At 39.9% G+C, this 60,948-nt stretch overlaps 1 protein-coding gene across 1 annotated transcript; it reads right to left on the bottom strand.

Moving 5' to 3' along the window:
- Positions 1-533: 533 nt before the first annotated feature.
- Positions 534-36,112, bottom strand: LOC139738050 (dexamethasone-induced Ras-related protein 1-like). Its single transcript, XM_071648712.1, has 3 exons — positions 35,581-36,112; positions 32,621-32,950; positions 534-3,762 (listed from the first exon to the last, which is right to left on the bottom strand). The coding sequence occupies exons 2-3, from the start codon at positions 32,889-32,891 to the stop codon at positions 3,191-3,193; spliced, it is 843 nt and encodes a 280-aa protein (XP_071504813.1). The 5' UTR covers positions 32,892-32,950; positions 35,581-36,112; the 3' UTR covers positions 534-3,190.
- Between the last annotated feature and the right edge of the window lie 24,836 nt (positions 36,113-60,948).

Genomic DNA, 60,948 nt, shown 5'->3' with positions numbered 1-60,948 from the left:
TTACGAAAAAGACAGCAGTTGTTTCATCCTGTGTATCGTTGATGTCCTTCAAATTCTCATTAATTATATCGTGATACCCACAATATTGAGATCAGCGTGCAAGTTACGCCTTTATTGCAGGATATCGAAGTTCTATTTGAAAATTACGGTGGGTTCAAAAAGTTTAGTACAGTGTATACAATTCGTGTATCGTATTGATGTCAAAATCTGCGAAATGCATTTCATAGGTTTTCCGGTTTCTTTGTTTGTTTATTTCAACCAAATCTTTGCCGGGCTCTAACATTTATTATTAGATTAGCGCTGATGACGTTTCCAATATATTATTTCGGAAAAAGATAGAACAGTTGTGTGTTTCGGAGAGATTTAAAATGATTAACCCTATTTCAAAAACATTCAGATTTAGGACAATTATGAATAATGTTTTATTCTTTGTTTTCGCAAGAAATATAAACTGTGTACAATCATGGATAGATCGAATTTTATAAAACGATGTGTGGAAGACTTCTTATCACTAGCCAAAAGAAGAAATTTACGTTTGAATTTAACAGAGGGTTTACGGAGCAAAAAGCAATCATTTCAAAGCAAATGGCATTTTTTCTGTGTTCCTAAAGCTCCAATATCAGCTGTCTCGATCCTTGTTCATTTTTGTGTTTGTTTGTTATTGTTTGTTTTGTTTGTTTTGTTTGTTTTTGTTTGTTTTTTGCTTTTTTTGTTGTTGCTGTAAGTGTTGTTGCGATATACAACGAAAAATCCTAAAGGGGACGCCGTACACAATGATCAGCAATTTAAGCAACAACTTGGCACGTGCTGTTGGGATATAACATCATGTATAATATTCGTTGGTCGTAGTATGAGAACGTGTGATATAGGGTTGTTCTCATGACGAGTAGAAGGATGAAGGCATGCAACCAAGGGTAGTCCTAAATGGATTAGAAGCGAATACCTCAAAAAAGCAACAACAGTGCTTGGAGCTTGAAGTGGACTTCATCATTGCCGTTGATTACAGAAGGTCGGTATATAGCGAGAAGATCATTACTAGATGCAACTTCAATTTCTGGAACATCAAACATTTTGCTGATTTGTGCTGACATATAAAACAAACAAAACCAAAGAAATCAGTACAGCTTGTTTCATTGCAAACCGAAGCAGTATAACTTGAACATCACGCATACTGCTTTATCAAAACCAAGTCACCAAAAACTTACGATTTCGATAAGAAAGTGCACTTCAGCACAATACACACGTAGTAAAACAAAATGCACACAATGCTACTAATGCGCAAATATTCGGCGCATGTATCGTGTTCACGTTGCCGAATACGTCTCTCGTCCGTCCGTGCCATTTGTATGTAAGTTCCACTAATGAGTTACAAAAGTATAAATTCTTGCTCTCTCTCCTAGTACAAAAGAAGATGAATGACGGTAAAATCGTCATTACTTAACCTTTGCGATCCACATATGCGTTACGTCACTTCACCTCGCCCATTTCGCACATTGTCCGTTCCGTTGGTGAAAAATGCGTAAATCGGCATATTACTGAGCGGGTCGCACCTGGTCAACTGCAGACATGCTTGCGTTGTCTCGTGGCGTCATTAGTTGTGATGTAATAATGATATCGTCCTACTCGCCCAGGGTAGCCTCTTCAGCATAATCAGCACTGATACTCCAGATGGCCGTGCAATTACAGTTACGCCAGTGCTGCCAGGTACCATTTCTACACCTGGGTCAAGAGGGACGTCGTTTAGTGAAAACATCTCGTCCAAGGACGTAAGCACTTGGTAGGACTCGAATTCGGGCCCTCCGTTTCAAAGGCAAGAGTTCTATCCAACATACCACAGTGCCTATAGTTGCATCACGTGACTGAAAGTCCTGACGTCAATCCACACACGCTTCCGTCTTCTGTCTTGAAGATGGTCGTTAGTCATGAGCGTCACTAACAGCCTCGTCAGTCCGCGCTTCCTTACTCGTCCACGTCTCGTGCAGTCCAATTAGTTGAGCTACTTCGGGTAAAACGCTCATCGTCATACGAAACCGTTATATCTCCACACCGCCGTTAATCTTACAGTCGGGAGATGGCTTCTTGGCGATGTGGTATTATGATAACGATTTACACCAAGTTCCTGTCCATTGGATACAGCTATCTTCATTACAAAACGAATGCCACAGCAATTGTCCAAAGCATTCGACTCGCAGTTGTATAGGATGGCAGTATGTCAAATCGTAGAGAGCGTTGAACCTGAATGTATCGGCTGTGCTAACCACGTCGTGGCATTTTGCTGATAAAGTTTTCATTATTGTCAATCGCTATGGTGAGAGCTGTTGCAATTTATTTGTCCATTTCACATAGAATACATATACCAGTGTGTGTGTGTTTTTTTTTTGTGTGTGTGTGGGTACATACTCGAGTGACAGTTACTAAGGTAAGTTCTGCCTGTCGCACACTGTTGAAGGCTAACGGGAAAGCTAATTAGATCAGCGGTACCGACCGGGTCGGGTGACTCGTGACTTGTACGTGTGGACGCATTGGCAGGATGTGATATGGACGAAGATAGATAAAGATGTATCCGACCTGTCAGTATAGCCTTGTATTCGTTCGCTATCATGAATAGTGTCTTGATGAAATAAGGGAGCTGCAGCTAGATGACAAAAAAATGCACGCGTGCAAGGCTTTGAAAGCGCGTAAATCAACAGGCTAGGGACTCTGCTTGAAAAAAACCACGAAACCCCGCGAACTGCCGCGTGGCTAACAACGCCTGTAAGTAACATCTCGCATTCCGCCGTTGCACAGTATTGCCTCGTATTGCCTCGTAAAAATGGTTCTTTGCTGTCTGAAACCGGGCTGAATACTGTACTGCGACGTGGCAACTGAATCTAGATCCAGTGCACAATATGAGATGGCGCCGATAGGAAATTCCATCAAACTGGAGGCGGATGAGCACTGGCCGATCCCCATCAGTGCGACGGCGTTGCCGTGACCACTACTGGGCTCTGCCAGGCGGTCGTTGGCGTTTCATCCGCACGAATGTCTATGATCTACGAACTACTCGTCACAAAAGTGATTTGGTCCACTCCAACCTTGACTGGGCTAACCCACCTGCTGTAGACTACCAACGACTCGTATCTGAATACAAAATCACACTCGTGTTGTTTGTTGGGTTTATATTTTTTTCACATTCCCATATACTCGTCATTCACTGGATGCAGCACATAGCTTTCCTCAGCTTTCGATGGATGCTTCCCCGCTCGCTTTCATCATCGTCCTCTTCATCCATGCTGCTACCTCTCAGAGTCTTGATGCGAAGTTGCAAAAGGTCGCTTCGGACGCTCGGTCTTCGCGCGTTCGGCGCCACCATGCCGCACGCCTCGCTGAGCCGCCTTCTCAGGGCCAGCTTGCCGTTGCTGCTCGGCCTGAGCGAAGTCGGTCCGTGGCTGGCGCTCACTTTCCTGTGTAACGACGGACTCATTTCGCTCGGCAGTCGGGCGTTCTCGAACAACGATCTGAAGAGGACGTCGACGTTGTAGAACTTCTTGGCAGACGTCTCGAGGAAAGTGCAGCGCCGAGTCTGATCGAAGGTGCCTTTGGCCTCCTCGAGTGGAACTTGTCTGCCGCCATCTTTGTCGCACTTATTTCCCGCGATGACCATCGGCGGGCACTTCATGCCGTTGGCGGTGTTCTTCGTCAGCTGGATCTGGTCGCGCAGGCGCACTGCCTCCTGAAAGCTGGTCCTGTCGTCGATGCTGTAGACGATGATGAATACATCACCTGAAATGAGACAAAAAATCACGATAAATTAGTAAATGACTTAACGAAGTTAAAAAATAATGACGCATATTAGATACGTAACACAACGCCAATGGGTCATTGCCACAGTGCTTACATTGCAGTGCATACCTCTACTTGGTTGGTTTTGTTTTCTGTGATGTGTAACCCAACTAGAAAGACATTCTAATGAGCTGGAAAAACTCAGTCTTGATGCTATGATGAAAGTCGAGATATCATTTGTGTTGTCACTTCTCATGGCAACGGTCACTTGTATATGTCCGAATCTGTCCGAATCCGTGTGTCCCCAAGAAATAATCATTTTCTCTTGCAAATACGAACAATGATTGTCATCGACACTGATCAGAACTCCTAGGAATACAGTCATCCGTTCAAAAATAAAAACTTATATTTGAATGGAGTAGTTAAACCCCAAATGGGATCGTGCAGTGGAGGTTTACTTTACGCGATTGTTGAATGTGTCTGTGAGGATATAAAAAAAAAAAGCAGAAATATAACTAGTCTTCATGAAGTGTGTTAATATTCTTGTGTTACACTTAATGTAATATGACTGAATGAGCGCAATGTGCTTCAAGGCAAATATAAGGCCCCTCGGGAGTGGGATAAAATCGGAATACAAATGTATTCACTTGTTTATTGTAATAAAAGCAAAGTCTCTCATTCCCGGTCCAGGTAGAACGATCCAACATGATTTAATATAATATCTTCACATTTTCTCGTTGATTACATCGTTCGCTTGATTTACACCCGTCGTAGGAGCATTACCATCGCAAGCTGGAACCGTATTGGTTAAAGATATAATCCTGTATAGTCTTTCCCTACCTTTCATCCGCGGTCATTGTGTGTGTGTGTGTGTGTGTGTGTGTAAGCAGAAATCATACATTTTTCATGGCGAGGAAAGAATTTGATGAAAGACTATGTTTATTGAACGGGCTCTGTTCATATTTGCCGGGCGTGACTTAAGCTGAAGTGGTCTGTGACTGGCCGAGTACGAGTTCCCCTGTCCGTGCCGGTCGGAAAGTCACGATCCCTCGCTAGCGAGCGGCGGTATACACACAGATGACTCCTGAGTTTTTTGCCAATATCCCCCATGCATTCGCCGCCAACAATTCAAACGGTAAATATGCTGATGGGGAAGAAAAAATAAACTTCAAAGAACAAAACTCTCGCTCCTATGGTGTGTCCAAGAGTACATACTCCGCTATTCCCTAAGCAATTGTACAGTTTGCACAGACAACGCAACCGAATGGAAAAAAGTAATTTTGCGCATACGGATGGACGTTTTATAAATCTTTTTCATTATTATTCTTTTCGTTTGGTACATACATGATATTTCGTTGCGACTGCATCACGACCGCGTACAATTTGTTTCCAAGGACACCAAAGGCTCTTGTATTCGTAAGTTATTGGTGATTGAAAAAAGTACGTTGACTTCACTTTCCCTATCGCAGTTCGGTGTCAAATTATTTCCTAGGTCCCCCTATAAAGTCAGATTATCAAATCGACATGTGACACGACGCTTCAGCTAGATAGAAACTCCCAATATTAGCAAAGCCTTGCTGAAAACTTGGTTGACAACATAAGACCTGTCTAACACACTTGAACAGTTGAAGATTCACAAACATACACTGAATCAAAGAGAATGCCATAAGCCTCTAGATTGAGTGCATGATTTATCATTCACAACAAACACATATTATGAATCACCAAAAAAAAATCAATTTTATTTAAATTAAGCACACCAATGGCCTCTCGTAACCCCCCCCCCCTCCGAAAAAAAAGTGCCTACATACAACCTTGATGATAATAGAAGCTCACCAAAGACAATGAGAGAAAAATACGAACAGTGGACACCTCAGACTACCAGGTAAACTTGCTTTCACACACACATTACTACTACTTCATCGAAGAGGTTATTTTCTTGACTCCTACACACACAAATACATACACACACGCATTCTGTTATCCTTCCCTGAAAGATTTGTTTTGGTTGCCCCCCCCCCCCCCCCCCCCCCACACACACATAATGATATACACACAAATACACGCGCACGACACTTCTGATAACACTTGACGATTTTCCACAAGTTCACAACCAGAACCCCGTACGTATAAACCCGTATATATCTGAGACGACTGTTGTATGAATTAAGTATGCCAAGGACCACCCCTGATCGAGGCCTCCCCGGAAAGATTTTCGTGCTGCGTCCAACCTTTCCCTTAACTCAAAAAGCTGGTAAAGGACATCTAACGGAAGCACTTTCCCAAACGCTTCACGCAGCGTGTGACGGAAATACAAATCACAACAAACGAACACTTTACGCGAACCACGCATCGTTGTTGTTTTTATAATTCCTTATTCTTTCTCATTTGACAGAACATCGTTCCTACCCTCAATCGGGATAATGTGCCTTGACAGGCAAACCGTTAGTGACAACCACGCATTCTTGTACATACAGGGGCACGGTCTGTCAGCCTATACTACCCACAACACGTCGGTACTCCAGCAGGCTTTTGCCGCCGTCGATGCGACGAGTGGCTGCACACGACAGCCAGCGACTCTCCGGAACTTGTTGAGTGGAGCTCCATAAATAGAAACACTCCAGTCCGCAAGCCCTGGCGAATAGAGATCTAGACGTCGCTATCCGCGTCGTTGGCGATTTTCACCCAGTTATTCCCACCCACCCCCTCCTTCCCACCACATCAATTTAATCCTGCTATTATGCGCGGAGAACTACAGAAAAGTGCACCGTTTTACCTTCTTTTTTTTTCTTTCGCATGAACAAATCATATCGTGACTATTGTCACCGCTCCTCCCGTTAATGCGGTCATGAGCTGATGTAGTGATATCGGTGAAAGTGTGGATTTTTTCTCTCTCTTCGAGGAAAAGGAGAGTATAGATTGACTACAGTGACGTTTTGATGTAATGAAAGGGGTTCGGGCTCTTTCGTGAGAGAGTAGTATTATGTGGTCTTTAATAGCATTATCATGACCTAATGGTTGCTTACGGGTGAGTACTTCCCTCTTGAGAAGTTCATGAAAGACTACACTAGACATAATACACACAACGAACTCTTCCTCCCAGGCAAATCACTGACATGATGTCTCACCCTGGATTTCTAGAAGGCACTGCACTTTAAACCACAATACACAAGTATCATGTTATTAGCAAACTTTAGATCTGTGACGCGAACGCTGAGACGACGCAGCCTCCAGGGTTGTGGACAATGGAAGCAGCTGTCTCGCGCGTGTGCCGAAGACCACTTCTGGCCTATTAGCGTCGTCTTTGCGTCCGCGTAGCAGATCTAAAGCTAGCTATGCTTTCATAGAAGAAGCGACTTTCTCAGCTCCTTTACACATACACACAGACACCACACACACACACACAGACACACACACACACACACACACAAAGAGACTGACGCACACATTCTTTCATCCTTTCATGATGAAAATGTATAGTTTTTCGATGAGTTCCCCCCCCCCTACACACACTATCTACCCAACATTTCTGATGGAAACGATAAGGTAATTCTTGCATGTCTATCTTTCATGGCGTGTATGAGTGATTATGTGTGTGTGTGTGTGTGTGTGTGTGTGTGTGTGTGTGTGAGTGTGTGTGTGCGTTGTATATGCAAAAGAGACGAAAAAGTAAATAATGCCTCCGGCACCACTTTGTGGTGGAGGCATAACAAAAAATGAGAGAGAGAGAGAGAGAGAGAGAGAGAGAGAGAGAAATCATTTGATAACAACCATCTCTCTCTTATAGCTTCTCGTAAAATGATGGCGTTAAGTTATCATGTTTTCCTTCTTTCCCTCCCTCCCATTAGACAAAATGCATCAACATGATGATGAACTGATGTATTTGTGTAGGGCCTGGTATGAGTTTGTTCATGTATTGAGTATCATGCTTGCATGTGATATTTGTACGAGTTCGCAGGAAGTACAGAAACAACCGACATCCATTAGCAGACGAGGATTCTGTATTCGATTCCAATCGACAATCTTATTGGGATAGGGAGTAACTTTACCCTAGTCAATACACACACAGCCTATGTCACCCCCCCCCCCCCCTTCTCCTTCATAACCCCCTCTCATTCTCGTTTTCTATCTCAATCTTTACAGCGTGCAGCTTAATGTTGATGAAATAAGGAACGTGATATCAACGAAACCCGCGTTCTTGATCTCGCATGCTTCTGCCCGTGCGCCGTTCTCCCCGAATCCCTCCCATGAACTGATTACGCATACATAGCTAAGATGGCGCCACCGAGGCGTGGCGGCCAATATTTGAAAATCAAAGAGATCGGCGCGAAATGCGCGGCAAAATCGGTACGGCAGACGACTGTCCAAACCTGGGTAAGGCTCGATTGTTGAGAGGGAGTTGTCTCTCTCCCTTCTACCTCCCCTCCCTCCCCCTCCCTCTCTCCCCCTCCGTCTCTGAGTAGACCTGATCTTGACTTAGCAAGTCGTGTTGACTCAGCAGGTAGGAGATAGGGTCTCATACATAATGGATCTCACCACTTGCACGGTCGAGGAAGTCAGCAGAAGTTTTGTTCTCGAGTCACGAGACTTGCATGGAATGTAGAAACACACACTGATCGATACTGTGCTTCTCTTGTCTTTCAGCCCCAGATATTCATAGCTTTGGCATCTTCTTATCATTTGTAAACACTTACTCACCGAGGCAGAGTAAATATGTGGCTATAAGTTTTCACTGACTGCGGCGCTTTCATCGTCTCGCCTTTCGTTCGCAATTGGGAAAGTATAGGAAGCAGGAACAGATATGCATTAAAGGTAATAGACTTTTAAAAGTGAAATTGGCACTTGAGATGCATCTATTACTCTAAGACTTTGAGATAAAATTGTGTTAAAAACATTGGTAATGATTTTGTTGTGGTCTTAACAAGATGGATAATGATGGTAACAGTGATGTCAACAACCTCCAGCACATTAATTTCGACAGCTTGGCCTAATACCTGTAGTATTAATGCTACTACTACCTCTTACTACTGCTAATACTACTACTATTGCTACTCCTGCTATTACTACCATTACTACTACTACTACAACAACTACTTCTACTACTACTGTAATTCTACTACTACTACTACAACAACTACTACTTCTACTACTACCACTTCTACTACTATTAGTCGATGGTAACAATATAGGGGGATAGCAATGCGCTGACAGGGAACATGTTTTTATAAACAAAACATAAGTTACAACTTACGAATACTAGAAACCCCAAAGCATCTGTCTCTTCATACTGCGATCACGAATCTCGCCTGAGCGTGATCGAAAACATACCAATATCAATCCCTGACCAATTTGATCCGGGCGCCAGTTCGAGCGTCACGTTCGCGGCTGTCCATCAATCCTTCTGCAGACTTTGGTCCAATATATGTATATCTACCTATCTATCATATATATAATATAATATAATATAATATAATATAATATAATATAATATAATATGATATAATATAATATAATATAATATAATATAATATAATATAATATAATATAATATGATATGATATGATATGATATGATATAATATAATATAATATAATATAATATAATATAATATAATATAATATAATATAACATGATATAATATAATATGATATATATGCATATATACAGTACATATTATAATATGTGTGTGTCCAAATATGTTTTACTACCATATATATATATATATATATATATATATATATTCATATGAAATCAGTTATCTGATGAATCAATGTAAGGATGATAACGGTACAAAATGATAAAAATTACAGTGGAAACATCTACAACACAATTTGAAACACTGTAACTGTTACAAGTATGTTTGTTGGCGTGTGTCTGTGTCTGTGCCTGTGTCTACCTGTGTTTGTTTGTGTAGAAGCACACGATAAGGAACTAGAGAGAGGGAGAGATCAAGAAAGAGAGAGATAAAGCGACAAACAGACAGGGATCGAGAGGAAAAGGGGAAAGTCCTGACTATCAAACAAACCATGACCGACATTGGGGAACTTCTTCGCGAAGTATATTCCTCCATCCCTCCCCCTCCTTCCCCAAACCATCCCACTCGAAATTTCTCGGTCTTTCTGGTCAAAGTCAAGGTTTTAATCAACCAAGGTAAGAGAGCACTCGACTCAAGGTCGCCTCCGGGGACGACCTTCCCCTCAGCACGACGGGGACAAAATAACGTCTTCCGAGAGGAAAGATTGGACGGCGAGATAAAGAGTCGTTGAAGGACACAATTTAGTCGCTAAGCGTGATAACAAAAAACAAAACATACTGCACAAAACGAAGCTAGAGAGGCTTGAGCAGAATAATCGAGATAAAAGAGATAGAATGAATTAGGAAATAGGTTATAGATTGAAGCGCAACAAGCGGAGCTCAGATAAAAGAGGGAATTGCAGAAGCAGAAAAAGTACCAGTAGTACTGATGTGGCTGCATCCCCTATTCAGCAGGGTCATAGAGCGGAGGGGTGCGGAGTAATCTGATTCCCAGCCGCTGTTTTCACATCTTAACTGGATAAGCAGCTAGTGAGGGCGCTATAAGGAGGGAGATCCGCCAGAGAGCATTGAACGTGAATAACGGCTGTAACGGCACTACGCCACTTTAAGGGGTCATTTCTCCGTCTTCGCACCTTTGTTAGATCAGGTGAGCAGATGGTGATATGGGAAACTCGGATTGCGAAACGGGATAACTACCGTCATTGTTGGTGGAAACGCTCTTCGCTCAGCTTATTGTCTCATATTCTCTCGGAGCAGCAGCTTCCTTACATATCTAACGAAAGAATACAATGAGCAAAGCACGGGGTGATTTACTCGTATATCATTCAAACCATATTTGCAGTGAATCCAAAGGAGAATTCAATAAGGTGCTCCAGAAAGTGTGAATAGGAAAAAACGGTGACACACTTTTCAAAAGCAACAACGGCTTTGCGGTATCGATAAATCGCAGTTCAGAACAGCGAAATAAAAATCACTGATTCCTCAGTGAAACCACTAAGAAAGCTGATTGTCTTTGTCCATACCGCTTGCACTGGACAAGTGCAGACTGCGTAGCGCTGTTCTATCTACACACATTCACAAAAACACACGTGCCACATTCTAGTACTCATACACATCAAAATACGGAGTGGTTGAGTTTGATATACAGTATACCTTTGTGCCATTGTTGACACGACAGAAAAGTTTGCGTGAGGCATGCACTGGATAGTGATTGTGCACTCAGGCACAGATCAACACACATTTCAATTCTCGTCCGACACGCGCATTTAGACGCACACACACAATCACGCACAATCACACACCCAAACACACAAAATTAATAATAATGCAGGCACCTATCTATTACGCAGAATGCAGCAAAGTGCGACGTAAGTCGTGGCGGCGTCAGGAAGATAAGTGCCACTTTAACAACATTATAAGCTAAAGGGGGAGCGTCGTCCTTGTTTGTTGTCTGGCAGGAAATCGCTTGAAGCCTCCCAATGTCATGCCTAGCTTCCCTCGAGGCCCCCTTACCCGTAGCTCCCTGCCCCCTCCCCTTCTCTACCTCTCTCCAAAATGTTTCCCCCGGCAAATCAACGATGACGCCAGCTAACACACATAACCATACTGCTGTAAGTGGCGCCACCTATTTCTTTGCGTTAAAGTATACACATCCGATGCAGCTTTTGTTCCTAAAAACTTAACTTAACATTGTCGGCCAATTCGTACAACTGGAGTCTGCTAAAGTTTGGCAACAACACTTTTCATTTTCCGAACAGAAAATGTATTTTAACTGTATTTTGCTATATCACTTTCTATATCATTATAGGGAGTAAAGGCAATGACGTTTGTAGTGGACATTGTGTATCTGCTGCATGTACACTTAACAACGCCGCCACAGGAAATATCTCATCGCCCATTTCAAGGTGGCTGTAATGACTTGATACTCGTTGACATAGTTAACTTTCCGATTCCACAGGTATTGTAATTGTTATACTTCTGACTTTCCTATCTCTATACATGTATTTTATTTTGAGCTGTCAACTTCCCAACACACTAGATTACGCTGAAGCTTAAAAACTCCGGCATATAAAAAAAAAAAACAAGAACAAGCACTTACGATGCTGTCAAACTCACTGACGTAAATGACTTGTTGTTGTACAGCGATGGTTTCCGCAGCACAGGCGAAGGTTACAGTTACAGACCTACGACATGATATTGCTTGATTCAACTCGCGCTATACTCACACCGTCATGGACTAACTCATTAATTCATCTGCGAGCACATACGGATATATCCGTCATCGGAGAGTGATCATACATCTGCTGTGTTTAGTCTACGGGTCTCTTATTGGTCTCCTATTACTGGGGAAAACACCGTCTACCAAGAAGTTCCGGCTGAAGCGGGGACGTCAAAAGTGCAAGGCGAAACCAGCTAATTAAGTCGCAGGAATAGTATACGAGTGATGGAGATGACAAACATAGCACCCCCGCTCGATTTCCGGAGATAACGTTTATTACTGAGTATAGCGCGGTACGATGATACGATATCATTTGATACTATTTTTTTTCCACCCCACTCATATTGCGAAGCTGTCGGAAAAGTCAAGGTACCTTCGTGTATAGCGTTCATCTCGACCTTCGGAACATAAGATTACTTTTCCAACCGTTTCGAAATCCCTTTTGAGTTAGACAGTCCTACAGGTGCACCTGGGGGCGATGGTAGAACACGGCACTCACGACAATCGTATAGTCCTGACCCTATTTATAATACAGGCCTACACACATAACCATGTGTATTTTATTATCACCGGTCAGTCAATACAGTGAAAAGCCAAGGACAGTTGCATTCCCGTCGCAATAATCATATTCAGAGAGCGAACATAAACGATATTATTTGCATTGAACAAAATACAAAATCAAAGGAGTAAATGATAAGTGTATGTTCCTTTGTTTGTTTGGGTTTTCGGGTCCGTGTTTACTGTTTGAAATAAAAGCTGCCATTTCAGATCTCTCTCTCAGTGAATTGCTATGAAAATCTGATCACTGCCTCCGAAATTGCGATCGCCGAAATTCATGGTGATAACAGATGGAACACTTTAAAAACGCAGTCGGCAACTATTTTTTGAAACATAGAAAAAAATGCAGGTAATAAGATTGTTAACATGGAGAAAAGAGTGATTGAGAATGGTGGAACGTGATTTGAAAAATCGTTGATGTTGTTGTTGTTGTTCTTTTTGTAGAAACTTCATTCCGTGTGCTCGCAGACTTCCCCCATTTTCTAGTGCTCGATTAGCACAAAACGTGTTCCCCCTGAAGCCCGTTTACAAAGCGAATTCTGTCTCCTGTCTGAAGGTGAAAGGGTTCTTTGATTTTTTTTTCTATCGGACGAGGAGGGAATCAAAGATGAGGAAGTAAGATGGCGGGAAGGGCTGGGAAGAGACCGACATCGATACACTTGATAATCTCATTACCAAACTCGCGTTATTCATGCCTGATCGTCGCTGCCTGCTCGGAAAACTAATATGTAGAGATTTCCCGCTCAAATTAGTGCGGGAAATCACGGATGCGTTATGCCTACGCCCCCCAAGACGGGAAGATTCGAAAAGGGTGGGCAAGCCAATCTGAAGGGCGGCGAAACGCTTATACAGAAAGATTCAGAAGCACCGGGAAAAGACATGCAGATGAGAAAAGAATGCAAGAATTCAAAGCGAAAAGGGGACAGGAAAGGAAAGGGAAAATGAAATTGCAAATCTGAAGAAGCAGAAGAAGCATATGAACACAAACCCACAGGCAGAGAACGAAGAGGGAAAAGGCGAAGGACCAAAAACGGAAATATCATTTCAGTACAAAAGAAATTCGGAGAGAAATATGGGGAAAACCTGGTGAAAAATTGTGTGGAATATTATAAAACAGATAATGATCGCGACTCCACAAACCATAGTCTTTTTGGAAACGTCAATAGACTCAATAATCATTGCCAATAATGTGATAGTTTCATCTCAAATAGTGTTTAGAAGTACGATAAGAATAGATAAGCATGATTCAATTCAAGAGAGAGAGAGGGAGAGACATGGAGAGAGAGAGAGAGAGAGAGAGATAGAGAGAGAGGGGTGGGGGTAGGGAGAAAGAAAAAGGGGTGGGGGAGGGGCTTGATATCTGTCCAACGTGACGGAGAATGAGATATATCCATTATAGAAAAGGGATAAGAATATTTAACGCAGTCTGCCATCGTAATCGTCATTCTATTACAAAATATGTGGCGCGTTACTGAGCGGATGCATGCTGCCATAGTTGTGTACTCTGGCGAAGCACCGTATTTTCTTTCCCTTTCTCATATATCAAATCTGTCTTACCTATATTCTCTTTCCCTGTCTTCAGCTGTTTTGTTTTTTTCTCTCTCACACCACCAGCTGTTTCTCTCTCACTCTCTCTCTCTTCCTTTCTTTTTTCCCTCTCCCTCTGTCCTGGAGACTTGATATTGATTGGATAAATAAGCGGTAAAAATCGGACGAAAGTTTTACTTCGTATAAAATGGCCCGCGGTGAGCTGGACGGCTCTTGGCGGAGACCTGTTTTGGTCGCTGCGCCGGCAACCAACATAATTGATTTGCGCGAGCTGATTCCGTAGCTGCTGGGCAAAAATCTTGGGAGATCCAGAGAGAGCTTGAACAGCATATTATCATCAAGAAGGAGCCGTTCCCAAACAGAACCGGTGAGCTAACGACCGTCGCTGGATTACCAAACACTAATTTATTCATGGCAGGAAAGGTGTTGCGCTCGGGGCGCACTAATCGAATGGGCCTTTATTGCGCGCACACATCTATACAAACGTATAACAAATACACAAACAATATACAAACAAAATTACACAGTTCGACTGTAAGCCTATCATAATTATACTTCTACTTTTTTTTTTTCTTCTTCTTCTTCTTTTTACGACTTGAGCTACCGGCATTCTGCTTATAGCCCGAATAGTTGATATCGCCTTACAATGATTACCTGATTACAGCGATAGATGAAAATAACAAGTGGCTAGAAATAAAGACAAATACGAAGAAAGCGAGAGAAAAAAAAAGAGGGAGTGAGAGAAAGTGAAAGAGAAGGGGGGGGGGGAAGAGAAGGGATGAGAAAAGAAAGACGTCTCTTAAAAGTTTCCTGATCAACTTTTTGATAAGCATCTTTATGACTGTGATATGACTCATTATAGCCGGTCCAAACTTGGTGATATGGAGAATTATTATGCGAATATTAGCTGCAATCATGCAGACACAACTGAGTCACCCAAGACATCACGGGCGATGGCGAGATTCCGTGTATAGGAAAACCTTGTTCGTGCCAGCATAGGGCTCCTTGAATATTCTCACACCAGATGAACACTAGTTCGATCTGGTTGATGAAGAGTATTTCCTCAACATTTCTCCATTTTGGGGGGAAGTTCGACATTCATTCCTTTAACCCTTTCTGTGCCAGGAACTTTGGACAGTGTGCTCAATGCTATGGGGGTTTCTGGGCCAATCGGCAACACAGAAGGTTTAAATTTAGATGGATGTAAATGTCTAAGCAAATTCACAAGAGCCTTGTACTCTTGAAATAGTTTCACGGGTCATGTTACATGTTTTTTTTTTCCTTATTAAGGATTTCAGATCTGAACAAGAACAGAGCGAAACCAAAGCACAAACCCTTGCAGATTTCATAATTGATAATGAAACATGGTTGGTTGGGTATACGCGGATGCCTAATTGGAAACACGTTGAGTCGTGGCTTTCTTTTTTAAATTTAACTTTGATACGCTTGTATTACATTAAAAAAAAACACTACAAAAACCAACAAACGAAAAAAAAGTCTTGAAACACAAGTCTCTTTCATAGAAATATTTACAGGTGAGAAGTAATTTGCAAATACGCGAGAATTCGAGTGTCTGAATTACAGCGGGAGGCAATCAATCTCCGCGTTCTGATTGGCTGAGCGGATGTCGGGGACACCGAGAGCCAGTGATCATAGCTACGGCAATCCTCCATCGGGCGCGAAAGCGAAATCAGATGCACCAAACAATGTATATGCCCCGGAGGGTGTGAGAGCGCTCTATTCAACGCCGAGTTAGTGCTCCATGTACTCAAATTCTTCGAACCCATTTTAATCATTTTCTCTTTTTTTTTTGTTCCCTTGGAGTAACGAGCTTCCAGCCAATAGAAGGGGGAAATAGAAGGAAACATTTTGAAAGCACTCGAAGAAACAATCTACTCGATTATCTCTAATTGCGTGTGCTTCCGCCACGATGTAAAGTCATGCATAGACGCTGAGTGATACTCTTGCCATCTTATCTCTGGGCCGGTCACGCTATTTCTTCCAAAATATGATACAGATTTTCCCGTCTCAAGAGATCTATACTGAGATCTCATAATTTCCTATGCCCCGTGACCTTGCCCGAGCTTCGCTATAAAGGCTTGTAGCCGAGATATGGAATAATTCCTCTCCTTTCGTTTAGCTCGCGCTTTACCAATCTATGTTCATTAAACTCGGACTTAGCGTGCCACTTCTGCTGAAACTCCGGCACAAGTCATCAATTTACGACGAAGAGAACCGACCTTCATTTCCTTTCCACACAAGTTTCGATTGCCGTCGAGACAGGGCAGCTTTTAAGATTAAATAAAACGAAACAAAACGAAGCGAAGAACAACTCAAAACCCAAAACACAGAGGCTATAGTAAACAAGAGACCCGCGGGTCTAGCGCTCACCTGAGTATCGCAAGTTCACCTTTCACGCAGTCACTAATCTGAATTATTCACAGCTCTACCAAAATTTGACCAGGCATTCTCAAGTAGAAGATGAAACTGTACAATAAGGGCACAAATTTTTTAAGATTCCTTAATTTGGGGGGGGGGGGATTGGGGCCCCCTGGGGCCCTCTGGGTGGGGCATGGTGCCCATTTTTATAAATTGAGATCCTGACCCCCTAGGGATGCTACCTGCCAAGTTTGATGAAAATACATCATGAGGTTTTCAGGAAGAAGATGAAAATGTACAATTCAGGTCCCCATTTGGACCTTCCCAACCAACCCCCCCCCCCTGCCCCCAAGAGGGGCACCCCTTGATCTCCTACGAACAAACTTGAAAATACAGTCATTAATGTACTCACTCATAGTATTATCTTACCTCTATAACTTCTGGTTCTGGAGAAGAAGATTTTTACAGATTCCTTAAGTTTGGGGCGTTTGGGCCCCCTGGGGGGCCCCTGGGTGGGGCACGGTGCCCATTTTAACAAATTGAGTTCCTAACCCCCTAGGGATGCTACCTGCCAAGTTTGGTGAAAATGGGTAATGGGGTTCTCAAGAAGAAGATGAAAATGTACAATTTAGGCCCCATTAGAACCCCTCCCCACCCCCCTCCATTGGGTCCCAAGGGGGGCACCCCTAATTTTGCCATGAACAAACTTGAAACTACAGTCATCAATGTACAAACTCATAGTATTAACTTAGCTCTATCACTTCTGGTTCTGGAGAAGAAGATTTTTACAGATTCCTTAAGTTTGGGGCGTTTGGGCCCCCTGGGGGCCCCCTGGGTGGGGCATGGTGCCCATTTTAACAAATTGAGTTCCTAACCCCCTAGGGATGCTACCTGCCAAGTTTGGTGAAAATGGGTCATGGGGTTCTCAACAAGAAGATAAAAATGTACAATTTAGGCCCCATTAGGACCCCTCCTCACCCCCCTCCCCTGGGTCCCAAGGGGGGCACCCCTGATTCTGCCATGAACAAACTTGAAACTACAGTTATCAATGTACAAACTCATAGTATTAACTTAGCTCTATCACTTCTGGTTCTGGAGAAGAAGATTTTTACAGATTCCTTAAGTTTGGGGCGTTTGGGCCCCCTGGGGGCCCCCTGGGTGGGGCATGGTGCCCATTTTAACAAATTGAGTTCCTAACCCCCTAGGGATGCTACCTGCCAAGTTTGGTGAAAATGGGTAATGGGGTTCTCAAGAAGAAGATGAAAATGTACAATTTAGGCCCCATTAGAACCCCTCCCCACCCCCCTCCCCTGGGTCCCAAGGGGGGCACCCCTAATTTTGCCATGAACAAACTTGAAACTACAGTCATCAATGTACTAACTCATAGTATTAACTTAGCTCTATCACTTCTGGTTCTAGAGAAGAAGATTTTTACAGATTCCTTAATTTTGGGGGGTTTGGGCCCCCCTGGGGGCCCCCTGGGTGGGGCATGGCGCCCATTTTAACAAATTGAGTTCCTAACCCCCTAGGGATGCTACCTGCCAAGTTTGATGAAAATCGGTCTTGGGGTTTTCAAGAAGAAGATGAAAATGTAAAAAGTTTACGCACGACGCACGACGGACGACGGACGACGGACGACGGACGACGGACGACGGACGACGGACGACGGACGACGGACGACGGACGACGCACGACGCACGACGCACGACGCACGACGGACGCCGGACGAAGGGCGATCGCAATAGCTCACTTGAGCCTTTGGCTCAGGTGAGCTAAAAACAAAAACGTTAAAAAACGAAGAAAAAGAAAGTCGTCAAGGTTTTCGCAACGATCACAATGGTATATAATAAAAGTTCTCCAACATCACGTCCGATGTATTCTACATAAGACTGCACTCCTAGTGAAAACATAATCGAACAGATCTCTGCAATTAAGGGAAAAGTAGACGTGCCTGAAGATACTACCGGAAATTCTTCATACTGAATAAGTTGAGATACTGTAAAATATGTTATGCAGATTTTGCCTGTTTACAGGTGTAATACAGCACGTGACATTACCGCGAAAGATAAGTTTATCCACGAGATCATGATTTAGGCAAAGAAAAAATAAGAAAAATATTCTCTCGCGATGAAAATAGCTATCCCCGTCGGCAGCCAGTCAAAATTAATTTTGAAACTATATTACCTGATTAACGACACTGAAGGCAATAAAGCCATTTCGATCCTGCATTCCGACCAATCGCCCAACAGCAGTTACGTAGACCATCTAACATGATATTATATACAAATGATAACATATATCAGCCATCGCTAATGTCGAACCCTGTATATGTATAGACGTAATTTATTCTTGACTTTGAAATCCTATTTCATCTTTTTCATTTTTTTTTAAACATCGATTACGGTCAAAAATTGTATGTAGCCACTAAAGACAAGGTTACATTTTGAGACTTTATAAATCCAATAAAATTGCTTATGCTTTGACACGACGTCACGCAACCGGTAGAAAGGCATCAGGAAATTTGATTGTACACTTTACATGGAGGTTAAACGCTGCTGGATGGACTCACAAAAGAGGAATGATTGATGAATGCGAAAGAGAGAATTATTATGATGAAAAACTGGCAGATTGCAAAGCTATAGGTTCAAGGACGGGCGATATTAGCTCCAGAGATGTCAGTTACCCTTCGCGTCCAAAGTTTTCTGGAAACGACGGGCACAAAGCGACTTCGACTAGTCTGCGTCACTCCATTGTTCGTATCTGTTTCGTCGAGTAGTAATCGAACCTTGTTGGATATACAATATACTACGTGACCGTCATGATATCAGTCACTGCCCGCTCAGATATATCTTTTTTCCCTTCCCCTTCTTCTTTTTCTTTGCTGAACTACCTGCAGAGAGTGTCATTAAACCAGGGAGAGTCACGTGTAGATTCACGAGCGGAAGCCATGGATAAATGCTTTGTAGATAGTTCCCAGAAGAGTGTCATTATTTAAACCCGGCAATTTACCGTAAAGTGAAATGATTACCAGAATCGATGTCGGCTGACCTTGGGGAGGAACACGAGCGAGTGATTATAATGATGGCCTAAACTGAACATAATATTCACAGAATCTAAGCAGGGTGTGTTATCCTGTAGTGTACCTTACATCCTTTAGTACCTTGCATCAGGGAGGTGGCTCCCTCTTTACATTATCTGAGGTAAGATTTCACTCAAAGGAAGACTTCTCCATAGGATTCTTTGATATCAGACTGTCGAGTCTAACGCACAACACACAAAAAATCCCAACAACCCCCCCCCCAAAAAAAAAAAAACAAACAGTGAAACGTGTGATGACATAATTATGATATTTTGATATGAATGGTATATGCACGAGAACCACCAGTTACTTACATACCATAGTGGGGCAGATATGTAGCAAAAATTGGTCGAGATGCTCACATCCGGCGGTAAATGTGAATTTTGAATGTAGAGGTATTTTGGGGCGCTGATTTCAAAAATTGCCGGATCCAAGAGATCTGACCACAGGGTCAGCCGCCATTTTGAATTCCAATATGGCCGCCATCACAAAACATATAAAAGATCCCTATCTTCAGTTCTAAATGACCTGTGGCACCAAAATTTGGTACACAAGAGCGTTATGACATGTTGAATTTGATGACAGATTGATTTGAAGTGCCTGACAAACATAGAATGGCCGCCATTTTGAATTTCAAGATGGCCGCCTCGACGAAAAGGTCAAAATCCCTTTCTCAAGTTCTAAGTGATGGGTGACGCGAAAATTAGCTGCAAACAGGTATTTTTACATGCTGAGTAAAAAAAAAAAAAATGGAATAATGTGATGTGTCTGACAAACGCAATGCCCGCTATTTTGAATTCCAATATGGCTGCCAAGACAAACATCATGACTAACATTCACGGGCATGCCAAAAAATGCAGCAAAAATAAAGCATAATGCACCTTTCACTGACGTCACAATGTAAATACAACAGCGCGTACTCAATCAGTTACAAACGCGCGCTCAATCAGGTAGCCTAATTTACAAACCCGAGATAGAAATTTTCCACACTCCAACATGGCAACTATGTAGGAAAATTCAAATTGGCTGCCGTGCAGCATATCAGACATATCAAATAAGTCTGTTCTTGAAGTCGTCATATCACCATGCTTTTATGTATCAAATTTTAATGGCCTATGTTATTCAGAACTGAAGATAGGGATCTTTAAATGTTTTGTGATGGCGGCCATATTGGAATTCAAAATGGCGGCCGACCCACTGGTCAGATCTCGTGGATCCGGCAATTTTTCAAATCAGCGCCCCAAAATACCGCTATATGCAAAATTTCATACTTTCAGCCGGATGTGAGCATCTTTTTCACATATCTGCCCCACTACCATATTTCGTAAAGTGTTTTCGTTCTTTTAATATAACAGATCGTTTCTTTTTTACTTTACTAAGACTTGCCACATTTGTGTGTGTGTGTGTGTGTGTGTGTGTTTGTGTGTGTGTGTGTGTGTGTGGTTTGAAACGTTACCTTGAATCATTAAAATCTGAATCAACTGTGAAGTATCTGTAGTAAGAGAGTATAGTGCTGTAAGAGATAGAAGATGGAGAGAAAGGAAAAAAAGAGAGGGAGAGAGAAATATCATATGGAGAGAATACGTGTGTCTGTGCGTGTGTCTGTGTGTGTCGGTGTGTGTGTGCGTGTGTGTGTGTGTTTGTGTGTCTGTGTGTCTGTGTGTGTGTTGTGTGTGTGTGTGTGGGGGGGGGGGTCTGTGTGTGTGTCTGTGTGGGTCTGTGTGTGTTTGTGCCTGTGTGTGTGTGCGCGAGTTTTAAGGGTGGTGGATGAGTTGGAGAAGAAAGCGATTCCGTGCATCGATCACTTTGGCAGCCACACTGCTCTATCGCAGGGAACTCTGCGCAGCGATCGAGGAGTAATAAAAAAGCAAACTATCAGAAACTGGGCCTTATGGATGAGCGAGAAACCTGACTCTTAATGACTGCGCAGACGTTAGGCTCTCACGACCCTACACCCATAATAGCAACAGTGAAACGGAGACATGTTACGCCTTTCTCTTGCGACTTTGGCAAAAGTGGACTTTTCTATAATATAGAACGATTATCTGCTGTGAACATACGATATATAGGTACAAAGAAATTGCAAAGAACGAAAAAGTTGAGAATGATAAAACAACGAAGGAACGGAAACGGAGACACGTTTTTGCCTTTCCCTTGCAACTTTGGCAAAAGAGGACTTTTCTCTAGAGTACGATTATCTGCTGTGAATACATTACATAGGTACAAAGAAATTGCATACAACGAAAATTTGAGAATGATCGCAGTTCTGAAGGAGTATAACTGCCCATCATATTCCTTTATAATGACCGCACCAAGTTGTCTTAATGTGTATCTATGATTAAACCATATCACGCGTGTATTTTATCATGTATTGTTTTATGTATATCGGTTAAATTTATGATTCCTCACCCTCCCCTTCTGCTGGTCAACGTGGACCCATATTTAGTCTAGATTCAAGTCGTCATCAAAACTAAAATGAGTTCCTCTGATGGAAAGGCACAGCAGGCTTGACAACATCTGCTCGTGGGAGTAAGGGAACAAGGATTTCCCTGAATACATCAGGCATAACCTTGACACTATACACACCGGAACTAGGAAGTATCATAATGGGTACCATCCTTTCGTTAGGCATCACTCACTATCAATCAAAATCAAAAAAGGCTCGCGAGATCAAAACAACTCTTCCTCTATCTCTCCGAAGATAATGTAGCGACAGAAATAATTCTTATAAACTTTCACAGACACAGTGTCTGCCGCCCGGGGAGGGGATTGTTCGTCATGCCTTCCTTAAATTATGCTAACGAGTGGTTCATTTGTATTCTCCGGCCTTCTAAATGAAATTACGCTTTACACCGCGGGCATGGATAACTGCATTTCGTTCTGCACCCGACAAGCGCTAACCAGCTTTGAAATACACACACGAGTATGAAACCAGACAGAACGCAAAGCAATGCGTCCGCCCCCTCCCCCCCCCCCCCCTCATTTCGCCGGCGCACATTACAAAGAGAGGGTGGGCCGGAATGCATAACTTAAACTCGTATTAAAAAAGTTTGAGATGCAGCGAAAAATAGGGATGTCGCGGAATATGTCGCCGGTAGTTGAGGCAATATTCCTGTGGCGTATCAACCAGCGTTCAATTGGCATCATTCCCCGCAACAATTGGTCGTAAACAAATTCCGACACCGCATCGCAAAGGTCAGCTGATCATATCAGTGATGATACGCCACCCCGATACATACGCGGAGGAGCCGATAAAACCAGGAAGGGTAAAAGATAGGGCAAACATATTCTCCACAATGTGCTGAATATACAGACGTAGATACCAATGAGCGGAAGTATATTGTGTGATCCCGCAATACGCCCTCCCCCTCCCCCCCCCCCCCCCCAAGATTCGGTAGATATCGAAAACGATGACATGGAACAAACAGGGAATACAACACCGACAGGAACGACGACGAAAACAGGTTTGTGGCGTCGTTCAAGCTTCGACGTTCAGAGGGAATATTGCAACAACAAAAACAGACTCCCGTGAATCAATTTCGTCGTTGACCTAAAATTATCGATAGATTTCACAATTTTGTCGGTTTCTGCAGGACGACATGGAACTATATTTCCCAGAGGTTCTCCTTCAACTTCGACAAAAAGCATCATCCCCCCCCCCCCGTTCTGGCTAACCTATAAGGGAAGGAGACGCTCATAAATTGCATTTGTGCAAAAATGAGGGGTCACAATACCCCTACCCCCCCCCCCCCCCCGAATTTCTGCACACATAACTTTTGGTGTTTAGATTTCATCAGAATAAAAGGTAATTGAATTAAAGATGGATTGAATTCTCACGGAGAATAGCAACGGACAGGGAGGGAGGGAGAGAGAAATAGCGAAAAGACATTGCACAATCTGTGTTCATTCAGGAATGCATATCATCCTCCTGTTAGGATTAGTTGGTTGCTGTGAACTTTTTTTATTTTGAGATTGTCACTGCACATTCCAGCATTTTGTCTTGTTTGGCGCCAAATAGACAATTCAGCGATTGGACAAGATAGACGATCATCATCATCATCATCATCACCATCAGTCACCATCACAAGCAACAACATCAACAAGGCGCAGATGGGGTGCAACCTTTTACATCGAATTATCACATTGTCTTCTCCATCACTGCACTTGTTTTTCGTCTCATCTTTATATTCAGGACTTTCCACTGTGGCAGAAACAGCGAACATAACGATCTTGGCAGGAGAAGAACACAAACTGTTTACAAGAACGATAACAGCACACTGTAACAAGAAATATCTCACGTCTTGGGTGCTGGCTCAGCTGTTATTTTTCTCTTTGACTTTGTAAGTCGTTGAGGATGATTTTTTACCCGATATTTAAAAAACACAGGCCAAAAATATAACCCTTTCTGTTTTTATTTGTTTTATTTCTTGAGAAACGTCGGTCGGTTTCTGGTGAAGGATCGTCAGAAGCTGGGCTTCCGGGTTCCTCGCCAAAACATTCAATGATCTCTTAACGAGCTATCAGACTTTTGCATGAGTCCCTCAATTTATGTTTTTCTTCTCTCTTTCTCTCTTTAGAGGAAAATATTCTTTTAAAGAATGCTCAAAGTTAATCAGGGATATATGCGTAAAAATAAATTTCAACTCAGCGGTTAAGGGGGGGGGGTACCGTTAAACTACATATCGTATAACGCCCTATGATATAGGCGCATTTTGCTCGTAGCTTATTTATGTCAAGAAACAAATAATAAACAAAGAGACGCTGCAATCTTTGTAGTGTTCCATTTATGAAGACGTTTGTAAAGAGACCGATTCGCTTGCATATAGGCGTTGAGAGTTTCACCGATATGAAATTATGTCGTGTTTACTGTGCAGGTTTGTACCAATGTACCGACGACATTTTTATTAAAGTACAAACGCAACTGACGAGAAAAAATTAAATCGACAGTAATATGATGACCAGCTATAGGATGATTATTCTATTCTGCATGCAACCACGTTCTTTGAATAGTTCATGCAGCCTATACTCAGGGTCTTGTGGTTGGTAAAAGATTCACGAGGATGATTATTCCAGGGCGCCTCATTTCGGTTGGAATCCTAATACGGTAGCAGCAGGTGATTTCAGGCGTCAATGGAATATTATCAGCCGTATAAAGGGGGAAAATCGAACCGGTAGTTCGTTTCCGTTCTCCTGATATCGATTTGCTTTTCAAACTCTTTTTCATTAAAACAACATTTCTAATGTTTGCCGAAACAGATGGCATTACAAAAACACTCCGATCACTCTTTAAACGGACAATGTAACATTTCTTTTTTAAAGTTGCGATTACGGATTAATCAAAGCAAACATAATCACACATTGTTGATGCTGTTCATGAATTTTGCATTATGCAGATACTGCGTGTGCTCTTTGTAACATGTTCATATACATGTAAAGACTGCATGAATGAAACGAAATACTCTTACAAGGAGCATATTAGATAGTAAAACAAAATACTGAAAAAAGCTACAATAGATTGGAATGCTGGTAAAAGGGCGAGTAATACCACTCTTTTACACCTACATTATACATATCTGTCGTAAATCTGAACAAATAACAAGCAATGTATGGATGCACAGCGTAGTTTTAGATCGAAAGTACATGTATCATTCGAATGCAACTCACTTTCGATGAATTGGCCCCGCGTAACGAAGGAATGTGTGTCCATTTCGTGTGTATACACGTAGACTCTGTTTTCACAGGCCATTGCCGGTATCGAAATGAAACCGGAACCAGAACGAACAGATTCTTCATATATCAAATTAGTTCAGGAAAATTGGAGGGGACGCGTATAGAATGATTTCCATCAGCATTTAACTCGCTCTGAAACTCGCTCCGTTTACAGTAGCCAAGTGTAGTTGAAAGCTCTTTCGATCTAGCGTCCAGAAAAATGACCAGGCTGCGCCATATCAAGATGGCCGGCGAGTCTCTTTAACAAATGAACCCAGTACCAAATGAGATTTTGCTTTCTTCCGGTTGCATTTCAATATGAAAGGCATGACTCTGCCTATAATACACTTATATCGCTATATAGACTCACCGTAGAATATTGCTTTGGGAAAGAGTTTTCTTTGGAGTGTGTGCCTTTTTTTTTCTTTTTTGTTGTTTGTGTCAAAAGAAAAAAGAACATTATGGAATATTTCAAAAGAGGTAAAATGCACCGGTCTGCCAGTAGTAAATCAATGCGGGAAGGATGTGCAAAGAATGGCGCAGGGGCTATTCACAGCTGGGGCAATAAACCATGTGTCCGTCGCACTCTCTCGACACTGCATGATGCTCGATATAGCTGTTCAAGGATATCATGGCGTTTTCTCTCGCAACCAGCTTGTCACGTGATCTGAAAAAAGGGGACTCTATTCATTTTGTCGCTCTATTCCGCCGTTGACTCAGAGTATATGCGCTGAATATAGTGCGTGTATACAGAAAGCATGGGGTAGGGTGGGGAAGGGGTTGAACAATCAACACATTAGGTTCACGGTCTGTCTCGACCTTCTGGCTCATACACACCGAAAATGACTAAAGAAAAAAAAATGACTACAATGTGATATAATCTAAACATGATTTACTAATGATTCACTTGAGCGTGTTATCATATCTTCCTATCCACGTTAATCTTTTGCTAGTTTAATCATCTACATCATTTATTCTCTCCCGCAATCTTCATCTAGGGTTATAGTGAGTTACATCAATAATGATTCTACAGCTTACTTCATTCGACAAACAGTAATGCATACCGGTCTCTGGAAACTAAAATTTACTCCCCCCCCCCCTCCCTCGCTTTATCAGCCATGAAAGGTGCCGCTTCCCCTGCAAAATGCGATGAAGGATGGTTTAAGAAAAAGGAGAATCTCTCCCCCCTTCTCTACCTCAATTTGTCGCTATCTATTTGCATCTCGCTTTTAGTATAAGTTTATTTGGCAGGAGCATTGTATACTTTGAGAAAGAGAAGGGCCTTCGCTTCCAAAGACTTTATGTTTTCTTTTGTTTCTAAATCGAGTCGGTGGCTGCAACCAGGACAAACTTTTTATCGAGGAAAGCCAGAATAGAGAAAAAACTGTTGAGATGGGACCCTTTCCTGCGCATGATCCTATTCCCCACCAAAGTGGAGAACCAGGTTGGTGATAAGAAAAAAGGGAAGCGACTGGAACCATGTAAATTTAGTAAACAAGCGCAGCTGCGAGGAGTTTTTCGTTTATTCAGTGGAGCAGTCGAACGACTGACTATGCGAGGACATGCGCTCGAAAGCAATTTCTCTTCTTTAAGAACATTAACCTGTGTCTGGTCAGCTGACGAAAATTCGATTTGCTTTCTGAGTCATGGACATCTAGAAAAGAGAGAGAAAAATATCTATTTTTGACTATTTCCCTTCTGCAAGCCTTGGCCGTTTTTTTAATTTTCGAAAAAAAAACCAAGTCATTTTCTGACTTCGTTTGACAGTATTTTTGTTGTTGATGTAACCTTTTAAATCTCAACAAGGCAGGCGAAGATGGGAATATCATAGATTGCAAGTGTCCCTCATAGGTTTCTGCGTCTTCTCTCTACTACGACAAACAACCACTTTTTTTTTGGGGGGGGGGTGAACATTATTCTTTCTATAAATCAGAATACATTATTTACATAATAGTAACTTTCGGAACAACTAAACGTTGGGACTATATGAGGTATACTCTCACCCGCGCTTGGTACAGGTTCAGGATATGATTGCTTGGATTTTGTAGAAAAATAAAGAATGGTTTCAAAAATTTAATGCTTCACATAAGAGAACAATATCAGAGTCATAATAATGATGAGGAAGAACGAGAAGAAGGAAAAGGAAATGAAATTAATCAATCGTTTATACATAAAGGTTTACTACATTCTATAACCTTGGACATTGATACATGACAGTAATCTAAAAGGGTGGTGGACTATGGACATTTTATTCTACTTACAGTCTTTAATTCATCCCAGTGCCATAAGTCTTTAACAAGACATCTTTCCCCTTCTTCATGTTTGGAATAATGCGCCTCCTTCAATTCTGAAGACTATTGCAAATATCAGCCAGCATTTTATGTGTTTGACCACTTCAGTGGGATTTTCCCCTTTTCTTCACGCTCTGTACGACCTTAGAATACGAAATAATAATATCAGTGATTCTGGATACCAGACGGAGACAGGGTTTACTTTAAGTCCCAGTCTCCCTCTCCAATGAAGAAATGGTATTAGCCAGTCTACGGAGTGTACGGAGAGTATTGTCATTTTCTCATTACGCATGCGTGTCACACAATTTCTGGCGAACGCGTCTCCTTGTGCGACACACACATTACGATCATCTTGGTATTCAATACTCTTGGTGCGATCGAGGATGCTCAAAAACACCATTAACAATCGATTACCGCTATTATTCACCGCGCCTGCAATAATTAAGCAGCGCTGTGTTTTAATGTGCTTGTTGACGGATTGATTTTTAATGGGCTTTGGAAGGGGGATATCGTTTAAGGCATATCGATCGCAACGAGATCGTCACGCTACTTGCCTGGCCGCTGTGGTGTATACGTGTCGGAGGGGCTCGTACGACATCGCGAACGTCCTGTTGTATAGCTTCATGTCGCGTATGACGGCTGTTTTAGTACTTTTCGACGGCGCCACACTTCGCACACGAGATCGCCAGAAAAGTTCATGGTTTGATTACTGAGCACATGCCAACTTTCTCAAAACTGTCACAGACTGACAATGATCACGAAGGATAGTATACGACAGGCTAACTTCGATGACACACACGCACGAGCGTGCAATACAGACAAGGCAAATTTTGATCAGGTGTCAAAACGTCATGCGCGCTTCAGGGATTAATGACGTACGTCATTCTGTACTTCCCTGGTTGGGGTTTGGCATTATGAGCATCAGCTAACGAGATGTTTTGGTCAAGGGAAATCGCGCTCATCAGATCTTGGAAGATGCCTTCCTGTCCACTAAATGCGGGTGAAATGCTATGCCTCATGGCGTTTTTGCATTAAAGACATATCTGAAGGCAAAGAAAAAAAAAATCAGACGTAAGTCCTGACCGGTGTGGTCATTATTACATGACAAAAATAAAAGACCGTCTTAGCATTTTCATCAAGAGAATTAAGGTTTAAAAGATGTTATCTCAGAAGCTAACGACAGATAACAGCACAACAAAACACTTCGGGTGTAACTGGCATACTATGAGCTCAGGACCTCATTGGGGAAAGGGGGAAGTGGTATGGAAGACACAAAAACAAATCAGATCATTATAGTACCATGTAGGTTATTCAAAGCTGATATAGGGCTTATCCAGCGGATATTGTGTTCCTCTGCACGTTGTATGCTTATAACAGAAGAGAAACAACACCTATCAGTAACATAATTAACTTGTTACATTAGAATTTATAAGTATTTGTTGCTATTCATCGATTTGTAGATGTATATTATGACTGTAATTTGTGTGGAAAACTTATTGAATGAAATGAAATGAAATGAAATGAAATGAAATGAAATGATAATGAAAGTTAATCGCAAGTTATTATCAGAAACTGTAACATGTTCCTGATGGCAATTCCATTATCCTATACTATATATTACTTCACGTATCTGTGTAATTCTTATTATCTTTTCTCTAGCAAAGAAAAATGTACGTATTTACCTAAATATCAAAATGACATTTGATATTCAAGGTTATAGGCTTGATGTGTATTCAACTGTCTGAGTGAAAGAAGAAATTGTAATAGATGGATGGATTAGTCTTCATAGAAAAATAACAAACTGACTATAAAGTATATATGTATATACGTGAACACACTAGACATAAGATACACATGAAAACGCTCATGAAAGACAAATAAAAATGAAAATAGATAAGTAAACAAGTGAATGAGAAGTTGATTTACCAGCAATGCGAGTGGTATCAAGCTTTTTTGTTTTTGTAAATATGTATGACTGAATACTGAAATGTATGCTTTTGAAATGACTGAGCGAAGCAAAATAAAGGATGACAGAATCTGACATGACAGAAAATTACGACCACCATAAAAGAATTGAGCTTTTGGTTTCTTATCGCAGGATCTCACGAATATGATTTGTTGTTGATCTTGCTGACTTTTGATTTAATGTAAATTACATGAGATAACAATAACAACAAATTTCCAATATAGACAAGGTGTTTCCCTTAAAATAACCACGCAAACAATGAGTGCGATTCAGTTATGTGACGGCATTGTCGTTATTTCCGGACGTAAGGAGACTTTGGCACGGTTAGAGTTTGTTATTCCGAAGGTTAGTTATTTCGAAGGTTTCTTAATCCGAATTTTATTCGGATTAAGAATAGGAGTATTATTGATATATTAATGTTAGTAAGAAAATGAAAAAAAAATCGTTACTCCGATGGTCCGTTAATCCGAAAATGAAATAAGGTTCGTAATCCATACAGGTTCATTACTGTAGGCACTGTCTTTACGTATTTGGAGTACAAACCTTATTTTACTTTCAGATTAACGAATCTTCGGAATAACGAATATTGTTTTATTTTCGGGCTAAAGAATTTTCAAAATAAAGAACTTCGTTTAATTTTCGGAATTACACACCTTACGAACTGGAATATAGCCACAAATATTCGGATTATTAAACGAAACCTTCTTCATTTTTCGATTAACGAACCTCTATAGGTGTATATATGAAAATTGTTTGTTTTGGAATAACGAACTTTTTCGGAATAACGAAATATATTTCATATTACGATTAACCAGTATTCGGAATAAGAAAAAAAATCACCCTTTGGAACATTGTATGCCATACCCTTTCGTTCCCCACCATCAAGTGTGCCGGAGGTAACCAGATCTTCTCGATCTCGCCTGTAAAACCCTTACGTCGATTGTACAATGTGGAAATTGGTGCGTTCAGAAACAGAAAACCCTATCAACAGCTAAATTGGCAACACACTGGACATGTAGACGAATTGCTCTTGATCAAGTTAAAGACGTTTCCCGCAAGGCAGAAGCAGAAAAGAAAGAACAACAACAATAACAAAAAAAGAAAAAAACACGCCATAAAACTACGAAAGAGGAGGGCATTTTAAGTTCTCTTTTTAAAATGTAGTTCAGCTGCCTATTTTACAACCGAGTCACTATACATTATCTGGAATGTCTTAACTTGTGGAGAGCTACCTGGTATTGACTAGAAAAAAAAAAATTAACGACAACTTTGAGAGGGTAAACAAAAGAAGGGAGAAGGGTGGCAAACTCGCTTACACGATTTCAGTGAATGATATGTCATGTGTTCCTGTGAAAAAACACTTCTCTCACAGAACGACGACATATTGGAAGAGGTGATCAAAATGCAGTATCCACAAAACAATCACTGTATTGTTGTAGATCGAGGAGGCGCTTTGCAAAAAGCTACTCCCCTACAAAAACAAACAAACAAACAAACAAACAAACGAACGAACAAACATACAAGCAAACACACACCAACACAAGATGTGGCAACGCTTACGGAGAAACGAAAAAAAAAAACCCATGGCAAGAGAGAGGGATGATATCTTATTAAACTCCTTCGAAATATGATCGACGGTATTTTCTGTCGACGAAACCTGATATCACTCTTTTTTTTCTGCTATAGTCTAATTTAATTCATTGCTTCACCTGTCATGTAATTCCTTCATCGCAATAGGGAAAGAGGAGATCGATGTCTAAAATCCCTCGAAACTCTTCCTTGCAGTCATTAAGCTGGCCCAAATCCTGGAAAGTCTTAATGGCTTCCGGCGACCGTGCAAAATGCAAAGGCTTTGCTCATTTCAACTGGGGTTCGACGAAAGGTTTTGATGAAAAAAAAAAGTTGTTGACGTCTTGCAAGATTACAGCTGTAAGTTACTTAGACCGCCCATCGGTCTTAGGAACCTTGATACACAGAACTCTGTATTCAATCTATATTCCGCCGTAGACCTGAAGTAGAGATAATCTTTTCAGGAAATTCCTTCCTTTCTGTGCGAACCTATACTAGGTCAAAGAGTCTGCATGCATTAGATCCGAACTAAAATGAAAGCAAGAAAAACATTCGAAGTAGAATGAAATGAATACTAAAACGTTCCCATCAATGCCAAGCCAAGATTTTTTTTTACTGTATAATCTACCACATTACGGAGCTGCGTCTACAGTATCTATATTTTGAGAAGAAAAAAGATTATACATATTTCAAAATGACTAGGTCTTCTTTGTAGCCAATTAATGTATACAATGTTTATAAGAATTATCATGACCTGTTGAACTGAAATAACAGCGTCGAGGGTATTGGAAATAACATCCTCAGCAAAGCGCGCGTGTGTGTATCTGTAATCTTTGTTTTTGACATATCATGATCGTTGATTTTAATTCAGTTCAATTCAACCTTTCATTATTCCTCAGACAGGGTCAGAACATATAGCCTTAAAAATAACAATTAATATTGGATACACATTTGAATGATACACAAGAAGCATAAATAAAATTATCGCTGAATTGGCAGAACAGCGCACGTTGGATTACTGTGAGATCTTTTCTTAAAAAAACAACAGTTCAATGCCTTTTCAATTTTTCCTAAGCCATTTAGTAGGAATTAAAAAATACGAATATTCAACATATTCAATGGGGTGACCTCAAAAGAAAAAAAATGAGAACAAAAGGAGAAATGCTCTAGGATGAATGAAAAACCCAGCAAAAAACAACAAACAGCAACGTCTGACAATTTTATCAACACTCATGATTATTCATAGATATCAGGTCATCTTTAAACAAAGCGTTAAACCCGTGGACTCCTAATGCTGCCTTGTTTCAGTGACTTCACTTCAACTTTGAAAACATCTTTTGGCGTATTTTTAAAGACGTAACACCATTAGCTTTGTTGGAAAAATGTGAGCTGAACTTTGCCCATTTAAGAAGCACCAATTGAACACCATGTCAAATGACTTGACAACAGTTTAACAGTTCTCAAACTTATGGCATAAAAATATTGGTCTGTGTCGAGGGACCCACCTGTAAGTATCGACAGCTTGTGGATGGCTGGAAATGGGTTGTTGCCGGACGTGTCGAGAATGTCCAGCTGGTACACCTGCCCTTTGATCTTGTAGATCTTCCGGTGGAAGTCTTCGATGGTGGGCGTGTAGCTGTCGTCGAACTTGCCGGTGAGGAAGCGGCTGACGATGGCCGTCTTTCCGACCTTCGGCGAGCCCAGGACGACCAGGCGGTAGCAGTTCTCTTCCGGCGCGCTTATCTCCGAGTCGGGCGTCGAGGCTTTCGACGTCATGGCGGCTGTATCGTGATCGCGATGCAGACCTGGGATGACTACGGTGGAATAGAGCCTGGCTGTTTTTAGGAAGAGGGATGGTGGGGAGTGGGAGGGACCATTTAAACACGGAAGGGAAGGGAGACGGAGAAATCATGAAACGAAATCACTGGATATTAATATATTCAAACTCCCAGTTTAACTAAAAAAAGAACAAAATTCGTGAAATTCTCAGGGGGTCAACAGTCAAGCATGCCGTGGTGCTCCGACGCCTATACATCAAGATACGAATGGAAGGACTGAATACGGCGGTATTCATGCACATAATGACATTGTCCTCCTCAAATATTCCCCTGACAATCATACTTCCAGTCATGCGCAGGTGTAAATGTGTTTGTCCGTCATTAAAAACAGGTCGAGAATAGAAACATAGTCTGAAAAAGGGGTTAATTAGTCCCATTTTCAAGGAAGGCGGAAATAAGAGAGAGGTGGTCAAAGAATCGCTCGATCTTTCTCAATAATGGCGAAATGAAGAAGGAAAAATCTTTGAATCCAAGAGGTCAGTCGTATTCATCGTGATGTAAGAGACCTTCATTAACTATTGAGAGGGAGGGTATTATGATGTCGAAAAGAAAGTAGAGCAAATCATAAGGTCAAAGCGCAGAGTTGATCGGAGTATACAGCAGAATCAGGTGAGAGGTGGAAGCCATGGGTGGAAATCTTAATGAATTAAGAATTATTGTCAGAATACAATAATGGAGGAATGCTCAGGGGACATCTGCAATAGCGCAGAGATGGCAGAGAATTTGTTATAGCTCAGAGTAAAGAAGGGAAGCGGAAGAAAGCCAGAGGGAGGAAGAAAAAAAAAGACAGGCAGAAAGAATGAGATAAAGAAAGAGAGATCGAGGAGGGGAAAGGTGTACGAATGTCTTACACCAATAAAGGTTATCATAAGATGAGTTCCTAAAGAAAATCTAAACTTTTGAGTGTGTGTGTCATTTCTCCGCACTTTGCTGTTCTCAGTTCAAGCCAACTTTTATTTCTTTTTCCGTCAAAAAAAAACCACAACAACAAACACATCGAGTCATAGATTTAGGCGCAGAGAGGTATCTTAATAAGATTGTCTAGTTAGAAAAGAAGAATAGACCCGCATAAATGTTGAATTCATATGAATTTGTTGCATCTTGTTAGAATAAACTGTTATAGTTCGCTTACGCGACACCAAATACTTTAAAGTGGTAAAACCACCTATCCGCCCATATAAGCCACACGCATCGCATTATGAATAAAGAGAGATTTTTACGGTTATAGTCAGGACCCCACCATACTTGTATTTTCAGTTCTCCCATGGTAATACCTTGGGGCAGGCTGCTGAAAAGACAAGCCGTGTCACCAAGATTTCAATTCCTGAGTTACTATGGATGCAGGTGGTACGGGGTAGATATTTCAGCCCTCTCCCGTGGCTTATGGCGCTCTGAGCAATCATCCAGGAGAAAAAAAAAAATATGCGGCGAAGCGCAGGGTCAATTTCAAGCTAAATTACACTCACTTTGTTACAACCGCACAACAGAAGATTAAATCAAATATTCATTCCCGAATCTGGCTGCCCCTGACAGCAAATGAATTGAAAGCCGCTCGCACGCGTGTGTGTGTGTGTGTGTGTGCATTTGTGTGCATTATGTGTGTATATGTGTATGGTGTGTGTGTGTGTGTGTGTGTCGTGTGTGTATACATAATCATGAATGCTTTTCGTCTGTGTGTGTATGTGTTTCCTTTTTACGCATACTTTATAGGGAGATGTATGCGAGGTTGTTATAAAATCTTTTTTTTTAAATAAATTCGTGGTATAGGCAAGAAAATACACTTTCTGAGAGTTTATCTTGTTTATTGCACATTATGTCTTATTTTGATAATGTGCATAAGTACATCCTTACATACAGGTACAGTGTCGATCTTATGCAGTTATACGTACAAGAAAAACGACTAAATTTCATACATTTTTAGAAGATTTGGATGGGGTATTGTACATTGATTAGATACAATAAAGACAGAGGGGTATTTTTTTTTACAATGTGTTCCACGGGTGTTTGTGCGTTTATGACTGTGTGTGTTTGTGTGTGTCGACTGAATTATGTTACCGGTTAGTGAGTTACCATCAGCAGGAAAAAAAGCTATCAGTCAAGAAAACCAAAACAAAGTTGAATTCAAACTTTCGCGATATTGGAATACAAATACCCCGATAGAAAGCAAATCAATCAATGACAAAAGTTAGCTTTTCAGTGATAAAAATCATATCAACCTAGTCTTCATATACTTTGGAAAGTACATATTCAAAGCAATTTTCTGTAACGCAATTATCCTTTTTAAAGCATTCAAAGGATACATGATTACGTTCAGTTGTGTGTTTCATTAAGAAAAGTGTTGACAATCATTGGAATAAACTGCTTAAAGGAACAAGTGGGTTGAACTTACACGGGAACTGAGGTTTGGAAAAAATAAGTCGTTTGGAGAAGGGATTATTTTGCTTGCGATAAATTTTCATTTAATCTGTTTTCAGACTTATCAGAAATTATCTCGAAACGACATTAACAAATCACAGGCATAAACATTTTGATAAATGACAATTAGCTTTTTTTCATGCCCAACTCCTAACACATAATTGTATGTAGCGATTAATTTACAAAGAAGAAAATGACAAAATTACTCTTACCTTTGGATTTAAACGTGTTGGCTCGTGAACGGCTTACATCCAGAGTGTGTATCCGAGTTCGAAATTAATAGTTCTTCTTTCCATTTCTTTAAGATAATATTCACGCTTTATCAGAATGTACTTCCTCTTCTTATAATATGGTTAATTATTCGGTGCTCTGGACAGTATAGTTGACAGCATCACGGCTACTTTTCTGCAATTATGCACAGCGAAATATGCAGTCGAATGTGTTGCATATTTGAGGTCACCAGAAGTTGGAAAATCGACGCTTACTCATAAAACACGAGCTGCTAGGTAGGTGCCTGCACTTCAACAAGTTGGTAGGAAGCGTGGCGTCTCGGGTTATTTATACGTGTTCGTTGGCCGTGAGAAAGTGAGCACCGCTTCGGAAGCGCACGCGCTCTGTGCGAGAGCGACCGGGGGGAGGTGTGCCCTTGTACGGAGAGGAGTACCGCACGCCACGCTCAATATGGTATATCGTACATAAGTAAGGAGTTGAGCAGAATGGCAGTAGACCTAAATGTACACACAAACACACACACACGCTCACACACACAACACACTATGATAACACACGAACACATCGTCTAAATCATTATGCAGTGCACTCATTGCACTGCACTTCATGGTGCTGCGCATGCTGCCTGGTATAGGAGCACCCGATTGGCTCGGTTATCACTATCAGGTGATGTCATAACCAGGCGTGCTTAATGCTACAGACACAGTGGGAAATGATGTATGGCTGTATGCATATCTTATTGATTCCAAACATTAATGTCGATAATGAAAGCTAAAATGTAGTCTGACACGCCCTCTGTTATAAAATCAATGAAAGTCGCTGATAACACTGTTCGACTCATCTTGCTCAATCAGCTTTGATTCAGCTCCTGTTCAATCAAAAATAATTGATTTGCCACGGAAAGACCAACCTGGTCCAAAACACCCAGGACCCCAGCATAATGGCTTTTAATGGGTACTTACACATCTACGGTAGACGTAGGTGAACAGCCCGCCTTTGCTTGCGCGGGAGCTAGAGAAAGCAGGCGTGGTGACTGGCGACAAAAATGCCATCTTAATGTTCCATCCAAACACCCGCCGGACACACCGAAGCCAATTATTTGTTGGGCAAACACCGCGAAGCCAAACTGTTCGAGTCGAGAGGTATAGCAGGAAGAAGAAAAAAAATCCATATTCTACCACCGTATGTGACCTTTTGGTGGTATTTGTGTAAAGATCAGTTGGGATTACCGTTTATATCGTGTTTCGCGCGTGGCTGCAAGGAAGGTTATCGAAGACTGTTTGATTGGCGTTCGATACGAAGAAAACTAAATCCATCAGTCGTACAATGAGGTATAGCATTACCATGCCCCTAAAGGTGGTATCCGACACTTTTCCTCGTTTAAAAAAAGAAGGATCAGAGTACATGGTCAAATAAAATAGGCCTTCATTCACCTCATAAACACTTAACACATTAGGTTTATGATCACACTCTACAATTTGTGCAACATCTAACTAAGCTTATTTAAAAAAAATGCCATAATAAACGGCATGTAGGCCTACTTAAAAACTTAACAGAAGTATAGGGTAAAATATTTCCCCATAGAGACGTGTGTTAAAATTCAAAATTCAAAAAAATCTGTAAAATAGCTGGGAGAAATGCCCCTAAAGGTAATATGTATATCTTCTTTTAATTTCTGAACTTTCGGGGGAGTTTATCTCTGGCAGGTAAATTGCAAAGAGATGACATTTTTTAGATTTTTGGAGACGTAAAATTCGGTATTTTTTTTTCTTTTTGGTATTATTTCTGAACTTTGGGAGGTGTTTATCTCTGGCAGGTAAGTTGAAAAGAGATAATTTTTTTTAAAAGATTTGGGAGACGTTTGCTGGAAAGGAATAGCATTCATAGGTCTTAATTTCTAAAAAGTATTCTCTCTCTCCCTCTCTCTCTCTCTTTATATATATATATATATATATATATATATATATATATATATATATATATATATATATATTGTGTGTGTGTGTGTGTGTGTGTGTGTGTGTGCGGGCGCGCTTATGATATCGGGAGAACACAACTAAACACCAGTTTCTCAGTCTCTGAAAAACTGTCAATGTGGTTCATCTGTCAATTTACAGTGGTGAGGAACCTGTTGGGAAGTCATCACGGCACTGTTTTACACTAGAAATGTATTCCCCCCCCCCCCCCCCACTTCATCAGTTCACTTTGTGAACGCTGATAACACAGTTGAAATCTTGGACATCACACTTGCCTACACAACAAAACCTTTCAGGTTTTATGAAGATCTAAGTATACATTGGCACTCAAAATAAGAACTATACGTTAGCGAAACCACTAGCACTCTATATACTCTGCATCAGTAGGTAGAACATATATCCTCACAACGGAGAAAGTAGATGAATATTTGGTGGCTACACAATAACAGATTTCACCCTCTGGATATGAGAAGGCCAAATCGAATTCGGGATTCTGTTTGTTTGTTTTTTCCGCATTTATTTGGTTTGGTTCTGTTTCTGTGGTGGTTTTTTTTTTCCGCTCGCTGTTATATCCAGCACATGCAGGGTAAGTGTAACCGAATTCCTCGAGAGAGGGTAGTATGGATTTTGTATTTTTCTTCAAGCAGAGCACCCAATGATTCTGAGGGTTGGGGGGGGGGGGGGGTGTCCTCACGATGTTGACAATACATTTTAACCTCTGTAGGGATACCAGTTCTGGATCAAGCAAGAGAGAATGAGATGGAGATAAAAACAAAGATAGAAGAAGGAAAGAAAAATCTTATTTCTCATCGATTATGATGAGGTCCGATTTCCGCCATCCTGGTCAGTTTTCATTAATTTTTATATTCAAAGCAATTTTCATTTCGATTCAATTCAAATTCATTGATATATATCATATATAGGCCTACATATATATGATAACTATATATATACATATATATATATATATATATATATATTATATTTATTTATTTATTTATATTATTCAGCAGAACGTAATAAAATACACATCACTTTGTTTTATAAAAAAGGAATAATTTGGATGATACATTGTGAGTTGAGCAGAGGATAGGCTACCCTATATAATAACACTAAAACATTGTAATATCGGAAAGGAATAAATTACCAAAGCGAACAATATATATTTTCCCCCATACGAAAAATGGAGGGATCAACTTGAAAGACAATGCTCGTAATGTGTGGGCGCCTCTGAAAAAGAAAATCAATACTAAATAGGTTTCACTTTAGAGACAAGACTGACATTACAACAAGACAATAGACGAGACAAATAGATACACGGCATATCTTGCAAGTGTGACGAAAGAGATGTCGTGGCAAAATAATATGTGAGGAATATTTACGTCTTCATACAAAAGTAGTGTTAATCAATAGTTAAGATTTCATTTAATTGTCTATGCATTTAATATTTGTGATTAACATTTCAAGAACAATGATGAACAATTATTTTGTTAAAGCTTGACAGAACCTCCTTTATTCTTCCGCTTCACTCTTGATGTTTGTTTCATTTAATTCATTTTAGCTCAGCACGACACAAGCTTCAGCCAAAGTTGTTCTTCAGCAAGTTCATGCACATAAACAAAGCAAAATGCACAATAACATAAAGTTTGATTTTCTCTACCCGATTATTTCGCGGACATTGGGCAGTGTGTAATTTCCTTCTTTTTAACCTCGTTTCATAAATCAACTGCATTCCTTGTTCTCTCTTCATTTCTCCCGTCTTGTGCAGTCTACCAACTCGTTCTCTTTCCTGTTTGTTTTTTATTGGTACCATACCCACTTTCGCTCTTTGATACTGCTGAACTCTACGAAGAGTTCAGTGTTTGTTGATACCAGCCTTACACAACTCGCAATTAAGCGGAAATGACGCCACGCATCAAGGCGCACACCCGGATCTCTATGATTGAGCACATTTTCTCGGCACACATATTCATCAGCATGCAAACACGCACACACACGACGTCAATCATGTCCAGCGAATGATGCCGTGTCGTAATATCGATTATGGAAATCGATGTCTTCCAGTACGATAGATCGTTTTCCATGAATTCAGCCTCGATGACGCGTCGCACACCGATCGGACATGACCGAGTTTCTTGTTATTGTTTACGTTGCTGCTCTTTTTTTTTTACATGAAATTCTACATGAAGGGATCCGTGAACTCCGCACGAGCACTTATTCATCCCGTTCAGTTACAAATCTTTCGATCTCTTTTGAATATACAAGAAGCTCCACTATTAAAAAAAGATTGGGAATAACTCTCTGATTGTTTATGCTATCTTCATGTTTTGTATGATAGGATGAACGCCTTTTACTGTAGATCCAAATGCATATGAAGCTAATGTTTGCCATTTTACAAGTTACTCAGAAGTTATGTTGATGACGGAATCAGTCATTTATTATGATTAAACATTGTCATGTGGCTAAAAGGATAAAGAGCATGTGATTTTTTTTTCTTTCATAAGACAAATGGCGTATTGTGGCTAAGGGGTACGATGGGCTTTACTTTTATTATTCTATGTTAAATTTCGCTTGATGAGATGAAAACGTAGTATGAGCATTGTCTGTAAGTTAAAAGGATCACTGTAAAACATACACATACAGCATGTACAAGATGCAGGTATACTGAGGCAGACAGAAGTTGCACCTGATCAAAATTGGTATACTTACCTTCAGCCAATTATGGCCGAAAGTCATGACATGAAGGGGAACGTGTATTTCAGGATCGAATCAAGCACAAGCAAATCTCACATCCGACGAGAGTGCTGGTGACTCTATGCACAGGCGGGACATAATGGATTATTAGAAAAAAAATAGGTCATTATTACCTATATTACCTTTTGCACATGATTATCGACGGTGAATAAATATTTGATTGCGCTGCCGCTGGCTCGTGCTACTTATCAATCATTCTACTGCGGTATTTCCGTCTGGCGTTATTCTATTTTATCATTATCATCATTATTTTCTCTTTTTTTTGGGGGGGGGGGGAGGGGGATGGACGACATTGTTTTCTTGCCCGGAAAATAGGACATTCAATCGAGAGACGGTTTTCATCAGAAGAGCGGTTTGATTTGATTTGATTTGATTTGATTTGATTTGAGGTGATTTGAGTTGATTTGAGTTGATTCATCAGGTTCTGAATCATCATCTTGCATAAGTGAAATAAGATATCATGTCTCAGGGAATACATTATTCTAATGATGAATAAGCTAGTATATATGAAGCAATAGATTAAACAAACTGAAGGCCTACATGCTTAGCTAAGCTTGGTGTGATTTCAGCCCTTTCACTCGACTTCATCTGATAACATTGTTCGGCAGAAATTTGTTATCTTTATCATCATTCTATCATTTTCTTTAAACGATGAGGGAGATAGTGAAGATAGTTATTCCTAATACTGTTTTTCATCCGACAAATTCAGCAATAACCATAATGACAAAATTGAACATGATGTTGGCAGAATAATTTCGTTTTCAGTTTCGGACGGATGGGAATGAAGGAAGCGTGTGTTGCATAAATGGAAGTGTTGCTCGCAGTATACACCGATTTTCATTATTCGGAAGTAATGATTTATGTAATCACAGCACAATTTATTACTGCGCTGCAAATAATTTATAACTTAGTCCATTATTTTTCTGTTTATACAAAGCACTCCTATTAACTTTTAACAGGAACTGTTAAGAAATAAATTATCTATCGATTTCCAAGAAAATGGTTATTTTTTAAAATCTTTGTCCTTGTTCTCTCAGTGACTTTGTTTATTGCATGCATGCTCATTAGTGTTATTTTGGGCGCATGGTTTTTGTAAATGGTCATTTAGTTTTCGGAGAGAGCGAGTCCCGTACAACTAGCTCACTCAGAGTTGCAAACAGTAGCATGACTCATTTTCGAAGGCAGGCCTATCAAACGCTAATGAATTAAAAAAAAAAGAAATGGAAGAATAAACTTTTTTTCATGATCTGCTTTCATGTATTAATGTATCGCTTTTCACCGGATATTAGAATAAGCACCTACGTTAAAAAATGACAGCACAAAATCAAGAAACTATTAAGATTAAAACCTAAACCAAATACTAGTGTACACGAAACACAATTAAGTTCAGGTTTCTTTAATGTTAAGGATGGGTTTTGGTTGGATACCATGAAAATACCAATAACAGCGATTGATGAGGATGTTATGACGTAGTTTATTTTCACCGTGTGACGTATCAATTTTTGTAATTTTATGACACAGCGTAGAAAATAAAGGTATCACCTGTTGTGTACAGTTGTTAGACAAGGACGGCGAAATTTCAGGCTAAAAAAATGTGATACTCAAATGCTGAGAAAGGAAATAATCATATCACCTGTTAACGAGCTCGCTCAAACCGAATCCAATATGGCTATTAGAGTTCATGGCTTAGTCATAGCTCATTGCTCCGTCATTATTGTGGGGTCCGTCAGTGTTTCCATGGGAACGCGTGGAAGAATGATGGATTAGATTTGGGCGACGATAGGTGTAAATGGGAATCATCACAAAAACAACTGCTGCATGAAAGATTGGCAACATGCAGACCATTTCAGTTACGCCGTGGCAATTTCACCTGTTAGGACTTTGATACAGCTCCCGAATTCACCGAACCCTAATTCTGTGCGCACTATACCATCGTTAATCGTCCAGTTATCAGTATAATTACTTTACGTTGGAAATTGAGGGAGAGAGCTCCCAAACAGCATTAGCTTTGTTCACTTTTCAAACTCTGTAGTGACGTCACATCCTGGTGTTCCTACGCACTTGTTGTCAGCGATTCCCACAGTGTAGGGTCACCTGTGTTACTGTGCCTGTGTTACTGTGCCTGTGTTACTGTGCCTCCAAACCTTGGGTTCGAATCCCGGCTTCATGCGGTGCTTACGATTAAATATCTCTCCCTGGTTAGGAACGGGTAACGATGGGAGGAACCTCTACAGAGCGCGCCTAAACGGAAGAGATGCATTTGCTAAAAATGACTGTAACATTTCGATACTCTTGTTTGTTCCCAACTATAATCAAATGATCATAATAGATATAATTATAGAGATAAACACACATCCAGCACATGTTACACGCGCACACACGCACTCACACAATAATAATTACATTAAAACTGCAATAATATATGACTATAAGTATAACAATATACCATATTTACCTACATGTGCATGTATGTTCGTTCATGTACATAGCAACATAGCAGTCAGCTTGAAAACAAGAGTGAACACCTCCCTGCCCGCGCCCATACAAATTGATATATTCCTTTATAAAAGCACATACAAGACATTAGGTCGACGGCTTCCTGTACAAGGCGTCGTGCCGTATCTCAATGCGCAATCTTGCGATGTTGATGATAGGCACGTGTGCTATATTCCACTTTTTAACCGGGAAGCGGAAAACGCGGAGTCAACAGAGTAGAAACCAGTTTCATATAACGCCGCTGTTTGCCAAAGATACCAGAGTGGCGCCTCTTGTTCAGTTGATCAAACTCTATACCAACAAAGCTTCGCTGGTGTCTTTCCCTGCAAGGGAATATAGAGCGCGTGTACGAGTGTAGGTCGTTGTCCTCTCTTCTATTGAAACTTGCTCCAAACCAGTAGGCTTATCTATGTTCTGTGCTGATGTACGTAGAACGCTGTGTGTGGGCGTGTATCTATCTGTATGTCTTTGTACTGTGGTGTTTTATAACACTGGGGGGGGGGGGGTAGTGTTGTCACGCATTATGTTCAGGTGTTTTATAGTGTCATGTTTAGGCCTATTATATGCATAGTCTTTGAGTAGTGCGGTGCCTCGGTTATCTAATGCCAGCTATATGAATCACAAAATCTTACATGATTTCCGTGTTTATTTAAGTGAACGTGGAGTTATAAGGTGTTTCATGTTTTCATACCCGTTCCGTATACATGTATTACCAGACGTGCACGGCGCACGTGTACTGGCTGTATAATGAAAACAGTATCAGGGTCAGCTAGGAGGAGTCTTAATCATCTTATGAATCTATCCTGGTCTTTTTTTTTGTCTCTCCAATTACTTAACTCCTTAAGAAACATATAGTGTGAATATAATGACTACACTTACAGCACCTAAAATAAGTTCTTTTTAAGGAATTTCTCTTCATCACGATCTTTTCCCCATCAAGTTGCATTCGAATCGCTCAAAGAAAATTAATAGTCTTCTGTGTTATTACAAATCCAACACAAACATTAATCCCAAATTTCAACCCGCGTACTCTTCAGACTTATGTAAGACCGACAAGGAAACCAATGTCTACGGATAAGTTTGACGTCACCTGTTAACGTCTGATCAATGAAGAGTGCTTTGTGAGTGTTTAAAGAGAGTTAACTAGATAAGCATGACAACAACATGACAGAAACGCGCACATGCAGAAACATGCACGTGTAGACTTTAACACGCATCCAACACCCGAGGCGTCGATGATGATTGTCACAAGCATAAGCTATCTGTTTCCCTCAGTCATCTTAAACTCAAGAAAAAGACTCATATTTTTCACTCCACTGACACGAGGATTTCGTTTCTGCTGTCATCTCGTCAGATGTCCATCGCCTTATACACCGAATCTCAAAGAGGCTGGATTGAAGACGTGCAGATCAAGGTTACGACACACTTGCAATAGTATATAATTACATATTCTATGAAGCTATCGCTTCGTTCAAGGTGACTTGAAGAAAGTGTAGTAGAGGTTTAAATCTTTAGCAATGATTATATTTGTAATGAGAATCTACAGTTGCTTGATCATCGACTAAATGATCGTGATACCTTTCCATAAGCAAACCAAATGTATGTGAGGGAATTACATAATTTCAAACAATTTGCTTATTTTGATCATGATAAAAAAAAGTGAATTAGCAAATTATCTATAGCAATTTTGTTTAAGTCTAATCAGCATAAAGTTTGCACTCTCCATTTCTTTTGACTTTTTTTTCTTCAAAATTGACTTTTCAAATACAATTTGGACGTGGAGTACCCGTGTTAGAAATAATTCATATTATAGCATGACTTAAATTATGTATTCAATGCACGCATAATTCTGAACAGTATATACTACCCAATTGCAGAACTTTTCTCACCTGTCATAATATATTATACAATGGAAATGTTTATGTGTTAATGCAGTGGGATGCCTTTTTGACTTGCTGCTAGGTTGGGCAAACCTTTGACAATCTTCCGGGTTGTCATGGGAAAACTTTGTTACATAAATAGGGATGAACTTAGACTAAGTACTGCAGGTAGTCTTGTCATTTTATCTTTAATAAGAGATAGGGTATAAGGTTAGACTCAGTCACGGGCTTCAATGAAGCATCACGTGAAAGAAGCGTCAAATACAATTCAGTAATTACTTTACAAATAAACTGAAATATGATGTGTGTTTCCTCTGCGGACCTCGAAACAATCTATTACACTTTGTAGGCATGGCAGGGCCTAGTACGCAACTTTCTGAATACAGGTCTTACTTGGAGTCCAGTTTTCATGTAGTAGTTGATGATGTCTCAGGTTACAGCAAACCCCGGGCAAGTTTTCTGGTTGCTATAAGGAGCAAAATTTTTTATAAAAGTGGGGGAAAGTTCGAAAATGGTACAAGTAGTAAACTGATTTGTCGGATACAGTATGTTATAGGGCGTGCACGAACAGGATATGTGCGGTTGGTGCACGCCCTGTGTATGATATCGACGCACACTTAATCTTGATATATGAGCTGAATATGCACAATGACAGAAACCTGTTAAGATGATAGTCGTGTATCTAGATGAAATGGATGGCATTCAATTTTGCAAATGACATGACGAGAACTCTCTATAAATTCTATAAGAATTATTCTCCCCTTGTACTCTGTCAAAGGGTTTGAAGAGGAAACCAAATTCGACACGGTGCTACCCCTTTTTGTATACGAATCGCGCGGAAATAGACAGGATTTCGCTGCAAGTGGGTTAACCCATAAAAAGTGATTCTAGATCTTTGGAATTTGGAATGGAATTTTGCTGAGTATTCTAAAATGAAAGCCGACACATCTGACAAATTAGAATAGATGTCCCACTTTATAGCGAGATGCCAAATTTTCAAGACTTTCCATGCAGGAAGAGAGAAAGAGAGAGAGAGAGAGAGAAAGAGAGAGAAGACATATATCATTTTGTCTTTTTAATGTGAAAGAGTGCCGCAGCTCCATTTTCATGGATTTTAATATTTTGTTCAAAGTTGTCTATTCAATGTTCTTTAATTTTTGCATGAACAACTAAAAAAAAAAAAAAAATTGAACACCGTAAATATCATGATGGGGCTCTTCACCCTCACGGTATGTCCCAAGGTAGCAGATACGCGCGTATATGTTATTATGGCACTGCTTCATGATTAGTTTCATATCAGCAGGACTTGTCGTACTTCTGAATGTTGCACATTGAGAAACATTATACACATGCCGGGACGCACACCCATAACTTATAACTCACATTGGAAGCGGAGTTATCCTATGGAATAAAATTTGACACTCATTATTTTGAATCCTGCAAGAACACTGCTGTAACATCGGATAAATTTTCGGGCATTAGCCTAATATATACCTACTTCTCACTATACGACTTAATTGACAGTATAAATTATGAAGATTTTAACAATACTTTGTTCATTCTTTGATATCTGATTCTTTGTCCACATGAATTCTGCTCTTTTCATCTCTCCCTCTAATACTTCTCTCTGCACACACGCACAGACACACATATTATATATATATATATATATATATATATATATCATATATATATATATATATATGTATATATATATATCATATATATACAAAATAATTATGTATGCATATTCATGAACATTACATTATTGCACTGAACATTATTGGGTCGAACCTTTTAATTAAACGCAAAAATAAGCCTACATGTGGATTGACAAAATAATGTTAGCAGAGCACCTTAGTGAAAGTTTGACGAAAATTGGACAATCTGTTCAAAAGTTATGGATTCCTAAAAATATTTGTGCTAAATGAAGAATTATGTTCGAAAATATGAAAAAAAAAATCCAACATTTTCACTTTTTTAGCATAATGAAAGAGCACTTGACTTAATTACCTCTTTCAGAAAGCAGGGGGAATGATATTTCCCTTGACATAAACATTTTGTCAGTATAACAATTTTCTTAATATTTCCTTTTTATCGTTCTTCATGTGACATCACAAACTGTTGTACTCTTCTCATCCAGAGATAGCCGCACCAATCGTTTAGAAATCCTTAATTTTTTTAACAAATTGTCAAATTTTCATTAAACATACGCCGATGTGCTCTACAAATTGCTGCATTCACTCACACATGCATATTTAGGTTTTATTCCCCTTTAAATGGCGTAAGATACCACATTTGTAAGAAGATGGAAATGGAGAGGGATAGGCCCTTCTTAACATAAAATACACAGGTAGAAGTGTATGACACACAGGTATGAGTGTTCGTGTTTGACTTTCAATTATTTTCTAACACGTGGCGACGTAAGTAGGAATGTGTATTCCTCTAATCAGGTCTGAGTTCATTTTAAAACAGTAAGAGGGGGATCAGTAACCCAATATTGTGCATGCGTACACCGTTGCTACCTCGGCCAGTGCATGGCTGCCCCGCAATTGATGGATTATCGAACTGAAGGGAATATCATTCACAGAACTTGCGTATCACTTTCGCGACGCCACGCTTCACTCCAAATGAATGGCTCAATCTATGGTAGATGTGGAACGAGGATAACAGTACGACACGTGTATATTCACGATGAAAAGGAAAAGAAACCTTGATTATGATAGACGCAGCGGATTGAAAACGAATGTAGATCTCCCCAGGTGGTTCTTCGGCCTGTTGTGAGGGGAGAATACATTGAGACGATGACGGATAAGGACGCAAACGAAACGAGGCAATTTAGCTGAATCATGGGTAAGATTGCTCCCAGTATTAGGGACAAAGCTAGTGGGGATACATCAATCATCTCGACGTGGACAGTGTTCAAACTCACAACTGAACTCATGTTTGCTTCTTGTTGTTTTACTTGTTCAAGTCTGCAGCTATCTATATTACCATGTAGGCGCCGAGTATTCCACCATGATGATGGAGGTCTTCGATTAGAGTTTTTTTTTTTTAAATTCATTGTATCTTTTTCACTCTGATTCTACAACTAATAGTGTAACAGGTTTGATAAATTATAAAAGTAAGTCATCGCTGCTTATTCTGCATGGACAGTACCATTTATGCAGCAAGTTACAACCAGAAAGGCATAATCATTATGCTTGCAAAGTTCGTTCATGTTGTCAAACAACAAAATATGCCGAATTAAGGAAACAATGTGCTGTTGAGGGGGTGGGGGTACGTGGCGACAGTTAACTGGTACATCACGTCTCTTGAGTCAGATAGAGAGCCTGGCGTTTGGACCAGCTGTCGCTCTGAATCTGCTCAAAACCCCCCAGTGAAACCGTCCATTAAAGCACCCTTCTCTTGAACTCCGTCTAGATAGCCTCTCCTTTGAAACTCCCTTTCTCTGAACTCCCACAGGAGCTTTCTATCAAAGCCACGTTTCTCCAACAGTTAATCCAAACTGTCTACACGTAACAAATCTATTGATCTTCTGCTCCGCGACATTATTTTAGCACCCCCCCCCCCCTTCAGCCTTCAGATTGTCTTCATGCCCAGGAACTTTGAATCGCTTCCACCTGATACGCAGGTACTGCATTATGCAAGAATATCGACTGTCGGGAATGCTGGCTTGCAGACAGTTCCCGCGAGAGCCGAACACCGCCGACGTAAGAAATTCGGCGAAAACCAATAGCTCTGCCGGTTGGATCAATGACAACCTACTACTATTACATTGGGATTACTGTCTCTCCCCACCCCCCTTCAGAGCGAATCTGGCACCACAATCTGTCTAAGGTGTACCTAGAATGAAGTACAACCGGTACCTAGAACAACTCTGCATGATCATCATCATAGCAGAAGACGCCGCGCCGGTTGTCTGATCAGGTCCTCAGATATTGTTTTCTAGGAAAACAAACAAACAAACATACAAACAAACAAACACGGGGCACTCGGTAAAGGTGCTTCACTTGAAAAGACTATCTGATCTCTTCTGCATTATTGCTTAATAATCATAACAGCAACAAGAACAATTACAGGCACACACACACACACACACACACACACACACACTCACACGCAGGCTTAAAACCACATAGAAACACTTATGAATTGGCAAAGCATATCCACGACAGGCCGATGATTTGAGATTGTGATTCTTTTAACATGCCTTCATTAGTTGTTACAAAGAATGTAACTCGACATCCAAGGGTGAATTCCTCGATACCTACGCCACCTGTGACGGCAAGGTAATGAACGTGCAGTGGATTTCCAGCTGTTGAAATGTATTCAACACGAACAGGTGCGTTAAATACCTCAGTACCAAGTCATCACGGGAAGGTATTCCATTCGTTCTTAACCCTATTGTCACGAAGATTATCAACTACCAACATAATAGAATACCGAAGTGATGACATCACAATCTTTTGTGATAGCTTGAATGGAACCAGGTGCGAGCATGGTTGACAACAATAGTGGTCAGGAGCTCTGGCAGATATTCGGAACAGGTGAGATTGTTTAGAATCATTTGCCATGGCGATGGATGGCTATATACTTTGGCAATCCATTCTATCACATCAACGGTTGTCTATGCTTCGGCAGTATTCCAGAAATCGGCAGTGTCTTTGCATTAGGAGAGTAAACTATTGTACTCCTAATTAATAATAGTAACAATAGTCTATAAAGCGCATTGAGATACTTAACAAGTGTGAAATGCGCTATTATATACAAAACCAGCTATTATTATCATTATTACTACTACTGCTACTACCACTCAAGTTTGCATACATTTTTTTCCCTCCGAGGATATTTTACCATTCTGTCCCATCCACAGATATGATATTATACATGTACTTAATGCATTCCGTATTTGGAATACACTTTACATGCTGTAATGGATGTTGCTATGTCGGGCAAGGATCAGAAGCTTTCTAGCTGTCGGGAAAAATTTGTCATCCAGGTATTATACATGACAGAATAAAGGAAATTTACTGCTTATTCAATCGTTTTTATGCCTCCACCACGAAGTGTCACCAGAGCATTATTTAAACTTTGTTTTGTTACTGTAGTTATTTCATATCATCAGTAGATTTTGCTCCTCACGACATTTAAATAAATATACCTGTGACTGGTTGATATTTATTTCGTTTTCTAACTTCATGCAAAATGAGAGCACAAACAATATACCGTATGTTTGTTTCGACATGAAGCAGCATCAATTATAAAGACCCCGTTTATCACCGTCTGCTTCAAAACGTGTCAAACTATGCTCTCTTGACTGTACAATGATATTCATTTGGATGGCGTATCTCTCAAGGATACAATAGTTTCGAAAGTCATCGTGTCACCGTAAACTCACCTGTGAACACATGCTGCTATGCTATGGCAAACATTTTCCAGAATGTTTCATTCTAGCGCTCTAGTTTAATATTGGAAGTACGGAATATGGTCGAATCTATGTAGGCCTATGATCGATCATTTCCACTCTTTTCAAGCATTCAATTTCACGGCTTCATGTTTGAATAATTATCAGAGACAGCAGTAGAATTTTGTTAGCGTGAGAACAATATGGAACGATGCAGTTTTTGTTCCTTTGATTATCAGTACTGAATGTTACTTTTGTCTCCGCGTCGTAAGTTTAGCGAAATTTGTATCTGCGACGAATGTTTATGACGTGTCTCCTCCAAGCTTGAACAATGGATGTGCAGAACAACACTTTTTCTTTTAAACCTTCGCCACGAATTGACGCCGGAGGCATTATGTTTTCGGGTTGTCCATCCGTCCGTATATTTAATTTTGTAGACAGTGTATAACTTCAAAACCGCTAGAGGTATCGTTATGAAACTTTGCATATGTACGGGTGGACTTTTGGGTGCAGTATGCTAAAGGATTAAGGTCAAAGGTCGAGGTCAAATTCTTAAAATTTCACCATTTCCTAGATATCCATGCAATGCCTGAAGGTATTTTCTTGAAGCTTGGCACATACATGTTTACCGATAAGAATCTCTAGGGAAAGTTTTGGGCATGGGGTCAAAGGTAAAAAACAAAGGTCAAGTGAAAATGCTAAACTTTCATTTTTTTTCTCTCTATCTCGGAAATGGCTCAAGGTATCTTCATGAAACTTACTCATGTACTGCCTGACAATGAATCTCGTGGAAATTTCACGTTCATGAGGTCAAGGGTCAAGGATCAAAAGTCAGGTGAAAATGTTTAAATTCACTATTTAATGCTGAAATAACATTTGAATTAAAATCGAATTTCTCCTTACCTTGGAGATAAGTCAATGTATCAATCAAACTAGGTATCTAATACATCCATTACTGCACACTGATTCTGTAGGGAAAGATTTGGGCAATGTGGTCAAAGGTCGAGCAATTTTTTTTTTTTCAAATTTTGAAAATAGCTCAAAATATTGTCATCAAAATGGATGTTACCAGTTGGTGATTATTTGAAGAATTGTGGGCCATGAGTTTAAAGGGCAAAGTTCAAAAGTCCATTGAATTGTACTCATATACCTGAATACTTGCTCTCTTAAATATTTAGCCATTCATCCCAATGAAACCCAGTTCAAGAAGAGTAGACCCCCAACAATTTTGTGTCAAAACATGTCATTTCAGTTTTTGTTTGCCTATTATGTGAAATTGTCATGTGACATTGTTAAGACGTACTGTAGACTTATTGGGAGAACCATGTGATATGGTGGAGGCATACCAGTCGCCATAGCGACAATTCTAGTTTTGCCTAATACTGTACCCGCGTCCCAGGATTTGCGCATTACGTCGCAGATCTGAAGCTAACAGCAGTTTAGCGCCGCCCTTATCATCCTTACGGTTCATTATTGGCCTTGTTTATACTTCATGAAACTCATGGAACGAAACACAATTTGCACAGATGCCTTAAATGCGTTACTTCAACCCCTCCCATCCCCTTCCCCGCCACACACACACACACACACACACACACACACACATCATAATGACAGGCAATCAAGTTTATGTTGGGAATTTAAAAGTAATGATAATAATAACTCATTAAGACTCATTACACAGCTTGCAGCTTGAAAATCTATATTCGTATCACGCCTAATTACCTCATTTAGTAGGATGCGCAAATAGCGAGGATCACACATCCTATTAACATGTGCATATGTACATAACAAGCCTACACACACACCCACACACGCACACATACACACACACACACATATATATATATATTGTGTGTGTGTGTGTGTGTGTAGGCATGTGCATGATATTCACTTGCACATAGAGTTAAGAAATGGCCAGTGATACACTACACAGTGATATATATATATATATATATATATATATATATATATATATATATTATATATATATATACATTATGTATTTATTTCTTTTCATGTTTATCAGGCCTTGACTGCCATACACATAGCTTGGGCACAGAGAGACCACAAGGTAATGCCTCCATTCCAAATTAATTGCGAAGTGCTGGACACAACACCCTCCCGGTACACACACACGCACACACACACTCGTAAAGCCCCTGGAATGCAGAGCCCTTTGATCTGCGCGGGAAAAACAGATATAAAAGGAAAGCCGACAGGTAAAACGTGGCGAGCCACTCAAAGCACTGCATCCAATGCATCTAACAGAATGCAATTAAACCAGCATCATGATCTAGTCCAATAAAGCCATATACTGCTCTTTGCAGATGACACTAATGGCCTCTCAAAATTACGGCACAATTTTTTTCTAAACATTGACAAGTTCTCTTCTTCTCATTTCATAGATAATACGCACGAGGTGTAATCTAATATGGATTCTTAATGCTACAATCCCGATTCGACCTTGGGTGATTTTAGGTGTACTAATTTGCTCATGGGTGAAACATTAATACAGACATGCTTCCTCCATCTACTACGCAATGGAGAATGATTTCAACAGCGTGTTACGGTGTGTTCCGTTATTTCATTAAGGTCGCGTGTTGAACTATGGTACTTTGAAAATGTGATTTGGAAGTTGAAAATCTCAATTCTGGTGCAAGTGACCCTTTATACAATTCATGTTTAAACTTTTATTATCAGAGTCAGTTAAAGATGATTTCAATCTCGTGAAAGCGAGCACTCCAATAGTTTATTTCACTTGAAGCAGCTGTCATCTTGTTTCACATATTGTAACTAAAAATCTGAGTCCATTTTGTCAAAAATTTATGCCAGTTATTCAACTTTATCAGGGACTCTCCTCTCCAAATGGCATGATTTGCTCTGAGTTTCATTAATAGATTGCACTGACATGTTCTTTTCACTTTTTTGACATTTACACTGCAGTCATGAATCAATAACAGGGGCGGATCCAGGAATTCCATAAAGGGGAGGCGCCTTTGCAAAATTCAAAAAAAAGGGGGGGGGGCACACGGCCCCATTCTTTTTTTAATTTCTTTTGTTTTAACAAAAAAATAAAGAGGGGGTGCACGCCAGGTGCCCCCCCCATCTGCCACTGAATAAATCTAGTAGTTATTATAAACAGCTGTACACATAGATTGTATATATAAAACAACTAAATGTTCAATGTCAAAATGACAATGTAATGACCTGCCAGTTCCTGCTACATCAACCACTGAGTATTAATGATAATCAAATAATTCGTTGTGAATGGAGACTGTAGTGATCTTTTTTTTATTCATTAAATCATTTAGTGTGCATTTTTCTTTTGGTGAATGTAAGGGTTGTAGGGATACAGGTGAAAGGTCAACGGTCAATGGTGAAAGGTATACTGAACTCTGGCTACATAATTATGTCCATTTCCAGTCAGTAATCTCAGGTGGGAAATGGCAGGACAAAAAGACATTAGGAGGTATTGAATGGGTCAGAGGTCAAATCTCATGGATAAAGGTGAGCATATGTAAATGAAGGGCCCACATTTTTGTTGGGCTCCATACATATAGGTATCATGCTGCGGTGAAATTGCTGCAGATTCTTATACACTGACCTATATGGTATCACAATGTAAACGGTGACATGACATTTGCTCCTGCGACAATAATATTGCTCCGGTCTTATTTTCTCTAAGGACTTAGGGTTAGGGTTAGGGTTGTGATAGGGTTTTAGGTTTAGTTTGATGTGAGAATTAGGATTAGGGTTAGGGTTATGTTTATGGGTTGAATTTACGTTTGACTTAGCATGCAGATATATCATGGGAGTAATTGTCGCAGGAGCAAATGTCATGGAACCATGTAAACTGCCCGATAAAAGTATGAAACCACACAAAAGCAGAGAGAATCTTGAAACTAATATTACGTAAATTAACGGATGCAGAGAGTATGGTTTCATCAAGTCGCCTACCTCGGAAACCCTACAGTTCTTGACTAGACAAGACAAAAACAGGATGAAGCCAATTACTGATTGCTATATCATATCACACACGATGAAAATCAATCTTCATGTCAGTCCACGAGGAAGCAATCTTCATTGTTTCGTTTTCTATTTTCTCATTAAGGGGAAATCCAGTCCAAATATAAGATAGTCTGATAAAAAAGAGTTAAATCTTACAAGTTCAATGGTGAAAATTTGGCTGAAATCAGATATGAAAAATAAGGAAGTTATGACATTTTCAAGTATTGCTAACTTCTGCAAAACAGTTCTTGTACAGTGGATATAAATATGCAAACGGGTGAGCTAACCATGTCATAACCTCACAATTTTCCATTGATTGTGTAAAAAAAAAATGAGAAAAATTCAATGTATCTGTCACTGAAGTCTGAAACATGTTATTCCTGGTTGAATAACTTCAGAATAGTGATCAGTTAAAGTATGCAAGGATTTGAGCCTTGGGCTTGTTGCGTTTGAATGAAAAACGGAAATATAAATATTTTATGTACAAACTATATGACAAGTTGTGAGGGGATGACATGCTCACTTTTCCATTTGCATATTCATATTGACCATTCAAGAACTGTTTCCCCCCAAAATAGCGAAACTTCAAAATGTCATAACTTCCTTATTTTTTATCCACTTTCTATCAAAATTATACAGTTGAACTCATAATATTTTACTCTTTCTTATCAGATTAACTTCTATTTGGATTGGATTTCCCCTTAAATACGGCATGTTTGAATTTTAGATAGAGAAAATGATGTTATATTGTTCCTTTTGAAGCAGACACAAGCACAAACCGTCACTTCAAACATTTCATGGACACGGATTAACTAAGTCTTGAAAAGAACAATACAGGCATCGACATCGGACAAAAAGGGAAAAGAAATATGAATTGTAAGCACACGAGTACGATGGAGGTTTATAAGGGTTGCCGATTATACAGTGATAAAATATAGAAATTTGATGTCAGCATAAAACTGTGGGCAAATCACATTTTCCTTTGTAAAGGAATACATTTAGACAACAAATCTACAATTCAAACATCGGGTTGTAATGAAGTATTCCATCACCATGATATTATGTAGACATCTCATAACTCTTCAAAACACCATAAGATGGGGTTTTCCCTTAACAGCACCTGTCACACTCAACTTTGAAAAAAAAAAAATCAAGTTGCCTTCATTCTGAACCTTAATCATATTGTAGCTTGCCAGACAGCTCTTGAACAACATGCCTGGAATAAAAAAACAACCTTGGAGAGAACAAACAGGCTCACAGTAATTATTCTCAGGTCTCAATCAGAACACCTCTCAATTTCTATTGTGGATGAATATACACAGCTTTCAGTGTCCATTTCTCCATACATTTTTTCACCAAGAACTTCCATTATTGAACAGCAAAACCATCATGAATACTCCTTTTACACATACATGTATATTCTGCAATCAAATCATAAGTATGTATGTATACACATACATACAAGCAGTTAAGGCTGTCTGTAGTGCCTACTTGTGGGAGGTTAGATAGACAGGTTGCCACTGCAGAGAGAATGGCAGCCATATTGGTTTTGCTACATGTTGTAGACACATATTTATGTACAGATGAATGTTATCATTCAACATTCACCAGTTAATAATCACAGTTATCAAATATTAATCTAAACATGAACGGAAGATTATGAAATATTAATGATGAAATTTCTGCTGTTTCTGTTGCTGATGGGTTGCTGCTCTTTTTGATTTTTCCTGCCAGCCCTGAAAAGGCATCCATGGCTGCTTTACGCAGTTATAATCATGGGATACCACGTTTGTGGCCACTGGCCACATTTGACAGATGGCTGCATAAAGAAAGGTTTAACTGCACATCCATGCATATATGATACACATATTTGGTTTGTTTGTTTATTTGTTTATTTGTTTGTTTGTTTATTCATATTCCTACATACAATGTATTCCCCACATTATAGTAGTGGAATATATATTTAAAAGGAATATTCAAGTGTTTGTGCATGTAGAAAAGTTGTGTGTAATAAAATGAAAAATGCGCAGTACACTAAAAAATTACATTCATATATTTGTGTGTTGTGCATGTTGTCAAAAAGGTCAAATTCTGTAACACATTATTATCAAATCACCTTTGTTTATGGGATGTGTGGGTATGTCATGCTGAGCTTCACTGAACACACCCAATTTGTCACTCCAGACAAAACTTTGTGGTTTCTTGTTGTCTGTCATCGAGACGAATTTCACAAGAAATAATGACTGGCATTATCTGTACACCATGCCTGTCTCCTTGTGTGTACAGGAGATCAATGAAACCAGCATAATTACTGTAAACGTCCATATTTTCGCACGATTGAGTTTTTGCGCCGAGCGGCTCAAAAACATATTCGCAGGTTCTTGAATTCGCACTACACGATTGTCAACCCATTTAAAATGTGCAGAGAAAATTGTGAAGATATTTTCGCAGGTTTTAGAACTCGCGCTAGCCAAAAATAACGCGAAATGCACGAAAATTAATTCACCGTGAAAATTTGTGCATTTGAAGGATGTGAACCTGAGCTGCGCATGCAAACACTTGCATATTCCCATGTGAAATCCTCAATGAAAAGGTGACTAATGTGACTGAACTAATACAGAAGACTAATGGTGACTTGTCTCCCAAAACATGCCATATTTGAGAACATTACCCCTGGGATATAAGAACTTGTAATACATGTACTTGCAATATACTTGCCAACAATGCCTTACATTGAAGATACACAACAGCAATCATCCATTTTAACATCACCATTTTATCAAGCAGTGTGGACCCTTTTCATCTAAAAATAACTAGGAGATGTTCGGGCCTTCTTATGATTATACCTGGGGGTGTTTCATCAACGTTTGTCAGTGCTGACAATCACCATAGTAACAGTCAGTGACCAGTGCATCTCAGCCAATCAAAACCAAGGATTTTGCTGAAATTGTCAGCGCTACAACTTGTCAGCGCTGACAAACGTTGATGATGAAACAACCCCCAGGCCTTAAATACAGTCATACCAGTCTTGGAAACCACCTGCTTTGTACAGCCACTGCAAACAGCCTTGGAAAGAAAGTATGTGTTACTGACCTTGCACATAATGCTCATGTGGCTGTAGACCACTTAAAGGACAAGTTCACCCAAACATTTGTGTGGATTGAGATGATGCAGCATTATTAGTAGAACATATCGGTGAAGGTTTGTGGAAAATTGGACAATCTTTTCAAAAGTTATGAATCTTTAAAGTTTTGGTATTAGAACCACTGGATGAGGAGATTACTTGAGTTTATGGCATCATGTGTGGACAACAATATAATGAAAAATATAAAGAGAATTCCACAAAATTTAAGTTTTCTAGTATAATGAAAGAACAACTGATTAGAGCCTGATTCCAGTATGGAGAGAAGCTTTCCATACACCTCTTGGCTCCAACTATCAATACATCTTAATGAGACATCCTTGCACAGAAATATACAGAGGGGCCTGGAGGCAAAACTATGACATTGCAACATCTTTGAAGATCATTAGAGGAAGACAAATGTAAAACATTGCGATGCTACATGTACATTCTGACTATCTGTGTATCACTATGTTACAGTCCTACAACAATTCTGCAAAATAAATAGATTACTCTATTCTATAATGTAATTCTAAATCTTTCACCATTTCTAGATCCTCAATTTGTTACATTAGAAACGAATGAGGAAGATACATGTAAGATATTGTACATATAAATGCTTCAAATCTGAATGTTATGAGGACTGCATGATACAAATACTATTTTAATCATATTAATGATAATGCTGCTTCAATTACATGCCCTCTTATCATATAAACTCCAGCTTGAGTGCAGCAAATACAAAACATGTTTTTGCTATTGCCTCAATCAAGCCTTAAACATGCCATTATTTCAACTACACAGGCCCGTATGTGAATTATCATGTTATAGAATATATGAATTGGATGATGGCAAGGGAATAAGTAATAGTACACACATTGTCGTGAACAAGGTTATTCTATCGTAATATGCAGACTATCATACAATACAATATCATACAAAATCCTCTCACCTGCTCTAGATAAATAACACACATCATCATCAAGGCCTAAGGCTTGTTAACAACATTGTTAAACTGACAGAAAGGATTGTTAATGGCACAAAAACCAACACAATTCACCTTGTTGCAGACCACTTCTCTCCATATCCTTCTCTGCTACCCAAAACGTTGCTAAACAGTGGACTCTTCTTATGAAGAACACTCATCTATCAAACTCTCCATCAGAACAATGCAGTCTCTCTTGCCCCTGAGTGCATCATTCTTGCTATTGCCTCATTTTTCAAATCCTGATATAACAAGAGTACAATATTACAGAGCAGATTTTATGAATCAAAAGGGCTAGGAATTCACTGTGGTATTTTCTATAATAGTACATGTATTATGAATATTTCATATGTACAATTTTGCATTATACCTCATATTCAAAGTGGACAGTAGTCCAACAATAAATGTTTGCTGACAGATTATACTCATGGGCAATGTATGCCTGTTTTTACTCTTTAATTCTCATTTTTGCTCTATTTTCTCTCATCTTTCCCGCTAATGCAATAAATGAATCTATGCCTGCGTTTGACTTCAAAATTACCCTCATGAATTCAGGTCAAGGAACTTGTCACACTAAGAGTCCACTGTGTTACCAATTCTAACATCATTCACTTCAGACTTTGCTGGTCATGATTTACGTATGGTGCATAATGCAGCGACAGAAATGGCTCATGCGACCACAGAGCTACCAAGTCTTACGCATTCTGCGTGAGACTCAAGCATTTAGGGGCCATCTCACGATCTCACGCATGGCACCCATTTTTCTCACGCATCGGGCCAAGTCTGCAACTTGGGCCTATGAGCATAGCTCAAAATATTAAAGTGATAGTTGCAAATGAAGGTATATTTCCCTTTTGTCTTCCAAAATAAGTAAAAAATAGTCACTTAAGTACGCACCTGATCAAAGCTCCCTACTGTGGGAGGCCACAGGGGGGAAAAAACCCTCCCAACCCTCGCTCGCGCCCACATTCACATGCCGAGATGCCGAGTCATGAAAATCTCACTCATCATTTTTTTTTCAACTTGGCATCCCTGCAACCAAGTTTTTCAACACTGATCGCTAGGATATGGTAACAACAGCAGCACCACCATTCCCATGTGATTTGGGGAGGTCTTACATGACAATGACAACTCTTCTCTTTTCAATGTGTGAAAAAAAAAAAACAACAACAAAAACTGACATTGGAGATGAAAAGATGGTCATGTGAGTGGTAAAATAGCACAACTGCCACAAATGTGGTAGGTGAAATAGCATTCGTTTCACCACTCACTTAATGATAGGCAGGTCAACTGCTATAAAGTTTGGTGAAGCTCTTTTAAAATAATTGGAATGATACATAAATGCCGAAAGATGATTATGAAATTAAATGACGTTGTCAACAACTTTGTGCTCAAAAGTGGTCACTGATGTCATAATAAGTAAAATTTACATAACATTACAAAGTATCATGAGATGTAGTGGAATGTATCTAAGATTTCTTGACATGATATACAGTTGAACCTCTCGTATCCGGACAAGTCGGGACCGGGGCTCCGCATAAGGGATTTGGCCGGATACGAGAGACTCAATGCTTTGTACATGTAGGCCTACATATACATACACATGTACTGATGTAGCCCATTGTAGTACCACATGTAGTAATGTGTATACTGCAACCTTTTCATTGTTACACTCAGTAACAGACCCCAAAATAGAGGTTCGTGTTTGCAAGAATGAAATCATTTTCTTTTATAAATTCTTGGGATGATTTACCTAAATAATTATTAAGAAATGTATCAAGTAGATCTTGAAAATAAACAGTACGAGTCGACGAAACTACGCTTCAAAATTCGATCATCACGGCTCGGCAAAGTCGGCTGTAGGTCGCCATTGTTAGATGGTCTCCCTCTCTCTCTTTGTGTGTGTACTGTGTGTGAACAATTTTTGAGTGTTCAATATCATTCATTGCACAGCCAATGACTCGAAACAATGCATGTCTATCTAGTCATATCGACGGCTGTGTATGGACCTATATGTGGCAATGCGATATGAGAGGACTCGAGCGCATAATCTGTCCATGTTCTTGCGATGATTTGGGGATGTTTGGGGATGTTAAAATGTCTGAAGGTAAGCAATTTTGAAGGATATTTGATGTAATGTATGTTAATCATGTAGGATTATCTTGGAAGTAATATGTAATTCATGTGTGTTTGTGTAGGAGTTCTCAAGGAGTTGGGAATCCCCCTTTCCTCCCGTAATTATTAAAAAAAAAAAAAAAATCATGGCGAGCTTGCGTCCGTATAATAGAGAGATCTGGATAAAGGGAGGCCGGATAAGAGAGGTTCAACTGTACCTCAACTCTATATGCATCCCTCCCCACCCCCCCCCCCCCTAAAAAAAAAAAAAAAAACACCACTTAAGGTGACTATTCATTATAGCTCTCTATTCATCAAAATGTGAAATAATCACACAATCAAATAGAGAGATACATTTTTTAGATGACCTGTGATGTAAGGCTGTCAGGACATATTATTTTTATTTTGTTCTTTTGAAAAAAAAAAGCCAACAAAACACAAATCCTCTGCACAAATATCCCAGCATTACACTACGATCTGAACAAGAGTTATGATTAAGTGATTTGATTGATGATAAATCAGCTGCCTTGTTTTAAATCTTGTATATCTCTTTCACAAATCTGTTTTCTCAAGCAATCAAAATATCAACTGTGCTTCTCCTAAT

This window comes from Diadema antillarum, unplaced genomic scaffold (assembly GCF_040938485.1).
Source record: "Diadema antillarum isolate AM-2024a unplaced genomic scaffold, OU_Dant_1.0 seq00000720_RagTag, whole genome shotgun sequence".
NCBI classification, from domain to species: Eukaryota; Metazoa; Echinodermata; class Echinoidea; order Diadematoida; family Diadematidae; genus Diadema; species Diadema antillarum.
This window is presented reverse-complemented; position numbering and strand designations above follow the sequence as displayed.

Coding starts and splice junctions, on each gene's coding strand:
- LOC139738050 (XM_071648712.1), bottom strand. CDS start 32,891: ATGACGTCGAAAGCCTCGACGCCCGACTCGGAGATAAGCGCGCCGGAA. Junction 3,763..32,620: donor CAAGCTGTCGATACTTACAG/GTGGGTCCCTCG, acceptor GTCTCATTTCAG/GTGATGTATTCATCATCGTC.